At 44.8% G+C, this 71,144-nt stretch overlaps 2 protein-coding genes across 4 annotated transcripts; both read left to right on the forward strand.

Annotated features, from left to right (window-relative positions):
• Positions 1-6,861: 6,861 nt before the first annotated feature.
• On the forward strand, positions 6,862-18,194 carry HMOX1 (heme oxygenase 1). Its single transcript, XM_084809705.1, has 5 exons — positions 6,862-6,975; positions 7,421-7,541; positions 14,438-14,929; positions 15,811-15,919; positions 17,295-18,194. Exons 1-5 carry the CDS (start codon positions 6,956-6,958, stop codon positions 17,420-17,422), a joined length of 870 nt encoding a protein of 289 aa, XP_084665831.1. The 5' UTR covers positions 6,862-6,955; the 3' UTR covers positions 17,423-18,194.
• A 3,701-nt stretch (positions 18,195-21,895) lies between these two features.
• MCM5 (minichromosome maintenance complex component 5) lies at positions 21,896-59,760 on the forward strand. 3 transcript variants are annotated; one of them, XR_014784281.1, is made up of 19 exons: positions 21,896-21,953; positions 22,741-22,916; positions 23,121-23,247; positions 23,652-23,780; positions 26,272-26,444; positions 28,613-28,768; positions 29,485-29,651; positions 30,481-30,652; positions 31,875-31,986; positions 33,555-33,698; positions 35,915-35,980; positions 36,323-36,499; positions 37,504-37,616; positions 39,490-39,618; positions 42,041-42,183; positions 42,568-42,695; positions 44,745-44,855; positions 53,982-54,074; positions 59,323-59,760. XR_014784281.1 is itself a non-coding variant. In XM_084809708.1 (18 exons), exons 2-17 carry the CDS (start codon positions 22,750-22,752, stop codon positions 44,844-44,846), a joined length of 2,205 nt encoding a protein of 734 aa, XP_084665834.1. In that variant the 5' UTR covers positions 21,896-21,953; positions 22,741-22,749; the 3' UTR covers positions 44,847-44,855; positions 59,323-59,760. The 3 variants fall into 3 exon arrangements, 2 of the variants coding, with proteins under 2 accessions (XP_084665834.1, XP_084665833.1); XM_084809708.1 differs by lacking the exon at positions 53,982-54,074; XM_084809707.1 differs by lacking the exons at positions 53,982-54,074; positions 59,323-59,760 and having other exon boundaries at positions 44,745-47,101.
• Positions 59,761-71,144: the final 11,384 nt, after the last annotated feature.

Consider the following 71,144-nt stretch of genomic DNA (forward strand, 5'->3'; position numbering starts at 1 on the left):
TTCGGCTGAAACAAACCTTGTCCAAGGGTTTGGATTGTTAGGAATGGTGAGAAGGATGCCTTGCTGAGAGCCCAGAAATTACAGTTCTATCAGGATATGAAGCACAATGATAGAAAACTATGTGCATGGGTCAATGTCATCATCTCACAGGGCTATGGTGGATAGATACATGGAGGCAAGCACATCAGAGAGCTCATCTGCTGTGGTGTGGAAGCTCATCAGTGTGCAAACTGGGAATCCAATCACTGATGCAAGCATTTTCCAAAGGTTTGATGACTTGGGGTTAGAAGGTGCTAAGCCATAACTTCTCTGATGTGCACAAAAGAATGTATCCCATAACCCATCTCTCCTCTCTGTGATATCAGAAGAAGAAGATGCAGACATAACCTTTTGCCTCACATGTGCTCATAAGGAAATCCCATTATTTCACCAGAACTTACTCACAGGTAAATGAGCTTGGGACTGTAGTCTTAATACATAAAATCACAGCCAGAAACAAACATACTCCATCAAATGGACTATAAGTGCTTCTAGAGGAGGCTTTTATCATGCCATCGCATTGCCTCATTCACGGAATTTTACTGGGGGTGGAGGGGCAGACAATATTGTCTTCCACTCATTACCTTCCCAAGTTTTCCTACTGCTTCTTCTGAATTTTTTCTTATTGCAGACAATCTATTAAGGAAAGAAAGATGTGATAGCTGTACAATGGTAGCACTAGGAGAAACCCATCTGGAAGCATTCCATGGAATGTAGTGTTTCATGTTTGATTGAATGCATTGTATTGCATATCATATGTATTTTTCTAATAAATTAGAGGGGACAAGTACTGAGTATTTAGATTGCCATGTAATGTTTTGTATGTTGCAAGTTGTGTTCTACTCTGCAATTCTGGCAGATAAGATTTGACAGTTACCATGAGGGCTAGCAAGCCAATTGTTTTACATGACAACTTGGATTTCCAGCACAATCTGCTGTGCAAACGTTTCTTCAGGATCACCCATCCATCCTGGACCCAACTCTGTTTCCTTCTCTACAATGGCCTTGGCATTCCTCACTGTTTAATTGGCATATGGACCATAATATCAAGCTCTGTGTACAATCTGACTGTAGATCAGCTTTCCCCAACTAGTGTACAAGTGGTCAGGAATTCTGGGAGCTGTAGCCCAAAACAGCTGGAGGGCACCCGGTGGGGGAAAGCTCCTGTAGATAGTTAAATGACTTCCACATCTCCCAACAGGAATATTCACTGGGTCCTGCCTGTGGACAAACACAACTGTATACCAAAGCATTTGTGAAATGGATTTTGCTTTCTTCTTAAGTGCTGAATTTGCTCAGGAATTGTTAGCCCTTATCCATTCCATGTTAAGTTTCTCTCACACCAGTTGGTGCATTTCACCCTTCACAAAGCTGTTTCTGCTTCCCCAACAGTTGTTGCTCAGCTGTACACTCTGCTTCCTGAGTCAGCATTTCCTTTCCAGAGTTCAGCAGAACATTTTGCTGTGTCACTATACCATGTTTCCTTGTAAGGAAGGCCTTACTTTTGCTGAGTAATGCATGCATCTTCCTCTGAGGTTAGGCTCTGGCATTGTTCTCTGCAGCTGGAACAAAAGACTGTCAGTCTTGCAAAGAACTTAAGGCTGACTTTCATTTACTCTCATGTGCACTAATCTTGTAACAACGGCAAAACTAAGGAAATAGGGACCTGACTGGTGTCTAGACGGTAGCCCCATGTTAGCTGCTTTAAGCTTAAAAAAGGAAAAATTGGGTATAATGATAATGAAGAAAATATTATTGAGTTGTGATTAATTGGTGTTGCTGCTCAACCAGCCAAGGAGGGCATTTTCTCCTCGCTTTGCCAGATTTGTTTTTCTGGCAGGGTTCCTTCAGTCACTACACAAAGGCCAAAAATTCTGCAAAGCCATTACTCCCATTTTCCAGTGTTCAGAGTTGATTGCCCTCATTTATGTAACCAAATGGCATCGTCCATGTACAAGAGGGAGACATCACCAGGCTCAGGGAAACCCTAAGCTTTGCAGAAGTACAAAAAATATATATTTAAAGAAAAATCTAAGTGGATTTTGAGGGGGCACAAAAAACAGGCTAGTGAGGAGGACTGAGCCCGCTTAGTGGGTATGGAATGCTGATTGACTGGGCGGGAGGGGATGGAAGTACTAGGTGGGAGTGGGAATGGAATGGAGTATCCTGGAGGAGGAACACTGACTGGAACTCTGAACACCAGCACTCCACATTGCAACACTGTGTTGCAGTCCCAGTCCGACTTATAAATGCTATTGAACATCAGGTTTATTTTGTGGTGTTGGGAGCCACCCATGCCATATATTAGGGGTGCAGAACCTCTTTCATCCCAAAGGAGGAATTTCATTTTGGAGAAGCTCTTGGCGGCCGTGTTCCACTGGTGGGTGGGGCGGAAGGCAGAAGGGGCAAGGACAACTCCTCTCCCCAAATGTCAGCATATTTTAGCTTAAAGGTCTTCCTGCCAGTACCTAAACCTTAGGAGAGGCATCTCAACCTTTTAGAATGGGGAAAAACACACATACAAAACCCGGGAAACCGCCAAATGATCAGTGAGTGTGGGAAAGCGAGTGGGACCAGCAGAAGGGGGGGTGTCTTTCAGGGGACAACTGGAAGGCCGGGGTTGGCCCCCAGGCCTGAGGTTTCGCACCCCTGGCATACATGATGTTCATTCAGCATTCCTACTTCACCACCAGTTTACTTTGCGGTGTATCTGAGGGCAGCACCTTTCTCTTGCCCTGCTTTTTTTATCACCTTAAAGCCACTTGGTTGGTGCAGGTGAGAATGGGCATATTTTTTCAAGTTCTGGTAGTCCTAAAGCTAACCAAATCCAATCTGCTTGGGGTCCCAATTTGGCCTCCCAAACTTCTCCAGATGGCCACATCCCTTCCCTAGGCCTACTACCCCTTCCCCCGACTGCTGGTGTTTTCCAGACTTTTCGGCAGTTTTTTCCCCATTCTAAAAGGGGAAATGCCTCTCCTAAGTCTTAGTTACTGGCAGTAAGCACTTTACAGTACAATCCTATGCATGTTTAGACAGAAAAATGTCCTACAATTCCCAGCATTCCTCAGCCAGCCAGGCTGGGTGGGGAATGCTGGGAATTATAGGATATTTTTTTTCTGTCTAAACATGCATAGGATCCCACCCTTAAGCTACAATATACTGGCATTTTTGGTCCTACCCCATTTTGCCTTCAGCCCCACTCTTCACTGCAATGTGCCCCCCAAAACCTTCTCCAAAATTTTATTTGGTCCTTGGGCTGAAAGAGGTTTGACATCCCTGTCCTAAAGGCTGCTCTGGCCATAAGGCCAGCACTCTTTAGAAATAAAAAGAGGTTAAACTAAAATCATTCTAAGAATGAATAATGGGATATCCCACCCTTTATGTATGGTGGTTAAGGCACTACAGGCTCCCACCCACATTTTATCCTCACAGCATTATCCTCACACATATCCTTACATTTTATCCTCACAGCAACCTAGTGAGGTAGGTTAGGTTGGGATATAATGATCAGCCCAAGGTCATCCAAACAGCTTTATGGCTGAGCAGGGATTCAAACTCAGACCAATGGTAACTGTGAGAGGTATTATTCTTAAACCTGATAAATGTGGGCTCTTTGTGACATCACAGGTTTGTGCCACATTTTCCCACACTGCTCCCTTTCTGTCCCTATCCATTAAACTGGACAGACTGCTGTAACCCTGAAAGGTTTGACTGGAAAACAATGACGAATAATGGGTGATGTCAATGAAACTATTGGGATGACATGGTCACTGCTTTCTATGAGGTAAATCAGGTATCTGAATCCTGTGTGTACTTCAAGTGGTCTATGTGAAAGGTAGTCACTTGAAGGTTTTCATCTCTGCTCCTTTCCTAAACTGAAATCTCTCAAGAATCCTTTGGTAATAAGCCCGCACAGTAGTCATCACATGGTACAATTAATCAGCCATCAACATGTTTGCTACCTTGCTATATCAGCCCATGAGAAGAAGAGTCATCGGCCTGACAGAGGGTACACAAATTGTGACCTCTGGCATTATTATAGAATGGCATTATGTTATACTCGGAATAAACATGGCAGTGATGTAATGGCTGGCCAGGTAATAAAGCAGCAGAGCTGAGGGCATTTATAGTGGTGTTCTGGAATATTCCGGTTGCTTCAAGAGAAGAAAAGTGAAGTTGTAAAAAAACTCAGCTGAGTCAGCTACAACAGGAGGGTGCTATTGCAAGTCACATACTCCTTGCAGGCTTGCCCTTGAGACATCTGGTTAGCCACTGTGGAACAGAATGCTGGACTATGGAGGCCTTTAGTCTGATCCAGTAGGGATCTTCTTATGTTTAAAAGCTGACATGTTGTCTTTCCTGGACTTTCAGCCACTTAGGGAGCAATCCTGTGCATGTTTAGACAGAAGAAAACTCCTATAACTCCCAGCATGCCCCAGCCAGCCATTGGCTGGGGCATGCTGGGAGTTGTAGGAGTTTTTTCTGTCTAAACATGCACAGGATTGCGCCCTTAACTCTACATGTCTGCCTCTTAAGATAAAACAAATGAAAATGGATGCTAGCTGCCAGCCATTATCTTGCTCGCTTGCTCGCTTGCTCTCTCTCTCTCTCTCTCTCTCTCTGGCACTCCCTTCTCCCCCCCCCCCCACATCTTAGACAACTGCTTAGAAATATTTTTCAATATGTTTCAGAGGTATATAAATCTATTAAACAAATAAATATAAAGTTCTTCTTCCCTGCCCAGTGGGCTACCAGAGGAGGGTCAAATTGCTCTTGCCAGTGACCTGAGCTGATTGCTTATAGAAAGCTTTTGAAATTAGGCTGAAGGCCACAAGTTGTCCACACCTGCAATAAATAAACTGGTTTATTTTATTTATTTATTTATTATATTTGTATCTGCCTTTTTTCCTCCAAGGAACCCAAGGCAACTTAGATGATCCACCTCCTCTGCATTTTATCTTTACAATAGCCCTGTGAGGTAGGTTAGGCTGAGAGTCAGTGACTGGCCCAAAGTCACCCAGTGAGCTTCATAGCCAAGGGGGGATGAGAACCCAGATCTCCCGAATCCCAGTCCAACACTCTGACCAATACACCACACTGGCTCTTACTACACCACATTATGGCTCCTCTTATCACACCATTATTTCAATTATTGATTTCTGCCTTGCATTGCCAGCTTTATTACTGCCTTGCTCCTTAGCCTTTCACAGTAGCTTGATCAGCTGATAGTAGTATGTGATACTACTTATCTCCATGCCAGGAAAAGCTTCTCTTGCTGATTTTTTAAGAACACAAGAACTGCCTTAGTGGAACAGATTTGGGGTCTATCTAGCTCAGCGTTCCATGTTCAAAAGTGTCCGGCCAGGTACCCCTCAGAAGCCTACAAGAAGGTCATGAAGGCCTCCCCCCACTTTTTTTGTCTCCAACATTTGGTATGCAAAGGTATATTGCTGCTGAACATGGAGGTTCTATGTAGCTATCATAGGTGCTGTTTTCTATAGAAAAGAAAAAGCGGTGCTTCCAGGTGGAGGGCTCCTTGTGCTACGTATCAGAAGACATTGTGCAGCTATTGTCTTTTCTTCCACCCTAAGAAAAAAGACAGAGGAAGCAGTGGGAAAACAGGAGGGTTGCCAGTAGAAGACAACTATGTCTCGACCCCCCGTAAAATTCTGTGAATGAAGCAGGGCGAGGTCACCCTAAAAGCCTCGTCTAGAGGCACTCCAAATTGGGATCAAAAGAACAAGATCAAGTCAAGCTCATTTTACTCTTGGTCAGTTGACAATACTATTTATGTCCTCTCCAGGTGAACAAGAGACTTTATTTTCTGGAGGTGGCTCAGTCGGTACCATGTTCATGTGGCGTCACCACTGGGTAAAAGGTGAAGGTGTCCCCAACCAGTCTTGTCCGACTCTAGGGTGCGGTGCTCATCCCCGTTTCTAAGCCGAAGAGCCAGCGCTGTCCGAAGACGCTTCTGTGGTCATGTGGCCGGCATGACTGAACACCGAGGTGCACGGAACGCTGTCACCTTTCCCACCGAAGCGGTACCTATTTATCTACTTGCAATTTCTTGCTTTCGAACTGCTAGGTTGGCAGAAGCTGGGACACAGCACTTGGGTCTCGAACTGCTGACCTGCCGACCTTCCAGTCTGCAGTTCAGCGTCTTAACTACTAAGCCACCGTGGCCCTCTCACCACTGGGGGGGGGGGGGGGCAGAAAGAAGTCTGCAATAGGTGCTTTCCCTGACGTACCTTGAGGAGGCATACTGAGGAACCTCCATGGGGTGGCGGGTACCCCCAGTGACACGGTGTTGCCCCACTGGCAGAGCAGCACATATGCCACATCATAGGGCCCTTCAGCTAGCCTTCAACCAGTGTCAGGATTGTACCCTAAGTCTAGTAACAGTAGTGCGGTAAACTTTCTCCTTCATCTGCCCCTATTGTAAAGCAACAGCATATTCTGACCAAAGTTCCAATTCCTACTGGTATTCCATTCTCAAGAATATAGGTTGTTGCGGCTACAAGGAAGGAAACGGGTTAACGTCAGCCTGGTTAATGTGTCAGCCCAGCATTCTTTAAAGTGACTTGACATCCTGTTGTGCTTAGCTGCCGGATTGCATCAGGTGACTTTCCCTGCTCCCTCCCCAGAGGAGGGAGAAAAGGGAAGGATTGAGTTTCCCCAGTGAGAGAAGGAGGGGAGGGGAGAGAAAAAAGCAATGCATGCATGTTGCAAGAAAACTGTACACTGAGGTCACATGGTTTTCTGGCCTGAGCACGTGATCGCCGGATAAAAATATAAAGAAAGATGCAGGACAAGAGCTCCCTTACTCAGAAGCTTCTCAGACTCTGGATAGAAGGGAGCAAAAGGCCCCGAGGGAGACGAGAGAACGGATAACAGTTGCAAAACCGAAAGGAGGAAAATGGCACAGCCCTCCGAAGGGTGAGTGTGGATTTCGAGAAACTCAAACTGTACTTTGTGCATTTTGTGGTCACTGGGCATCACTGCCTACAATCTGTGTGTGTGTGTGCGCGCGCGCGCACGCACACAGACACACCTGCCAACTGAGTATAACATTTTAAGCATCCGATATAGACTCTATTCTATGAAAGCTTGTTCCACTCTCAATCCGTTAGCCTTCAAGGTGTCACAACTCTTCGCTGTCCAAAGGAATGCCACTTCGGACGAGCCTTTTGAGTCCGAACTGTATCTTTCTCTTGAAGATTAGAGAGCTCCAGAAAGGATGCTAATATTCCCTCCTCCCTGGGAATGATCTTTCCTCCCACTGCTTCCGCCCAAGCTGCCAATTTACTTCTATGCAAGGTGGTTGTAATGTAAGGTGCTTCTTAAACTCTGATGTTTTCCCCGCCATCCCTGTTCCCAACAGAATGTCTCGGGACCTGTCGGAAGCCCTGAAGGAAAGCACCAAAGAGGTGCATGCAGAGGCAGAGAGCACAGAGTTCATGATGAGTTTCCAGAAGGGGAAGGTGTCGCTTCAGGAATTTAAGGTACCACAGACCTGGGTTGGAGGGGGTGGGGAGGACCTGAGGATAGGATGCTGATGCAGGTCACTGCTGTAAGAGGTGGAAATCTGTTCCAATGTAATAGCATGGAAACATTTGTCTCAATCACCCTTCCCCAACTTGGCCCCCTCCAGTTGTGCTAGACTACAACTCCTATCATCCCAGGTTGGGAAAGGCTGATATAGCACCCAGAACAGAGCCTTGAAAATCTGAAAGTTTTCACTTTCAGCTTGAAGAACTGTGCTGATGCAATTAACCATTTCTACTAGGACTGAAATATTTAGGATGCAGTCCTATCCTATTGCGCCCTTAGTTGATTAATCAGTTAGGGAAACCTTCCCCACCCTGGTGCCTTCCGGATGTTTGGGACCCCAATTAGTCCCAACCAGCACGGCCAATGGTCAGGAGTGCTGGGAAGTGTAGTGCAAATGATCAGGAGTTCAAGTTGGGGAAGGCAGAGTCAGATGTATCAATTTTAATAACTTTCAAATCGACTAAAAAGGTGCCAGGGAATTGGGCAGCACCTTGCATTTTTGTTTGTTTTTTAGCTGATACAACAATTTATAAAAACTAGATAGTGAGTACCATCTTATAAGAAGCTTTCCCCACCAAATAGGAGATAATTATTCTTTGCATTTATATCCCACCCTTCCTCCATGGAGTTCAAGGTGCTATACATGGTTCTTCACTCTCCCCTGCTTATCCTCCTAACAACCTGTGAGGTTGGTTACACTGAGAGAGTATGGCTGGCCCAAGGTCACCTAGTGAGCTCGGTAGCTGAGTGGGGATTTGAACCTGGATTTCTCTAGTTCTACTCTAACACTCTAACCACTGCACCATGTTGACACTTACTCATGTAAATTCAAACTGTACTTCTTTTCATTTCATGGGCATGGAAATACCTTAATGATAGCTGCCCTTACACAATGCATGCATCAACTCAAAATGAGTCAAGTATACATCACTATTGTTTTTACCCATATACAGGTTGAATTGTTAAATTAGTCAACTAAAACTGATATAATTAATGAGCTAAAATGTCTTTAATCGGGTGATCATTCTAATTCTTATGCTCGTTGATTTAAGTATTTATGGTGGGGCGATCGCTTACACATTGCCAAAAAAAGGGGAAATGAATCACCAAAAAAGAGGATAATTTTTTAAAAATTTGAATAAATATTTGAATGAATGGAAGAGATTTATTTGAATAAATTTATTTGAATAAATGTTGTGCATGCTAATGTATATGTATAGATGGAAATTTAGACATAATTACTCTCATTTAGGGTGCAATCCTATGCATGTTTGGACAGAGAAAAGGCCTACAACTCCCAGCATTCTTCAGCCAGCCTTGCTGGCTAGAGAATGCTGGGAGTTGTAGGCCTTTTCTCTGTCCAAACATGCATAGGATTGCACCCTTAAATAGAAATGCCATACATCTCACCATAGTGGGGAAGACTGTGACCAGGTGACCTGTGTGCCTGCTCAGTCTGCTGCCCAGGCACTAACTGTTAGGCAATTTCAAGGCCCTGCTGGCTCTCCCTTCTGATGGTTCTTGATCTTTACCTTGGACTTGGACTGGACAGCCTTTCAAGTAGAGGACTGACAGCCCTTTAAATATTGGACCGTCCTCTATAAAGTAGGAAGCACGACCACCCTAATTTTATATTTATTTATTACATTTTTATACCGCCCAATAGCTTAAACTCTCTGGGCGGTTCACAACAATTTATAAAATGCAAGACAATAAAATACAGATGATAAAATACAATACAAAAATTTAAAAGCTTAAAACGACAATATAAAAATTAAAATGACCAAACAGAAGCTCACAGCAGTGCAAAGTTTAAAATACAATACCAGATATAAAACAAACTGAAAAACTAAAATGCCTGGGAGAATAAAAAGGTCTTCACCTGCCATTGAAATGAGCACAATGTAGGCCCCAGGTGAAACTCTCTGGGGAGCTCATTCCACAACTGGGGTGCCACAGCAGAAAAGGCCCTCTTTTTAGTAGCTGCCCACCTCACTTCCTTTGGCAGAGGCTTCCAGAGAAAAGACCACTGAAGGTGATCTTAGGGTCTGGGCAGGTGTATATAGGAGGAGACAATTTATGGCTTCCTTGTACATAAGGTAAAGAGAAGAAGTTCAAATAGTCTAGCCTGTGTCCTCTATAAGTTTTGTCACTTAGAGCCTTTCTGCGTAAGACTTTTATTGTGCATTCATGATTGCTGTCGCACCGTAGTTTGTGCGCCTTTAACACGATGTCATCATCCTCCAGGTCCTCTCCCATGCTCTGCAGCCATTATCAGGGGCGGGGGGTGTGTACTAAGGAGGAAAGTGTGGTCTTTTTTCTGAATGGCGCACAATTCCACTATACCGCAGCACCACCTAGTGGTTGTATAATGGAACGTATAGAAAGGCAGAGAAAGAAAAACCCTGGGAAAAAACACTTATAAAGGAGCTGATCTTAATCCTAAAAAGAATACGGAAGCAGAAGCTTCATGTACAGGTTAAAAGCCTCATGTAGAAAAGCCAAGTGGTCAGAAGGATAGATCAGGATAGATTTCTAGGTGATTCACAGTTGGTCAGCAAGGGTTTCTATCTCCCAATTGTTTAACAATAGCAACAACAAAAAGGTTCTCCCCACCTACACCCACCCCAATTTAGGCTGCTGAAACAAAACAAAAACTTGGAAGGAAAACCAGGTGTAGATTTTTGTGTGAAAGGACTATTCAGTTCTGGTAATAAAAACACGTTCTTGGGCTGAGTATATGCTCACAGTCAACCTGTTCCTCAATTCTAGCTATATGTCCACCCCTCTGAGCCACTCTTTTGCATCTGGTGCCAGTTGGTGGGCCTTGGGACTCTAGTAAAACATCAACAATAGATGCACAAGCCTGAAGTTTGTCTGTTTAGCTCCTGTTCTGTATTATGATGGCAATGGACCTGATCCAACCAGTCTTAAACACATTTAAATTCCATTGATTCCAATTCAAGAGATTGAAGTGCATGCTTTCCACAACGCTATGTCAGGTATCAATGGAAATGGCATGCTAACCTAAGCATGTTTATCCAGAACTAAGTGGGACGTTCCTAAGTGTGCTTAGGATTGCAGCCTTACGAAGCTTAATGTTGGCTAGATTATACCCAATATTTGTGACCTAGCACAAACATTTGGCCCAAAGGCAACCCTGTGATCTGCACACCCTTAAGGGCAGTTTGCTTGAGTTAAGTGGTTTGCCAGGGTTGGTAACTGATTAGAATATACATACTTAGGAAAAGTGGAAATGCCAAGAATGAGTAAAAATAATTCAGAATAAGTTATGAGTACTTAATAATAATAATAATAAAAACCAAAAAAAAGAAAAAGGTTATCAGTACATAACCCATGTGAAAAATGAAAACAAACAGAGAAAATTCAGGTAGAGATCAGAAAAGATTTCCTGACAATCAGGTTTGCTACTGGTCATGTTTTGAGAGGTCAATTGGTTAATGATTTGTGTTATCTGAATGTGAAAGCTGCTTAATTTCAAAGGCTCCAGGAGATTAGCAATACATGAAAATATGTATAAAATAGTCAAATCAGTGCCACAGTCCTAGATGATATAGAGCCATTTCACATTATTTAGTAGCAAACCTGGGTTTGCCACCAAGTATACACTTAACAAGGAGCCACAGTAAATCCTGGCTTTCTCACAGGTGTACCTGTATGACTTGTGTTTTCAAACATGTCTTTGTTGCATTCACATATTAAATTTCAAGTGTACACTTAAAACAACTTAGGCATGCTCCCAAGAGGAGAAAAAAAAACAAGGTAAAGGGTGAATTATCGTGTTCCGTAATGTCGGAATTATGTTCCACTTCATGTCAGAGTTGAGGGCACAATCCTAGGTTCATTTTTGAATTTCAGCTAACTCTGCCTTTCAGAAGCATGGTAGTTCTGACAGTAATATCTAATTAAACAAATGCGAGCTAGCTTATCATTCTTTGCTGAAGCCCAGTAGAACCAGTTAGAAATAATAATGAGGTGTAGGAGTTGACTAGATAATGGAGTGCCCAGTAAGCAGGAACTCAGATTTAACAAAGTCAACAGGAAAAGAAACAGAGGAAATGGTGACATTCTTGAGAGACTAGTTCAGGAGGCCAATATTTTACCAAGGAAACAAATGTTTAATATTGCCTGGAGATTTCTGTCCTTTGTTGGAGAGCATAAGGATAACAAGTCATAATATCATAAATGGTTTAATAATCCATTGCTACTGTGAGTGGGGGGGATGCAGGTACTGAAGTAGAAGAATCATTCTCTGGTAAGAGAATGAAAATCAGCTTCAAAACAGACCATAAAATGTCAGAGCCAAATTACACATGCCTGGATCTCCTGAAATAGTTTTTAAAGCTTAAAAAGCAGCTATTGGGCGGAAGGGCAAACTGGATCAGGGCAGTAGTGCTGTCAGGTGGGGGAATGTTTAACCCTTCCCACCCTGTGTCATTTCCCCCAATTAAAATAGTATCCCAAAGCTGCTAATAGCATGAAGGAGTGGGTGGAAGGGGCAATACTGATACTTCCCTTGCCCCCAGTGGGGCTAATTGCAACTTTGTTCAGGGAGGGGGGACAGTTTTGATCTGGAAAATGATGTGGGAGGAGGGTTAAGCACCCCTTTCCCCAGTACCACTGCTTCAGGAAGGCCAGTCCCCATCCCTAAGTCTGCTTTTAAAGCTTTAAAGAAGATGTCAGGAGATCCACTTCTGGATCTCCTATGTGACATGTACATAGTTTGGGCCTTAGCAAAAACTTGAAAAGGCATAGTTAGACCTCAGGGATCAAAAGTTGCTCGCGCTATGTTATATAGGTCAAAATGCACACCCAATCGTTACCCGAGAGTGCTGTGTGCAGCTGTCGCCTGTTGACTGAAGACTTGTGCATAAAGGAATTGAGGGTGTGTCCAGGAAGCAATTTTGGACAGGCTCAGAGGTGCATTGCATATTTGACTCTCACAATCTACACATACCGGTGTTTCCATATCACTCATGCTACTCCCTTCCCTGACTGCCAGCCCACAACGTGGGGTGCAGTGATCTGGCTGAGATGAGCTTCCAGTTTTAGCTTCCAAACAGCTAAAACAGCGCTAAAATTTAGCAAAAGAAAAAAAAAGTGCCTGCCTGATGCAGGTACTCTCCTTGCTCGCACAAGTGCCAGACTAAGGTCAAACAAAACTTCTGTGTGGACACGCGATTAGTCGCAGTTTACATGGGATGGAAGGGAATTGTGTAGCCAGCTTCCTTCCTTGCCAGCTTGCGTGTTGCAACTATAACCCAGTTCTATTGACATTAGGTAGAAGCTCTCTTTATTTCATGAAACTCTTTCCTGTAAGAGCAGTTTGGATTGTGGCCCAAGAATATTTCCCTCAAATTGTTGTGCAGTACCCTGGGCCGTGTTTCCATGACAATGGAAGGAGAAGCTAATGGAGGAGTACCGGATTTTTAAAAAAAGGAATCAGCTTTGCGGCACTTTGGTCCATGCAGTGTTCCACGAGCAGGTTCTCCGCACCAGTAAAAATAGCTTCACAGAACATACTTCCCAGTGGGGCTGGGGGTTGGAGTGAACATCTTCTGACAGCGGGGCTGCTCAGCCGATGAGAGGCTTCTTCCCCCTCTCCCCACCCTTTCTAGTTTCCCCTGAAAGTCCAGATGCACCTGGATTTCAGGAACAATTATCATTAAGCACAATGGGAGTTACTTCTGAGGAGACACTAATGGGTTTGTTATGGGAAAGAGAGCAGTAAACACAAAGATGGAAACCAGCCTCCATTTTTACCTGCAGAATCTCTATAACAAAGGGTCAAAGCAGTTTCCTCCTAAGGCAATAAACCAAACAAAGGAGAATCAGAGCCTCGAGATCGCACTTTACCGTACTTAGGGAACTGGGCTTTAAACTGTGCCATGTCAATTGTGGGGGATCTCTGTAAGTTCTGATGTGGGCATTCAGAGGGCAACCCTCATTCAGCACAATGAAAGCTACTTCTGAGGAGACACTAACTGGTTTGTGCAGGGATGGGAAACACACAAGAAACACCCCTTGACCGGTGTCATGGTGAAAGGCACGCCCCTGGGCAGGGCTAGCATACCCGAGGTCAATGTGGGGTTGGGACACACAGCAACTAGGGGAACCCAGCTTAAGGAAAAGAATCAGACTATAAGCCGTCTCAGGCAATCCAGTTTTTCCCTGATAAGCTCTGAGGTGGCTGCTGGATGGCCACCACATCATGTATCCCTAACGACCACACGCAGCCAGTTCGGAGTAAATCACTCGTGGAAACAGGCCCCTGGACTGTCTTATGGCATGTAAACAGATCTCTCCTTGAACTCGGTTAATATTTAAAATGTATCTAGTACTGTTTTCCTTGTGCAACACAGTTTGGGATGGAAAGTACTTTATCAAAGTTTGTAAAGTGGCCAGATGTGGATAGCAATGAACTGGTTGAGGGGGAAGGGCCATGGGTCAGTGGCAGAGTATATGCTGTACATTAGAAGGTCTCACACTCAACCGCTGGCATCTCCAGTTAAAAGGATCTCAGGTAGGAAGGCTAAAGATGCCTCCGCCAGGTAGCTGCTGCCAGTCAAAGTAGACAAGGGATCCCCAAACATTTTGGGTCACTAGGCACATTTGGAATTTTGAGAGAGCGCTGTGGGCGCTTTCCTAAAATGGCTGCCATAGGGTACCATGCCTCTTTTACTAGAAGGGTGGGATATAAATCTCAGTAATAAAATAAAATACACAGTAATAATTCTGTGCTATATATACGGGATTATCTTGTATGGTTAAACAGAGACCTTGGAACTAAGCTTTTCTTCCCCCCCTTTACCATTCTTTGTTTCAGCTGTATTTAGCTTCTCTGTACTATATCTATTTGGCTCTGGAGGAGGAGTCTGAGCGGAATAAGGACAACCCCGTCTATGCCCCCGTTTATTTCCCAGCTGAGCTGAATCGCAAGGCTGCTTTGGAGGAAGACTTGGAGTATTTCTATGGCCCCACATGGAAGAAGGAGATCCAGTGTCACGAGGCAACTCAGAAGTATGTGGACAGGCTACATCATGTGGGCCAGTATGAACCTGAGCTTTTGGTGGCCCATGCTTACACCCGATACCTGGGAGATTTGTCTGGGGGCCAGATTCTGAAGAAGATTGCCCAGAAGTCTCTCCATCTGCCCAGTACCGGAAAAGGACTGTCTTTTTTCAATTTCCCCGGAGTCACTAACATTAGCAAGTTCAAACAGCTTTATCGAGCTCGGATGAACAGTCTCCCCACGGACTCTGCGACTGAGGAGAGAATCCTCCAAGAGGCCAAGAACTCTTTTCTGCTGAATATAGAGGTGAGCAATTAGTTAACTATTATCTTCTCACCAGGCAGTTTGCAACCATCTTGAAAGTCAAGATGGCATTTCTGTTGACAGTCCTTTGAGATGAAGATGTATAAGAACTGCACTGAACTTCTCCCACTTGGACATTTATTCTTACAAATTGAATCAGGGACATTGAAAGAATCACCTATTTATTAGGACCAGCCAACAACCATAACACAGTGAGCTAGCTTTTCAGTCTTACAGAAGTCTTCCTCAGATAACACAAGCCAAAAAAGACAGAGGGGAGAAAAGTGGGATACGATATTCTTGGAAAGACAGTATGGCAGAAGCCAGTTTGCAGTTGTGTTTTTTAAAAAAAGGCTTAAGATGACAAATGCAGGCAACCATGTTGGTCTATTAGGAAAAAAGTCCAAACATAAACAGTATCGCATCTAATAACAGCATTGTGATACTGTTCCAGTCTTACTATGGTAATTCAGAAAGTTCTTTGCAGATTAATTAGATTACTTCATGTTAATGACCACAGGTTACACCAGGGGTGGCATAGCCCAGATGTTGTTGGGGCCCTTTTTCTGTTACTGTTGTAGTACCTGCATTTTCTTCATCTACAGCTTCCCCACATATGGACACACACAAAAACCAAGTCTTCACACTTGTTGTCTACACACTAGCAGATGTGCAGTGTTTCCCTGCTGGGTGTTGCATATTAATAACACAAGCCAGATGCTCATGTCCCAGGATGAAGAAGATAGGAAGCCTGGAATTTCAAAGAACTGTCTAACGTTGTTGTTTTTAAATAGTTCTTGCAAAATCTTGATAGATTTGAGGGAAGAAGGGAACAGAGAGTGTTTCTCATTAACAAGGAACTACTTTGTGATCCATCTTCTCAGGTGTTCGAGGAGCTGCAGAGGTTGGCAAGTCAAGGACGACTCTCAGAGAATGGCGACCTTGTCCGACCCAATCTAGAGCTTCGTGCAAGATCAATCAACAAAACACACAGTAAGTGCTTCTTTATCAGAGCCACTCCTAGTCCTGTTCCCTCCTTGCATCTTTAAATAATGGAAAGAGGAGTGAACTTTTAATTTCCCCCAGCTTTTGTGATCTATGCTTTTGTTGACCAGAACTCTGGATATACTGAGTGGCTTGGTATACATCTACATGGCAAATATAAGCTGTCTTGAAACCGGTTTAAATGCTGTAGCATTTCCTCCACTCCACCCAATCATATCCCATTTACAAAGTACCCAAGGAACTGTAGTTTGGTAATGGTGCAGACGATTCCTTGACTGACATCCTATATCCCTCTTCCTCACAGGACTACAATTCTGAGGGCTCTTTGGGTGAGAGGCATGATACATAAACAGATATGAAACTGGTTTACATCTGTAGTGTAATTAAGGGTGCTTAAAGCAGACCATTTTACCACACATCTGCAACTGATGTGTGGTAAAATTCTCCTCATCACTCGATAGATGATACAGATGACCAAGATGCCCCAAATGGAGAGCTCAACCTGGGGTAATTTGGCCTGTTGGGTTGTGCCCAATGTTAGTCTAATGTAAGCCCCATTCATTTCAAAGGGTCTACCCTCAGTAGGATTAACATTGGATATATCCCTTTGCATGAGCTCAGGAACCAAAATACTGGAAAACCTTAGCGCAGGGGAGGACAGCTCGTGGCCTTCTGCATATTTTGGCCTACAACTCCTATCATTCCTCTCCATTCCTTATGCTGGCTAGGGTTGATGGGAAATCAAGTCTAAAACAACTGGAGTGCACCAGGATATGGAAGGCAAGTTGTTCACCCCTGCCTTAGAGTGACAAACAAAATGCAGAAACTGTTCCATCCATCTGACCACACTCACAACTTGATGCCTCGGCATACAGATAGAAGCAGGGGGAAAGTGTATGGAAAGGAGTGGAAAAGGGCACTACTTTAAGCAAGGGCTTTGCAGAGCCTTCTGTCCGGCTTCCTAGCAGAATCCTATGCACAAGTTTAGATGGATATAAGTTTCACTGTGTTCAATGGGATTTATGCCCCTATATATGTGTGCATAACATCACAGGTGTGAATGAAGCCAAGTTAGAAAAGTCATTTCAGTGCTGAACCTTTTATGAAAGCTGCTCATTTCCAGTAACCTCCCATATTTTAAGGCATATGTTCACTCAGTTTCCCATGGCACAGCATCAACCATGCAACTGGGCTGTAATATTATCTTCCTGTATCATTTATCTTGGCTAGCTGCTGTCTGCTCAAAGTGTACTCCTGGCATCCAGGGATGTTATCGGTGTGACTGGAGCATCACTTAATGTTCTAGAAACAAAATCTCTCCACCTGGTTTCCAGCCTGATGAGTTTCCTTTCTCCGAATATAGGTCCAAAGGAAAGTGACCGGACACAGATGAGGCATAAGGACATGCTGCCCAGTACACCACTCCTGCGTTGGACTCTCGCCCTTTTATTCTTAGCAACAACAGTCACTGTGGGCTTGTATGTCCTGTGAACAGAAAGGACCTTAAACATCTTTCACAAGCACCTACCTGTTCCTAAACTAGCAGGTCTTTCCCTAATGGAGGAAGACCTACTTAGATGCCCCAGCTTGGGTGATCTGAGCTTAGCTGTTCTGACATTACTAACAACATAAACAAGACAGATCAGAAGATGGCATAGAGAACATTGCTCTAAAGATCCTGAAATGTGACAATATGACATGCTTTTAAAAAAGGAGAAAGCCACAAAGACAAAAGATTGATAACTTGCCTGAAGAATAAATGTTGCTGCTGATACCTTATAGTGTTTATTTTGTACAACTGTCTAATATTGATGTTGCTTACTTCTCTGCATCCTGAAACACAATGCATTGCTCAAACAATGGTTTTATGTGGACATTTCTATTTTTGAAACATGTTTGTGCCTCTGCAACGAATTTTGGAAAAACACACACAAAGATATCCTCTTGCATTTGCAACTTGCCTTTATAAATTATATGCACAACTATTAAAGCTGCCTGTGTACTGAGTGATCTGTGTGCCTTCTGATTTTAGTTCTTTATCAGTTCGTGGGTAGAGGATGTTTTTCTTTTCCTGTTGATTATATTAATTGATGCAAGGCAGAAGTTGGCTGATCAGTGCTCAGTTTTAGAACTAACCTTTGTGTCTGGGGGTGAGACTGTTTAATCTTTCAGTGTCACAATTTCTATATTTGAAAAAAATGTAGGGAATATTTGTTCATCTTTGTAAAATTCTTGAAAAGCTAGGATTGAAAAGGCCTATATCGGAATAATGTGTTGTGTATGTTGCTTTACAACACTTGTGATCTTAAAAGAAATTTGTTTGGTGGCCACAAACATAATGTTCACACCTGCCAAGTCCACCAGTTCATGCCTGTTGAGGATTTATCCCTGTTATGCTATTTGCTATCTTGGCAAGAGTTTATTTACCATAGTTTAGGCAGGGCCAGGGAAAACATGTTTTGTTCTAAACTCAAAAAGTCAAGGTTACTAAAGTTCTGGAGTATGTGTGATTACATAGAGAAAAACAGCAAAACACACAGTACATCAAACAGGAGCTACCTCTATAGAACACACTCATGTAGAAGTAGAATACAAGTATTTTTTAGAGTCAATCAATAACCAGAAACTTTTCTTCGTTTGTTAAGAGCAGAGTTATGCCTTAAATTGAAGTTGTAATCCTAACAATACTAAAAGTCCATTCACAAGATCATGCCAGTGTACTGTAGTTTAATTAATGCATCCAAATGAGTTAGTTTGTAATTAATAGTAATTAGAATGCCCTTTCCATACACAAACATGCATTGAACAGATGGGAGAAAACTCATTCTTGAATTCTTTACCGACTTGGCTGTGGTTACTGAAGGGTGTTGATCTAACTGGTCTTTACTATGCATCTTGGGTGAATTTACTGGGATTTCAGCTTCAAATGGCAATTGTATTTCCCCTCCCAAAAATCTAATTCAAGACTGTATTTTTAATACATGCCTCATATAAGCTACCACTGAGACACAGAACAGCTTAGGCAGTCCATGTCCTTGAGAATTCTGTTTTTATTGTTTTAATTTATGTAAGAAAAATGTGATGGCTTGCAAGATTAGAAATTGGCAACACGTGCTAACTTTTCCTATGAAGAAGATGAGGACAACTACTCTGATTGTCTTTCCACTAATGCTTTATTATAAAATAATAGGATAGACTTGAGAACTAAGTAGAACTAAGTGACTGCATCACAGTGAAAGAGCCTGGGGCAGGGGAGAACAGCATTTTCCCAGTGACACTGCATTTTGAATGCTGGTCAAAAGTAATTTCACTGCAAAAGAAAACAGGTTATTGTGGGTGCCCTGAAACTTCAGCAACCACTGTAAATTCATCACACACCATAACTGTTGGGGTGACCAAATGTATCACCAAAAGACTAGAGGATGCAAATTTGCACATGCAAATATATATGCATGCATGCATCATTTAGAATTATAATTTAAATAGAAAAACAGTACATCTCAGCATACTGAGGAAGGCTGTGCACCAATCTGCTATTAATGGGCAACTTCATGACCCATGTTCTCTCTCCTCACATGGTTCTTTGTTTTTACACCAGACTTGGACCACGCAGCTCTTGAATTAGAGGACACCTTCAAATAGAGGACTGCCTGCTGCCAGAGTTTCAAATAGAGAACTGTCCTCTGTAAATGTAAGACACATGGCTACCCTACAAAAGATAATTACAAATGGCTCTGCATCTCCTACCATTCTGTCCTCACAGTTCCTTCACACACAAGGTTTTCAGTGCATTCATGCTAGTGAAAAGCTGAAATAGCTCCATCTACGGACAAGGTCATAACATTACATGGATGGTACAATGTGGTTATAAAAATGCCGACCCTGATAACCCTGCCAGCTCTCCCTTGATCGTTAAACCAGACCTGGACTAGACAGTCCTTCAAATAGAGGACTATCCTCTGAAGTAGAACGCATGGCCACCACGGAGGACAATGGGTTTCAGGGGGGGGCTAGTCAGCTTATGCAGCAACCCTCTGGGAGAGGGTCTCCTCACCTTTCCTAATATAGATGCTATGAAGCAATATGAAAAGATACACCTGCTGAATTTCTGCCTTTCACATCTGTTAAACACTGAGGGGAAAATTCAACTGGCACACATAGTGAGTGATGTGGAAGAATATACTTGTTGAATTTCTGCCTTTTACATCTGTATGTCATAACAAATTGTGGCAAGTTCTGTATGCAGAACATATCATGCGACGTGCTGGGCTTGATGAAGCCAAGGCTGGAGTTAAAATCGCTGGAAGAAACATTAACAATCTCCGATATGCAGATGATACCACTTTGATGGCTGAAAGCAAGGAGGAGCTGAGGAACCTCATGACAAAGGTGAAAGAAGAAAGTGCAAAGGCTGGGTTACAGTTAAACCTCAAAAAAACAAGATTATGGCAACCAGCTTGATTGATAACTGACAAATAGAGGGGGGAAACGTGGAGGCAGTGACAGACTTTGTCTTTCTAGGCACAAAGATTACTGCAGACGCTGACTGCAGCCAGGAAATCAGAATATGTTTACTTCTTGGGAGGACAGCAATGACAAATCTTGATAAAATAGTGAAGAGCAGAGACATCACACTGACAACAAAGGTCCGCATAGTGAAAGCAATGGTATTCCCCGTAGTAACCTATGGCTGTGAGAGCTGGACCATAAGGAAGGCTGAGCGAAGGAAGATAGATGCTTTTGAACTGTGGTGCTGGAGGAAAACTCTGAGAGTGCCTTGGACTGCAAGATCAAACCAGTCCATACTCCAGGAAATAAAGCCAGACTGCTCATTTAAGGGAAGGATATTAAAGGCAAAACTGAAGTACTTTGGCCACATAATGAGAAGACAGGATACCCTGGAGAAGATGCTGATGCTAGGGAAAGTGGAAGGCAAAAGGAAGAGGGGCTGACCAAGGGCAAGGTGGATGGATGATATTCTGGAGGTGACGGGCTCGACCTTGGGGGTGCTGGGGGTGGTGACGGCCAACAGGAAGCTCTGGCGTGGGCTGGTCCATGAAGTCACGAAGAGTCGGAAGCGACTGAACGAATAAACACCATTTGTTGTTGGTGTAGTGGCTAGATTGTTGGACTGGGAGCCAGGAGATCTGGGTTCTAGTACCCGCTCAGCCATGGAAGCTCACTGGGTGACTTTGGGCCAGTCACACACTCTCAGCCCAACCTACCTCACAGGGTTGTTGTTGTGAGGCTAAAATGGAGAGGAGGATTATGTACACCACCTTGGGTTCCTCAAAGAGGAAAAAAGGTGGGATATAAATGTAATACATAAACATCTGTATGACAGAGAAAATTCAACGTGCACATGAAGTGATGTGAAAGGCTACACCAGTTGAATTTCTGACTTTTGTATCTGTATGACACCGAGGGGAAAACTCAGCCGGTGCACATTCCTGCAATATTGCAAAGTTCCTGTGCTGGGAAAAGCGCCGCCTTTTTGCACTGCTGCCTTCCCAAATTGCTCTGAAACGTACGGGAAGGTGTGGGGAAAACGCTGCTAGCCCTCTATACGTACGAGAAGAAAACAAAGCAAGAGAGAGATCAGCTCAAGTCCCACCCCGCCCCCTGTCCACCGCCGCCATCTTAAGTCTTTCTCTCGTTTTCATCTTTCCCGTTCCGCTCAAGACTTTTTGGCGCCAAAACCCTCCGCAGCGGCCCTCATTTAAAAAAAAAAAAAACGGCCGAGGAAGGGGCGGGCTCTGATTTCTGCCTCCCCCAATCGGCTTCGACGTCTGCTGTCCTCGCTCTCTGGCGCCCTGAGGAGGCGGGGTCAGGCGCGCTAAACGTGAGCCAATCCCTTAATGCCTTAGTCTCTTCGAACCAATGGGAGCGAGCGGTGCGTGACGGTAGGCGGGCGGATAATTTTTTTTCGTCCCTTTTGCCGCGAAAAGCCTCTTGCGTCCTCCTGAGGTCGAGGGGCGGAAGGTTGGGCTACGAGGGTCTGAGCCTTCGGTCGGGAAAGCCGGTGAGCGGGGCTGGGGTCGCTAGCCGGGGGTCGGGAGCTGTTCCGTCTTTCTGGCTTCGCGGGCGTCAGTGGGGCGTTGGCAGCTGCTTTCCCCCTTGGCCACGCGGAGGCGTTGCAAGGCCAGGAGAGGGCTCTTCGCCCTTAACGAGAGGCTCTTTTATTAGCGGAACGTAATTCCTCAAGCAGCGTATACTCGGCCTGGTCACCTCAGTTTGTGGCCTGGGAGATGCTTCTCGTCACTCTAGAACAGTCTCCTCAAACCTGGCGCCCTCCAGATGTTTTGGACTTCAACTCCCATCAGCCCCAGCCAGCGTGCTGGGAGTTGTAGTCCAAATCATCTGGAGGGTGCCAGGTTGAGGGAGGCTATCCTACAACCTTCCCCAACTGGTGCTTTCCAGATAAATTGAACTATATCCCTTGCTGGTTGAGGATCATGGGAGTTGTAATCCAACACATGGAGGCTGCCAGGTGGGAAAAGCTGATCATAACAACTTATAAAATGCCTGGTGCACAATGGTTATAGTAAAAAAAAAAGATAAATATTGCTTACAGTCTGAAAAAGGCAGAACCATCAGGAAAGGGGAAAGGACCCATAAGAGAGGGGAAGGAACTAGTGTCTGAAGAAATGGTAATGTGATGAGAGAGGTTCACTTTGGACATGCTCAGATGCACTTTTCATCTTCTTTAAGCCATTCCAGGCCTCAGCTCAGTTTAGATCCTGGACTCCAGCCATTCTGGGATATGTACCTTTTTGCCCCCTTTCAGCTCCTTTTGTTTTTCTGCACAGTGAGTTACCATGTCTGGCTTTGATGACCCTGGCATCTTCTACAGTGACAGCTTTGGTGGAGATCCATTGGTAGATGAGGGGCAAATTCGAAAGTCCCAGCTGCAGAAACGTTTCAAAGAGTTCTTAAGACAATATAGGGTTGGAACAGACCGAACCGGCTTCACCTTCAAATACAGGTGCACTTTCCCCCCATATAAAGTTGAATTTCTTAGTATACTTTATAACTGTTTGACTTTAAACATCTTACTGGGTTAGATTGGTATGGTTGTATTGGTATATGTTATCTAGCTTGGTATATCTAGCAAGAGTCTTCCTGGGTTTGTGAGGTTCTTGTGCTTAGTCATGCGCATCCTCACTTGCCCCCTTTTCCCCCCCATCAGAGATGAGCTCAAACGCCATTACAATCTGGGGGAGTACTGGATTGAGGTGGAGATGGAAGACCTGGCAAGCTTTGATGAAGACCTGGCAGACTACCTCTACAAGCACCCTGCTGAGTACCTCCAACTGGTATGTGCAGGATGGGAAGAGAAGTACTAAGAAAAAGGTGTAGTGGGTTGCAATTGGATCAACTTGGGTATTTCTGTTTCATGAGGAGGACCTGCAACAAAATGTTACTAGCCAGCCATGCCTTCTTCAAGAATGCTCCATTCCGTACCTCCCCGCCCCCCGGTTTTCTAGTATTCTGTTCCAGCAGACACTTTCTATGACTATTAGGGCTGAGTCCTCCTGGAGCTGTTTTTGCCCCATTAGGGTTTAAACATATTTTGTTATGCTTACACATACCTCAGAGTTCATGTGAGCATGCTGATACCTTCTTCTTGTATCACAGTGGTCCCATCCCCACCTGAGTTTGCTATTAGAGTGATAATCACTGGCTTCTGATACTTTCAGCAGTGTCATTCCTTTCCCAGCTAGAGGAAGCAGCAAAGGAGGTGGCTGATGAAGTAACACGTCCTCGTCCAATGGGAGAGGAGGATCTTCAAGATATTCAGGTTATGTTGCGATCAGATGCCAATCCATCCAACATCCGCAGCCTCAAGGTGAGCTGGGTCTACTTGGGGGAAGGAAGAGAAGAAGCTATTCCATAGCATTTTAAAGTAGGAAAAAAAGTAGTTAAAAAGTAGTTAGCAAGGGATGTTAAAAACAACAAAAAGGCTTTCTTCAGTTATGTGCATAGTAAAAGGCAGAGGAAAGAAATGGTGGTTCAGCTATTAAATAAGAATGGCAAAACGATAACAGATGACAAAGAAAAGGCAGAGGTGCTCAATTCCTACTTTGGCTCAGTCTTCTCCCAAAAGAGGGTCTATGACCCCCCTGGCAAAGGCGAAGTACAGGCTGAAGGGGCAGGATTGCAGCTTGAGATCGACAGGCATATGGTCAAGGAACACCTCATTACTTTGAATGAGTTCAAATCTCCAGGGCCAGATGAACTGCATCCTAGAGTCATAAAGGAACTGGCAGAAGAACTCTCAGAACCGCTGTCTATTCTCTTTGAGAAATCATGGAGGACGGGGGAAGTGCCAGATGACTGGAGGAGGGCTAATGTTGTCCCTATCTTCAAAAAGGGTAAAAAGGAGGAACCTGGGAACTACAGACCAGTCAGTCTGACATCAATCCCTGGGAAAATTCTGGAGCAGATCATAAAGCAATCCATCTGGAAGCACCTTGACAACAATGCCGTGATTACTCGAAGCCAACATGGATTTGTCAAAAACAAGTCCTGCCAGACAAATCTGATCTCATTTTTTGATCAAGTAACCTCCCTTGTAGACCGTGGGAATGCTGTAGACATCATATACCTCGACTTCAGCAAAGCTTTCGACAAAGTGCCCCATGATATCCTGATGAGCAAACTAGCTCAAAGTGGGCTAGATGAAACAACGATCTGGTGGATCCACAGTTGGCTACAGAAACAGACTCAAAGAGTGCTTCTCAATGGGACCTTCTCAAACTGGGGAGAGGTAACGAGTGGGGTACCGCAGAGCTCAGTCCTGGGCCCAGTGCTCTTCAACATTTTTATGAATGACTTGGAGGAGGAGGTGCAGGGAATGCTGATCCAATTTGCAGATGACACAAAATTGGGAGGGATAGCTAATACTTTGGAAGACAGAAACAAAATTCAAAGTGATCTGGGTAGACTGGAGCGCTGGGCAGAAAACAACAGAATGACATTTAATAGGGACAAATGCCAAGTTGTGCACCTAGGAAAAAGAAACCAAATGCACAGTTACAAGATGGGGGATACGTAGCTCAACCACACTACAAGCGAGAAGGATCTTGGAATCGTTGTCGATCACAAGCTGAATATGAGCCAACAATGTGATGTGGCTGCAAAAAAGGCAAATGCTCTTTTGGGCTGCATTCATAGAAGCATCGCTTCCAAATCCCGGGAAGTACTAGTTCCCCTCTACTCAGCACTGGTTAGGCCTCATCTGGAGTACTGTGTCCAGTTCTGGGCACCACACTTGAAGAAGGATGCAGACAAACTGGAGAGGGTTCAGAGGAGGGCAACAAAGATGATCAGGGGACTGGAAACAAAGCCCTATGAGGAGAGACTGAAAGAACTGGTCATGTTTAGCCTTGAGAAGAGAAGACTGAGGGGAGATATGATAGCACTCTTCAAGTACTTGAAAGGTTGTCACAGAGAAGAAGGCCAGGATCTCTTCTTGATCATCCCAGAGTGCAGGACACGGAATAATGGGCCCAAGTTACAGGAAGCCAGATTCCGGCTGAACATCAGGAAAAACTTCCTGAGTGTCAGAGCAATACGACAATGGAACCAATTACCTGGGGAGGTGGTGGGCTCTCCCACACTGGAGGCCTTCAAGACGAGGCTGGACAGCCATTTGTCAGGGATGCTCTGACTTGGATTCCTGCATTGAGCAGGGGGTTGGACTCGATGGCCTTGTAGGCCCCTTCCAACCCTACTATTCTATGATTCTATGAAAAGCATAAAGGTTGCTTTATGCCTAGGCATGAGTCAACAGACGTGGGAGACACACTGTAGTTTTACAAAACCTATGTGGGTTCCCTCTGCATCTGTCAGTCTTATTATCACTGTGAAATGTTACATGACATTTGTTGTTTGCTTGTATGGCCCAAAAAGTTCGATTCACCTTTCCTGTTCGGGCAAAACAAAAACATGAATTGGTTACTAACTCTATACATAGGAAGCTGCCCTAAGGAATCATCATGTCTATGGCCAAATATTTTAGAGGACTGAGCTTAAAAAACAAAAAAGGACAGCTATGTAAAAGCTGAATTCTGTAGTTGGAGCAAATTATGCAAATCAGGCACATGTATGAAATATTTTGCTTAGCATTCTTTTACGTTCTGTTCCACCCTGTTCTCCCCCGCCCCCAGAAATTGGCACATTATGCTTTTAAAACTTACTTTGTTAGGTAATAAGGAATAGAAGTTGGGATCTGTGGCTCTTTTGTATGTCTCCTTGAATGCTCCGTGTGTGTGTACATGTCAGAGTTTTCTTTGTAGTTCCATCACAGCTGTGATTTCTCCCTGTTCATTTTGCAGTCTGAGCAGATGTCTCATCTTGTGAAGATCCCAGGAATCATTATTGCTGCAACTGCGGTGAGAGCCAAAGCAACCAAAATCACCATCCAGTGCCGCACCTGCCGGAACGTCATCCCCAACATTGCCTTGCGTCCTGGCCTGGAAGGATATGCTCTCCCTCGGAAGTGCAGCACGTAAGAGAAGAGGCTCAAAGTTCCTTTTCCAATTTCACCAGCTCTGTTGCTTGTTCATTTCATGCCACATATAAAGACTTTTTCAGCTGCAGTCCTATACTAACTTGAGAGTAAGCACCATTGATTTCAATGGGACTTAGATCTAGGCATTTATGCATGGGATTGTGCCATTAATTGCTTGTTTTACAGCACAGTCCTATGCATCTTTACTAAAATGGAAGACCCGCTAAGTGTAAAGGGAGCTTAGTCTCAAGTAAGCGGGCATAAGATTGCAGCTTTCATATTGTCTTTTTAAATATTTTTATATCCTGCCTTTTACTTAAGGTTCTGTACATATATAACCCCTCCCCACACAAAGAAAAACATGCAGTTTAGGCCCTCATTGAAGTCAGCACAGATCAGTTAAAATCATTGTGCCCTCATAAATTCCTAAAAACATCCACAGACTAAGCTTAGTGGGAAGTTCCACAAAAGTGGCACCACAGGAAAGGCACCATTACCCTGAAACCCCCAGTACTGGGGCATGTAAAGCAAAGCTTTTTCTTCATAACATTTCTTTCATAGAAATACATTCCTGTATTTACATACTGTATATCTCTACATTCTGAATCATAAAGCCTGGCATTAAACACTATGACCAGGATCTTCTAGTTAAAAGAGTGGGTTGGGTAAACCAAATCTTCTTGAGGAGTACCCTCTCAATTTTCCATCATCGTACCCCCAGAGCCTCCATAAGTCACCCTGCCTTTTGAACAACCTTATTCTGTATTACTGTGTATTCGTTCTTGCCTTATTGTTATTTGCATTGGGGCCTCCTGCCAGGCAGAAATGTGGGATATAAATATTTTAAATCTGTTGATAAATAAATCTAGATTCTCCTGAATCTTGTCCTGTTTTGGAGTCCACACATTCTTGGGTGAAAGATGAGCAGTTGGTAGTATTCAGTTCAGTGCTAGTGCTAACGTTAATTACACTGCAGTAGCATAAGCGACTCCAGTGCAACTCCAATAGCATTTGTTAGTACCATCGGTTTTCCAGGGAAACCCATCGCGTAGCAAATTCTATTGGCATTGTGTTAGAGGTCACTTACGCTAGCACAACAGAATTTACGTTAGCGCTAGTGTCAAATTGGATACTGCCAATTGGAATTAGGGGAGACCTGTGTGGGAACTTGGTCTCTTCTAGCTTGCCTTCTCCGTGTGCAAGGAGCTTGATGGCTGAAGCTTCCATATGCCTTTGGCTTATCCTATATCCATCAGAGCATGTTTCAGCAGCAGTCAATAACATATCAGCTATTCAGAGCGACCCAATAACATACTGGTTATCCAGAATGACCCTTTTCACTTGAGCTGACTAATAGGGGCTTTGGATTACCTTTTTCCTGGAATAAGCAGGAGAGAACTGTTCTCAAAGTGATTTATTATGCCCAATAAGTTTCAGAACAAAATTCCTTCTTCAGGGGCAATTCTTTTCATCAGCAGCCTGCAAAGGTGAATTCTTATGGCGTTCTCCTTTATTGAGAGAACCGTAAGTCATTAAAGGAGGAAGCCATAAGAGTTTGCAGGCTGCTGATGAGAAAAATTGCCTTTGAAGAAGGAATTTTAATCTGAAACACTTTGGGCATAAATACATTAAATAAATAAATTCAGCACCTCTTGTTTCTGACTATTCTTTTCCAACGCAGCACAGGTCAAACCCAGCCGTGTTATATTTTAGTCTGCCTGCCTGAGATCAGCAGTCCTCTGAAGGCCTTCCCCTTCACACTGTTGTGAAAGTGAGTGGGACCTAGTTGGCATATAGACTCCACATGAGCCTGAGATGGGAGGGTTCAGATCTTGCTTAGACATAGCAGGTAACCTTGTGCACTTTTGCTGCCTTTGGATTGCATTTCCCCAATCTGCAAAACAGAAATTTTCATGACACTAGGACCTCAGTCTGCTTTCTCCAACCTGATGCTCTTCAGATGTGTTGGGCTACAATTTTCAGCATGCTCTAGCCAGCCATGCTTTGTCCAGCACATCTGGAGGGCACCAGGTTGGGGAAAGCTGACTTAGTGGCTAAGTTGTTATAAGGGTGAACTAGACAAAGATGACCAAGCACTCTGTGTAACCCCCTTTTAACTTTTAATTGGCCCCTTGCCTTACCTGCTGCCAATCTATTCCTTTCAGGGAGCAGAACGTCCTAGCAAAGTGCCCTTTGGACCCATACTTCATTGTTCCAGACAAGTGCAAATGTGTAGATTTCCAGACCTTGAAGCTCCAGGAGTCACCGGATGCTGTCCCGCACGGGGAGATGCCCCGGCACATGCAGCTCTACTGTGATAGGTGATGCCTCTCTGACTGTCCTTTTCATCAGCTGATTTTGACAAGGGAATTTGATTAAGGGGGACAAGGCCATAGCTCAGCAGAAGAGCATGTGCCTTATGTACCAAATTCCCCAGTTTCAATCCCTAGGGCATCTTCAACCAAAAGGATCAGGTAGCAAGCGCTGGGAAAGACCTCTGTGCCTGAGATCTTGGAGAGATACCGCCTTCCCTTACCCAGTGTCCTCCATGGCCAATGGCTATTGTGGTTAGGAATTATGGGAGTTGCAGTCCAACACATCTGGAGGTTGTCAGGTTAGAGAAGCCTGGCCTAGCTGGACCACAGAAAAAATTCTGTTCTTGAGTTATTTATGCTGCAGCTATTTAACAGATTTGGAAGGAACCAAAAGACTAACTTCTAGTCCAGTTCCCAGCTAGAATAGTGGGTTCTGTACCCCCCAGCAGCATGGTGCAGATCAGTGCGATTATGTCTTGACTTTTATTTGCTGCTTTCAGTGTTTTAGATATATCAAAAGGGAAAGCAGGATAAAAATACCTGGGAATAAATAAAATTTATAGTGTGTCCCTCCTGTCCCAGTTCTACAAGGCTTGAGAGCTGCACATTGTGTAACCCTTTGTCGTTTGGGAGGAAACAAAAGTGATAATCAAGTTTAATTAGCTTTTTCTTCTTCCTGTGTCCCCCCCTCCCCCCGCTTATGCTCACAATTCACTTTCCAGGTATTTATGTGACAAGGTTGTCCCTGGGAACAGAGTTACTATCATGGGCATCTACTCCATCAAGAAGGCTGGCCTTACTAAGAACAAAGGCCGGGACAATGTTGGAGTGGGCATCCGAAGCTCTTACATCCGTGTAGTTGGAATCCAAATAGACACTGAAGGCTCAGGTAAACCTATTCTTGGGAAGCTCTGTCACTCATTGGAGGTTTTTAATAATGTGGTGCCTTTTTGCATTCTTGTTTGATCATCTGCTAGTGCAACGGTGGGCAACACATGGGCCACATGCAGTCCCCCTAGGCCTTTTCTGTAGCCCCCACTGCCACCAAAAATCGACAGCACAACAGAGGCCAAAAAAGCCTGTTATATCACCTTTTTTGCCACACTGCCAAATTTGGGCAGCAAACTACCCCTTTTTTTGCTGCACCACTGACCTTTAGCAGCAAAATCACAGTGGGGAGGGATGTGGTCCCTGTTGAGTTCGGTGGGGAGGGGAATTGGCCCCAGAACAGCTGAAGTTGCCCCCAGCACAGCATCGCTGTGCTGGGGAATGCCTTGGTTTGAAGAGCAGATCTTTGGTGTTTCAGCTGAGAGGCAACTTGTCTCAAGTTGACCTGGCTCACCACTCAAATGCTTTTCCACTATGTTAACTTTTTAATGCAGCATATAATAATAAAAAACAATAGATTCTGGACCACTGGCTATTTGATGTGATTAACTTGATAGTGTAAATAGAAGCAATCATGTTATCCACCATCAGAGTCAGTTTTGTCATATTAAAACATAGCTGGGTACTCCATTTGAGGATGTGGCTTCTCTTGAGTGAAAAATGGATGAAGGGCTTCGAAGTGTGCAGAAAGACCCACTAATGCTGGAATATGTGTATAATACAGGCTAGCTCAACATCACAGCCAATGCTAGAAATACTTAAACTCAAGTATCCTGCTGAAGCGTCCTGATGGTTTAGCATTTCTGAATCTTTTTTCTTCCCCTCTTTAGGGCGCAGTGTCAGTGGCTCAGTGACTCCACAGGAAGAAGAGGAGTTTCGGCGTCTTGCTTCCATGCCCAGTATTTACGAGATGATTGCCAAAAGTATTGCTCCCTCCATCTATGGCAGTAATGATATCAAGAAGGCTATTGCATGCATGCTATTTGGAGGCTCTCGAAAGAGGTATCAGGCAATTGGGGTGAACAAAGTGATACAGTTAGGAGGAAGGAAACTCTCTTTGCGCCTCTCATCCTACAGGAGAGCTTACATGTTTTAAATTTCCTTTGCCTTCAAGGTGTGTTGTGACTGCTCCTGTTAGGTAGAGTAGGGCCATTTATCCAAGAAATAAAGGCCATCTTAGACATGTTCCTTTTTCACTGAGGTAGACTAGAAAGCAAAAGGATGTTGACACAACACTGTTGTTTCCCCACGTCCTAATGATCTTGATGCTTTTGGTAGCTGCTGTTGGGTAGACTCTGAATTTCAGTAGCAATTTCAGTAGCAAACTCAGATGGTTAGGGCTGAGGAATGGAGACAAAGGGGGACACTGAGAAACAAGAGAGGTATTGGGCATGCGTGGGGGAGCCTGAAGGTTTGCAGAAATGCAAAGGGTTTTATCCAGTGGATTTTATTCATTGTTAGTCTAACTTAAGTCCCATTTATTTCATGATCTACTCCAAATAGGACTAACATTGGATACAACCCAAAAAAGTGTTAGGGGAAAAAAACACTGAATGAGATTAAAAAACGTTTCCTCCCCCAAAAAACATCCCAATGAAGACTAATTATTCGCGCTAGCGACAGAATAGTGAGTGTCAGTTGGAAAATGTATTATTTATTTAAAGTATTTTTATCCTGCTCCACAACCAAGGAGGCTCCCAGAGTGGCTTACATGCAATCAGCAAAACAAGCTGGTCCCTGCCTGCAGGCTTACAATCTAGAAAGACATGACATGCAAGGAAAAAGCGATCTGGAGGGAGGAGGGAAAAAATTTAAGTGGCTTTCAGTGGGGAAGCAATAGCCCTGCTTCCCCTTTTATTTCCCCCATTATTCTGTTGAAATGAAATTGGCAAACCAGTGGGGTAGTGAGGGATAAGTTACTACAAGATTGTAGTATCCTGGAGAAGGACATGGCTAGTTGGAACTCTGTGCTGGAGCACTCCTGTTAGGAGATGAAGAGTATATACTGCAACACTTTGTTGCAGGTCCCACTTGTGTGAAGTGACTTGCCCAATGTGGTCTGAGTATATGAGATGTTACTGATGAGGAGTGCAAGACTCCTGTCTCTAAAGCTCCAGGATACTACCCCAGCTGTTTCGTAGACATCCTAATGGTCACCGGGGGGGGGGGGGGGGGCGGCGCTTTCTGAACAAATTGTCCATCTTCTTGCTTGCTTGCTCTACAGGCTTCCTGATGGGTTGGCCCGCAGAGGAGATATTAATCTGCTTATGATGGGAGACCCTGGTACAGCCAAGTCCCAGCTCCTAAAGTTTGTAGAAAGATGTTCGCCCATTGGGGTAAGTGTCCCAGGTGACAGTTGTATTCTGCCACTCTGGGGCTTTTCAAAACAATATTTCTTTATTGCTCTGCAAGAAAATTACCTTGCAATATATAATAAATACCTAGATGAATCTACAAGAATATAATCCAAGGATACATCAAAAGCTCATTAAAACTATAGATCACCAGTTTAAAAATCTTGGTATTCATGATTTCTGATTTGAATGTTAGCTGCATCTCCTATGAGATTTCTCATATCTGATTCTCTAATAATGCTTGTCAGTTTGCTGTACAGGCCAAAACAGCCATGAGCATGTGTCACTTTACTCTAAGCAGGGGAGAAACTAGCATCAGGGGCGAATGACTAGGTGTTGACAGGGATATTGCAGGCCTTTTTAGGAAGGTTTACCTCAGCCTTGCAATTAAAAGTGCTATCCCACCTGCTCAGATAAATAGATAGGTATTTGCAGCCTGAAAGAAAAGAAACATCAGCATTAAGTTTCTTTGCCTGTTTTCCTGAAAGCAATTCTTATTTGGCCATTTCCCTAATTGTCTGTGCTATTTACAAGCCTGCTTTATACGTGCAGAGTCCAACTTCTTTTAAACATAGTGTTGCTAAAGTAATCTTTATGCCACAGTAATAACACTTGCAGTCATGTCCTTCAAGCAGCTTCGCACAATATGCTTGGCATGCATGTCACATTTGTCAATAGAGATGCTGATTTCAGGTTGGAATTGAGCTGAAAACTGAATTTGGGCAAGCAAGCCTTTTCTTCTCTAGCATAATGGCTTTTGTAGTTGTCACAGTGACATAGCAGTTAGACATCAAAAATAATGTCTGTTTTGGCCCTGAATTCCAGGATGCCTTCATTGTTTAATTGGTGAAAACACTACTCACCACTTAGAATATTTGCCACACCATTACATTTTTTTTGCTTTCGGATTCAGTGTCCATGTCAGTATGTGGAGCTGACTCCTAGGGTGGGCACCATGTAAGTGTTACACCCCCACCGCTCCTCCTTGGCTCAGCTTGGGGTGGATTCTCATGACCTCTGAAGTTGTGGGTTTGTAAAAATTAAACTGTTCCTTTGAATGGCTCAACATGCATCTCTGTTGCAACTCATCTTCTCCTGGAAAACCTTCTTAAAAGGCTGAGCAGAACCATGAACTGGACTTTTTGAACCATTCACATGACCTGTTTAACAACTTCACTCTAGCATCTGTAACTTGTTCTCCTGAACCCAATGGCTGGAGTGTTGATTAATGCACTTGTTGACTTGTCATCCTCTCACCTCCTTACTGGCTTCTTTCCATGATGTAAGTTAGTCTGATCATGAGGTGAGCTGGATGTGGCTCTTCACTGTTCTTTTCCTAATTCTTCTCTATTCCAGTGCTTTCTGTCATGCTCTGTGTAAGCTGGATTGCCTGTTCAGGAAGATTTGCTCAAGTGAAGTTTCAGATCTAAGCTCCCATTGTCTTTTATGGTTGCTGATCAGGCCTAGTGTTGACAGCTGTGTCACACAATGTTTTCCTTAATTGGACTTGTCAACAAAATAGATATATTCTCCCTCCTTTTTCCTCTCAGGTATACACCTCTGGGAAAGGCAGCAGTGCAGCTGGTCTGACCGCTTCAGTGATCAGAGATCCATCTTCACGAAGCTTCTTCATGGAAGGTGGAGCCATGGTGTTGGCTGATGGGGGCGTGGTTTGCATCGATGAATTTGACAAGGTACAAAAAGGATGGACCAGAAAAAGGCTGTGTTGTAATGCTGCCAAGAAACAATGGTTGAATTGTGGGGATACACCAGTCCCAAATGCCCTGGTGCCTCTGACTAGGCTTTAGGGATCGCACAAAAAAGGGAAGGGCAGGACAGTGTATTAATATAAGTATTCAGTTACATTTGAGGGCATTGTCAGCAGGAAAGAGACAGTAAAATGCTGTGGCACCCTAGAAGCTATTAAACTTTATTAAGACTGAGGAGAAATAGTTAATACTCCTGAGGTAAATATTTTTCAGAATCTTCGTCAACCTCTAAAAGCAAACTACCAACTTTTTGACCTTGGAATATTAACCATTCATGTACCAGCAGGTTCTAAAATAGTCTTAATTACATATTTGATTGGCCTTTTGACAAATGTTTACCTCAGGAATTGAACCATTTCTGCACCTGTCCAATTAAGAAGTCACAAAAGTGAACAACACTCTTCATCAGACTAGATGTTAACTGGGGCTGTGAGGGAGAAGTGTAGTTAGGCATGTTGAGAGAGCCCCAGTTTGCAGTTCATAGTAATCTTACTGCTGTTACTTTGGGATTTTTCTAAAATGCAAGGCAGTTTTGGTCTACTGTGGCATGAACTTTCATGGGCAATGATTGCATTCCATCAGGTGCATGAAATAACCAAGAAAGATATTTGGTATCTGAATATAAATATGCATGAGTTGAAAGCCAAATTATCAAGGTGAGAACTAAAGATAACAGAGCACAAGCTCTGGAATTTCAAACATATCATGATTGCAGCACAGCCAGTTAGAGGGCAATTTACTTCATATGCAGATAAAAATCACCCATCATTCTTGCTCAAGTCCTGAAATGGTAGGCAGCTGGTGACTGTCCAAGGATATGAGAACATCTGATTTGACTATTTGCTTTGCTCCACGTAGCGCAGTCATAATAAACAAGATCCAGAGTCAAACTGACTCTTCTATGCTTCTGCCTGCCAACTGTGTTCACCTGTGTCCTATTGCCCAAGAGTGGCTTGTCTGGCCCTTTGCTGGCTTTTAGGTTGACGGTGAAAACATTTTTGTTTTGCCGGGCCTTCAGTTTGGCTTGGGGGCTTTTTTCATACCTGCTACTCAGATAAAACTAATCAGGTTCTGTTTTTGTGTGTTTTTATGCACCTTTTATATTGATGTTTTACACTAGATTGTATTTAAATGGTTATAAGCCCTCTTGGGGGCCTTTTCAGATGATGGGTGGGATGTGTGTGTGCTCTAAGTAAATGAGCTGGAGGTTCAGGCATGCTGTCTAATGCATATGTTACATGTCCCACTTTCTAGAGAGGTGAGGTTGATGGATACGTGAGACGGGGCCTTTTCTGTGACAGCACCCCTGTTGTGGAACTCCCTCTTCAGGAAGATTAGGCTCCCCTTCTCTTTATTGTCCTTTAGATAGCTGAAAAGAGCAATGTTCTGCCGAGCTTTTAATCGTTGATGCTGCTTTCTGATTGTACTATTAATCCCTGGCTTTGTTGTATAAAGCATTGCTTAGCTTTTTGTAGTTTATGTATTTCATGCCTTGTATTGTTTTATTTGTATATCACCTTTAGCACTCATTGATCGTAGTGATGATATGAAAATATTATAAATAAATGCGCCTGAAGCTTTTAGTGTAGAATGGCAGCCTACTGGGGAGAGGCCATAGCTCAGTGGTACAGCGCCTGCTTTGCATGCAGAAAGTCCCAGTTTCGATCCCCAGCATCTCCAGGTAGGGCAAGAAAAAATCCTGCCTGAAACCCTGGAGAGCCATTGCTGCCAGTAAGTGTTGATAATACTGGGCTAAACAGACCATTGGTCTGACTCATTATAAATCAGCTTCCTATTTTCTTAACTCCTATTTTGACCAATATTTTCTTGACCTGTGTTCTCCTGAGCATGTGTGAATCTTTTTACTGTGGAGTGTCAGCCTCACAAAAACTCAAGACTGGGTAGTATGGTGTGAGTTTCTCTTTTTTTTGTTCTATGCTTTTGGGCATTGAAATGCTGCAGTTTTTGCAGCAGCAGGAGCCTGGGGTGATTAGCGTCTTACACCACTCCCTGTGTCTGATAGAACAGGAGACGGGAAAGGCCGCTTAATGCTCTGCCATTCACATTCCCATATGAAAAACCTGACTTAGTAATTTTTTTGATTCTGTTCTCTCTCCCCCCACACACACACCTTCGGAAAGATGCGTGAGGATGATAGGGTGGCTATCCACGAAGCTATGGAGCAACAGACTATCTCCATCGCCAAGGTGAGTTTGTGAGGCGGCATCAGCCTCTGTGTAGAACTTGCCACATCCTTGCTTTAAGTATCTTCAGTGCATGGGCCTCATGCTTGCAATGTATGCTCTTCTGTGGCTCTGAATTGTAAGTATCTAATGTGGTGGGCTTCATTTCTCCTTACTGGCACGTGGAGAGAGCTGGTGGGTTTCCAAAGTGACGACAAGCATCATATAACCTTAACCTGTGTGTCCTGCCTCTACTCAAGCAAGAGTCCAGAGAAGGACATGCAGATGGGGTCAGTGTTCTGCCTATTTTGCTGTACTTAAGATACTTTAGACTCCTATTGACATCTGTTTCTTTTCACCGTGCAGGCTGGTATCACGACCACCCTAAATTCACGCTGCTCTGTGTTAGCGGCTGCCAACTCCGTCTTTGGGCGCTGGGATGAAACTAAAGGCGAGGAGAACATAGATTTCATGCCCACCATCTTGTCCCGATTTGACATGATCTTCATTGTCAAAGATGAACACAATGAGGAAAGAGACATGGTAGGTGGGCTGGATAGCTCAGTGCAGGAATGGCGGAGTGGGTGGGAAGGGTTGCCTGCTTGGGGAAAGCAGCTTGTAACGGCGGAAGAAGGACCTATTTTTATTTGATATGGACCTATTTTTCATCCATTTTTATTCCGCACACTTCTGGAGGAAGGATAGACATAGAATCCAGTTTTCTGTTGACCAACAGTAGTGCTTCTTGATTGACTTGCCCTCCTAAGTAGCATAGCGTCCTTGCCAAAATGTAGCATCTTCTCAGGGTGATATCCAAAAGCCAGTACGATCCAATGCTTAGAGCAGGGGTGCTCAACCTCTTTCAGCCTAAGGGCCAAATTCCATTTTGAAGAAGCTCTTGGGGGGCCAGGTTCCAGCAGTAGGCAGGGCTGAAGGCAAAAGGGGGTGAGGCTAAAATACAAAAACATTCCAGCATACTTTAGCTTAAAGCTCTTACTGCCAATTACTAAGCTGTAGGAGAGGCATTTCTGTCTTTCAGAATGGGGGAAAAACCAGCACAAAAGCCAAGAAACGACCAAACGATAGGTGTTTAGGGGAAAGAGTGGGACATGGGGAATGGGACATGGCCACTTGGGAAGCCTGCACAGGCTGGGATTTGTCACAGGGCTTGAGGTTCTTTGCTACTGGGTTAGACTGTTTGATCTGGGACCTCTTTTGTTGAAGTCCCAGACTTCTGCCCTGGAATATCCTGCTACTTGTCAGGGCCACAAAGCTTTCCTCCTCTGTGGAACGGGAATATTGTAGATCTGTTGCACATGGTGATTTGTTTTAAAGATTGCAGAACAGTTTATTGATCCTGCTTCCTGAAGGATCAGTAATACTAAGGTGAAGGAGAATGGAGCCATTGTTAAAAAGGTCAAGTCAGCACTTCTTTAAATGAATACCCTGACAGTTGCAGGTCTCTTGCAAGTCAAAAGGCATGGTGGGGAGGGGGTGTTCCTTCTGTTTTTTGTGTCCAAACCTCTTGCTCTGTGCTACATCCCTAGACGCTGGCCAAGCATGTGATGGCTTTGCATGTGAGTGCCCTGACACAGACCCAGGCTGTTGAAGGCGAGATTGAGCTGAACAAACTGAAGAAGTTGATTGCTTACTGCCGCACGTGAGTCACTTGGAAGAATAATCACCTGGGAAGGATGGCAGGAACCTCTTTAGCAGGCTTCAGGATGGGCTGAGCTCAGCTAGGTGTGAGATGTATGTATCCTGCTCATCCTCCCCACCCACCCCAGATACAGTCTTTAAGCAAAAGCCTGAAGGGTCTGTGAATTTCAGCAGAGGACCAGGAAAGTGGAAAGCAGCTGCTTAACCTTTTCCCCTCTGGTTGTTTTAATCTCTTCTCTCCCCCTCCTCTCCTGCTTTTCTGTCCGCAAGTGAAAATGTATGAATCTTCCAGTCTTTCCCTGCAGGCAGAAAAACAGCTGAGGGGAGGAGTGATTTTCAGCTGGAAATTTATTCTATTTATCTGTCCACACACCCCTTGATCCTTTACTGAAATTTGGTGCAGAGGGGGCTTAAGTCAAAGGGGGGAGAGATCCATGCAAGTGCTGGGGAACCTGAGCTGGAGGATGCGGTTGCACTCATGTTCTGATTGTGAGCTTTCCATAGGCACCTGGATGACCTCTGTGGGAAACAGGATGCTGGACTAGATCTGCCTTTGGTCTGATCCAGCAGTGCTGCTCTTACTTAGTTATATCATTTCTATACCGCCCAGTAGCCTAAGATCTCTGGTTGGTTCCAGATTCACAAAAATTACAATTCACAAAAATTACAAACCACAAGATAATAGAACATAATATTAAAATTTTAACATACAAAATTTAAAACAATTTAAGCAGCTTAAAACAATTTCAGTAAGATACTAGAGCTATTAAAGACTGCTGACATAAATGCCCCATCATACACCATCATACACCATTAAATGCCTGGGAGTAGAGGACAATCTTAACCTGGCACCAAAAAGATGACACTGCTGGTGCCAGGTGGGCCTCAGTGAGCAGATCATTCTAAAATTGGGAGGCCACCACTGAGAAGGCCCTTTCAATTGTTGCCACCTCCAAGCCTCCCTTGGAGGTGGTACTCAAAGGAAAACCTCAGAAGTTGATCATAGTGTCTGGGTAGGTTCACGTCAGGACATGTTTGAATTGCATATGGTGTCTGGTTTGGGACTGAGCATTGTAGAAATGTCCTATCAGTTGCCTTGTTTGGGGTTACTTAACTTGTTCTTGAGATGCATGAGACTTGTACAATTCTTTCCAAAAACAAATTCCAGAGGGGTAGTAGCCATGTTAGTATGTTGGAAAAAGGAGAGAAGGTGTTGAAATGAAACACTGGTACTTCCATCAGCTGTGAAATGTGATCTGCCTTTTCTGATGCTAATAATACTAGACTTCTAGGAGAGAAGTCACTCTTCACTGGAGATGCTGTTGTTTCACAAGGTTAGGTACATCCATAATAATTTCCTCAAATAAGCATTCATGCTAAACACATTGCCCACCGTGGCTTTAACATTTTCGAGTGGGCTTTTTATTGTTGTAAAGCAAACTGAGGACTGCCATTGAACAAATCTTTGCACTGCTCTCTTCCATTCCTAGCCCTATCCCAAAATCCACAATGCAAAGCCTTCCAGAATGATGTGAAGGTGCATCATTTTGGTACCATTTTTGTAACATGATTATCAGATTTGGTTTGTGGAATTTGGACTTCCTGTCTACATGAACTGGGTAGTGCTACTGGGTTTTGGGACAACATTGAGCACCAGGAGATGGTTTGGAAAAAGCCGAATTGCATCTCTAAAAATCTGCTCAAAAGTATAAGGCTATTTCCAGCTTATGGCTTGAAAGGCACTCATGGTCTTCCAGGTGGATGACATTTAAGAAGAGCTGTGGAAGAGCTAGTTGGGCATAGGGATCTCTGTATTTGTGCAAGACTTGGATAATACCTGTTGATTTTACTGAGTCCTGCAATGCCTCCTCTAGGAAGTGTGGTCCTCGTCTTTCTGCAGAGGCTGCAGAGAAGCTGAAGAACCGCTACATCCTCATGCGCAGTGGTGCCCGCCAGCATGAAAGGGAAAGTGACCATCGATCCAACATTCCCATTACAGTCAGGTGAGGACACAGCACATGTCTTTGGGTGGTGAAAAGCAATGAAATTATGCTTCTGAAGGATATGTCTGTGCTGTGGCCCACTCCCTTGAGCCATTCCAAGACTCAACCCATTGTTTGGACAAGACAGTTGACTTTTTTTTTCTCAGTATAGATGTGTAGATGACAGATGCATTTGCTTCCACTGGCCCCTTGGATATAGTGGGGAAGTGGATGTTGCATGAAGAGTCTATTAAGGGAGCTTGTCTAGATGACTGTGCTTGGCCTGAACTCAGGAAATGGGCAAAAGTTCCATAGGTCTGTAGGCTGATGAGGAGAAGGAAGAGAGGCTTGGCGATGTGAAGTGTAAGTTGTGAGTGTGTGTTTACTTATTTATTTTCGTATTTTTATCCTACTCAGCCAAAAAGCCTCCTGGAGCAGCTTACATGCAATCAGCAAAACAAGATAGTCACTGCCAGCAGGCTTACAATCTAAAAGGTCATGATGCACAAGGAAAAAGGGATGGGGAGGGAAGAGGAAAAATATGAAGTAGTCTTTGAGCAGGGCTGGTGGAATGGTCCTGTTTTCCCTCTCACCTCCCTCTGTGCAGCCTGCTTGAAGGGCTGCTGCTGGTGACTGCTGAGGGAGGGAGGGGAAGGTTCACGCAGGTCTGGTGAAAGCTGTTGCCTCATTTTGATGCCACAGGCAGGGTTTCTTTTGGAGACAGCACTCTTTTGTCTTCACTCAGCCACAGCAGCAACAGCAATTTTATCTTCCCACTCTTTCGCAACAAGTGGAGCTTGTGCCTGCATGATGGCTGCTATGCTAGGGTCTGGCTCCATTTTTCTGGAACTGCTGTTGAGGTGGGGTCTCTACCTGGGTCTCCCCCCAGGGTCGCCCCCCCCGGGTCTCCCCCTGCCCCACCTGGGTCTCCCTCTGCCCCCCCGGCCCCCAGGTCACTCTCTCTCCCCCGTGGGTCTCTCTCCCTCCCCCCCCCCCCCCAGGGTCTCTCTCTCATGCACACACATACATACATATATGAGAGGGGGGGAGAGAGAGGTATTCCTGGGGTAGGATAGCGGGGTTGTGTGCTCTTTATCCTATGGAGTGCTGCCAACTTTTCAGACTTGTTTTTGGAGCATAGCCTTGCACAATTCTGTGGTGTCAAGGAACTTAGTGTTCTTCTTCGTGGTCTCCGTGTATCACACATATGGGCTCTGTGCCTGCACAGAGCCTTGATTCAGGAAACTTCTTTAGCTGAGGAATTTTTGGTGGGAGCCCTTCCCCACTGTCCCAGTGCACATTTCCCTAGTGGGTTCCCGCTTATTCCCTCAGTTCTCTTTCAACCACCATTGTGGTAACCTCGTGAGGGAACTTTTCTGTGATAAGTTCATCTAGTAGCGCTTAAAAGCAGAGGTTTTTAATCCGTCCATTCTTTTCTTTTCTTTCTTTCTTTCTTTCTTTCTTTCTTTCTTTCTTTCTTTCTTTCTTATTTTCTACCTATTTCTTCATTCGTTTTTATTTTGTGATCTAGTGATCACCCAAAGGACATATCAGGTCTCCATTTTGTAAGTGTGTCCGCTACGGGAGCAAGTTGCTATTGACAGACCGACACTCCCTCTGCCTTTTCAGTCTGGGAGAAGGTCACGTAGAGTCTCGCCTGCTAGGATGCCAAGGAAGTTGCTGCAACCCTCCCCCACTGCAGCCATTTCTGCACACTTGGGATCTATGCAAGTGCTTAGATAGTTCAGTTTCGCTGCCAGAGTTCTTTGCATTTGCCCAGTTCTTTGCTGGGTGTGGGCGTTCTGCCTGCATGAGTATGAGGGAATGAGTGCAGTCCTATACCACTAACACCTTCTTTGGCAGTAGGTAGGGTTTGGCTGTGTTTGGTCTTAGCCAGCCTTTCCCAACCTGGGGGTCTCCAGATGTTTTGGACTACAATTCCCAGCATTCCTGTCCATTGGCCAAGATGGCTGGGGCTGATAGGAGTTGTAGTCCAAAAACATCTGGAGAGCACCAAGCAGCATTGCCCTGTGACTGGCCTGCTCTTCCAAATAAAAGGAATAATTTTAATTAATAATAATTTCCAATAAGCACTTCTGTTCCCAACATTTATTTATTACGATTTATTTGTTACATTTATATGCCACCCCTCTTCATGTGGAACTCAAGGTGCCTACATGTGGTTCCTAGATGGTCTCCCCTCCAAGCACTGACCAGACCCAGACCTGCTTAGCTTCAGCACAGTGGCTGCCTCATGTGCCTTCAGACTATGCCCTGGAAGACATCTTTTTCTCAAAAACTAACATCTTTTTGAGTCCTTACTTCTCTATCTTCGAATTCCCTTGGCGCTACTTCCTTTTTACCCCCTCCTTTTCATTCCTGGTCACTTCCTTCACCGACTGCATTTAAAAAAAAAAAAAACCTTTTCATTTGTGTCATGCAGGCAGCTGGAGGCCATCATACGAATTGCGGAATCCCTTAGCAAGATGAAGCTCCAACCTTTTGCGACTGAGGCAGATATCGAGGAAGCCTTGCGGCTCTTCCAGGTGTCAACACTCGACGCTGCCATGTCGGGCAACCTGTCAGGTGAGCTGGGCCGAAGGAAATGCAACTCACTCTCACCGCATCGGTGTTCTCCTTTGGGGGAGTTTCTTGGTATTCATAGGGATGCTGGGTGGATGCAAACCTCCTGCTTTCAAAGAAAGAGGCAATAGATTGCCAGTGCTTTCTCAGGTTTCACCTGTTCTCATCACTGTGGGGACGGTGTTCTCTTCTGACCATAGAATGGTCTACTTGTGGCTCAGAGTATAACATGAATGCACGCAGTCATGAAGAAAGTCAGACTGAAACTGCAAATCTTGAACACAAAATGTACTGTGTGATTTGGGAAGCACATTGGAGCCCAAAGATCTTCATAGTCCACTTCTGTTGAGAAATGTGTGTGTCTTAAATGCAGCATCTTTTCTCTAGGAGTGGAGGGTTTCACTACCCAGGAGGACCAGGAGGTGCTGTCTCGCATCGAAAAACAGCTCAAACGCCGCTTTGCCATTGGCTCCCAAGTATCTGAACACAGCATCATCCAGGATTTTGTGAAGCAAGTGAGTTAAATGGGTTGGGAAACCCCCACTTTGGGGTTGGGAAAGCTCATAGTAAGCTTAGAGCGGGCTCACAAAACTTGTGACCTACGAAGCCCAACACAATCTACCAGCCATTGACAACCTGCTGGGATCTGCAGTCCCAGGAAGGCAGCAAAAATGAAGAGCTTTACACAAGCCAGGGGTTGAGTTATCAGGAGAGAGATAACTCCAGTGGTGTATGCTCCACAGGTTCATCTTGTTGAGTTGCAATTTTGTTGATCTATTATTTAAAGTATTTTCATCCCATTCCTCAGCCATGTAGGGGCTCAGAGGGGCTTATATACAATCAGTAAAACAAGACAGTACCTGCCTGCAGGCTTACAGTCTGAAAAGCTTACATACAGTCTGAAAAGCTTACATACAGTCTGAAAAGGGATGGGAAGGGAAGAGGGGGGAAAAAAGTAGCTTTCAGTGGGGCTGGTGGAACGGTCCTGCTCCTTCCCCTCTCATCTCCCTCTGTACAGACTGCTGGAATGGCTACTGGTGACAGTTTAGGGAAGAGCCTGAGCTGGTTGTGCTGTCCTGAGCTAGAGCTTGTATGGACTCTGCCTTCCACTGAAGAGAACCTACCTCATCTCCTTTGGGGGCTTATCCCTCTTTGAACAACAGATAATGTAGAAATGATGGGGGCTGCTTTGTTTGGAAATATGCAAGGGGTGTGAATAATATATTCCTCAATCAACAATACTTCACACTCTGGGTTTTCCAGCTGCATAAGTCTCACATCCACTTTTTCACAGTCTCAGGCCAATGTAACCCAAGCCTACAGATGACTTTTCTTTTAATGTGGTCACTAAACCCAGAATCCCCCTTATTGTTTAGGAGGTCTTTACTCTCTCCCACCTTGCTTCTGACTGTGACAAGCTCCTGATTGTGCAAGTCAAATCTGAAGCAGGTTAAGGAGATTGTTAGGTTTTTTTTCTAACACTTTTTTTCTCCTGGCCTTAGGAGGCAAAAGCTGGCCTCATATCCTCCCTCTGCCCTGTCCCACCAGTGAATTTGTATCTCACGTGTGATGAGCAGGCTGGGCTGTGTCTGGCTCTACTGCGGACTCAGGCCATAGTAGGGTGTGCCATTGCTCAGTCAGGAAAGGTTTTGGAAATCCTGCTGTGGCACCCGTAGGGCCTTGGAGGAGCCCCTCTCATGACTCAATCCATTCATTGCCACGACCAAGCACTGCAGTGAGAGAAAGCAGTTGGTTGCCATTTTTAATAGGCCCTGAACATGTGATCCTCTGCAAGTCAACAGGAATAATGGTCTGAAGGGGCGTGGCGCAGTTCTGGTGAAGCAAAGCATGTGGAACCCTCTAAGTTGCCTGGATGGGATACCTACGAACTGGGACCTATTCATAAGTAGCTCTGAGTTATTTTGAAGAAAGAGAGGGGAATAGGTCATGATCCTGCCGCATATGAGGATGCAGCACCTGTGTGCAGAGGCATCCTCCACAGGGCTTGATAGAGGGCCTGTTTCTTCTCCCACACCTCTGTCTGCAAAGGTGCATTGGCAATTCAGGAAGTGGGATATCTGTGCATGCCTTTATCCACGTGTAGCTCTCTTCTTTCTCTGCCCAGTCAAATTACTTGACTGACTAGAGGGCAAGGAGAGCTGGAGGTGTGCACAGAGCTCCCATTTCCCCTGAACAGCCCCTTGGATGCAGCAGAGGGAGAAATGGGGTGGGTTGGTGGGTGCTCTGAATGAGTGCTGCGCTCTCCCACTGGGAAGGATTATTTCTCATAAATACAAATCTACTATGTGTAACACAGAATGAGGATGAAAAAGGAAGCTGCCTTTTCCTTCTCTCCCCTTTTTAAAAAACAAACAGTACTTTGTTCCTCTTGTATTTTGGAGGCAAAGCGGCTGCAGAGCAAAGGCTAATCCAAACACCCTGCATGGCAAATTGTCCAGGGGCTAGAATCTCAGCTTGCCCAACATTGCCTTCCAAATTTAGTTGTTGCTTTTTGGTGTAATGGGCTTCACAGGATGTCTTCTGCCCTCTTGCCTCCCTCCCAGAAATATCCTGAGCATGCCATCTACAGGGTGCTGCAGCTTATGATGCGTCGTGGTGAGATCCAACATCGCATGCAGCGCAAGGTCCTTTACCGCATCAAGTAAAATACCCAGGTACTCCTGAGACCTTAAAGTTGGTTGGTATTCCATGCAGTCAGCACTTCTAAAAAATTTAGGAGTCCTCTCATACCACTCACCTCCCATCCCTAACTTCTACAACACAGTCCTTCAGAGCGAAGAAGGAGAGGAACTTGGGACAGTTACATCCTAAGTACAGAAGTTCTTCCAGGCATGGAGGTCAACAGAGGCCAGAAGAAAAGAAGAGCTTTTGTTTTTTTTAATTCGTTTCAGCTTGTCCATTGGAGTGTCACCTTGATGTTTTGCTATAATATTAAAAGGCTTTTAACTGCATTCAATCATAACAAATAAGTTATGATGTGTTTGTGACGGATGGTGTTGTGTGGAAGGTGGGGTGAAGAAGGCTGGGCTGTTGCAGAGGTCATCTCTTCCAACTAGTTTCTGCTAGATCCTTCCATTCACTCACTCTGGACGGTAAGTCGCTCGGTGTTGTCAGCAATGTTGGGATCTCAAGTGACCTACGTTGAAGTCACTGATAGTGCTCCGAGAGCAAAAGGTTTGCAGAAAACAAAGGTTCTTCCCTTGAGAGCTGTGAGTTCTAAGGCATGTGTATGCAATCAATAAGTAATTAGCCGGTAGACGTTAAAGTAATTTCTGTGCGTCAAGCTGCTGATGTTTGTAGCTAGGGTGCTAGGATCAATCCTTCCTTTGTTGAATGAGCTACTTCTACATAGCTACCAGTGCCATAGCAGAGGTAAGAGAGTGACTTCAGCCATGATTGTTTCCATGAATGCAAGTAGGGAAAGGCTTAATCAGAGAGGGACCAAAGCATATCGGTTCACTTGCATGCTGCCGTCTGCTCACAGGTGAGTCAGGCACACATGTGTGCACAGCTTTCTAACATGCAGGTATATTTCATTTTAGAGAAAAGTGATGTCTGCCCATAGTACTGCCCTTGAAGAAGGAATGCCTACCTTTTGGGAGGAAAAACCTTCCTTATTCTGTTTTATTCTAAACCTGTTTTTTCCATAAGCGGGCACAAAGTAACATTACAATGAGCAATTCACTAAAAACATCACAAAAAATAGTAGTGTGTATGACAAGATAACGTTTAACAATGTATGATCTAAAATAGCAGCATACAAAAACCCTCCAACACAGCAACTTAGGAACTAAATAGCCAGGCTCGTGTAACATAGATAGTTGTACACACTTCATCTCCGTAATCCCCCAAAAGGCCTGATGAAACAATCCTAGACTTTACTAGTTAACTCAAGGTATAAAGCAGACCTCCATAGACAGTGAATGCCACAAAAACAGCACCACTGCCAAGAAGGACCCAGTTTGACCTAAACTACTATGGCTGTGGAACTGAAGGGCTACAGTTTGGAATTAAAATGTGTGCTTTGCATACAAGGGGTCCTTGGCATCTCTAGGTAGTGCTTGGAAAAGTTCCTGTTGGAGTCCCTAGAGAACCACTCCTAGGCTGTAATTGCACATAACGCTAAGCCATGGTTTATTTAAACCATGGTTTGTTGCTTTACCCATGAATTATCTTGCAGACAAGCAAGGTAACTGCTGCTTATCTACCAACTGTCAGAGTTGTTTCATTCTTAGGCTGTGCTTGCTGGACGCCTCTGTTTCAGGGCAGACAGCACCACAAACAAGCTACAATTCTGGATTCAGACATCATAACAGGCCATGGTTTAAATGACCCAGATTTCATAAGCCAGCAACAAATGATGGATTCTATTGCTGATTTATAGCTGGTTAATGAACCATTGTTTATGGGAATGGGTTCAAACAAACCACACCTTGGCTTGGTGTTTGTCAGGGTGGACACTGAGCCCATAGAATCCCAGAGTAGTTCTGATTCTGAGGAAGAGCAGTCGCTCCTGGGAGAGGAGCGCGCTCCTCTTTCCCAGGGCCAACAGCTGACGGAGATTCCTCCCACCAGCATTCCTAGCTTAGATAGCAGTCCTGGGAGTGACAGAGCGCGGATAGCAAACTTGGTGGACACGCGACGCAGAGAGTGGCGCCGAATGGAGGGCGCAGAAAGGAGGCGTAGTGCCCGGTTGGCATGCAAACAACGGCTGCGCCCAGAGGATCCAAGGGAAAAGGGGAAGGACTCTCCCTAGCCCTTAAGTTCAGGGGTCTGCCAGTAATTCCCTTTCAAACGGGGACCAACTGTTCCAACTTAGGGCATAGGTACTCTGCTGCTCAGATCTAGTTGCTAACGGTAGAGTTGTTAAGTTGTAAAAGAAGAATAAAGCTTGGAAAGGAATCCCTTTGTCTGTGTCTGGACTTGGCTACTGGATTAGACTGAGAGAGGCCTCCAAGGAGCCCTTGACTGTTCTGTACAAGACTGTAGACAATGAGTGAGGTGGACCACCTCGAAATAAGGTAGCTTCATGTTTTCGAAGTAGGACCATCTCAGAGGAGGTACAGATGGGAGAAAGTGTTCCATAAGATGCATTAGGCCCAGTCAATTCAGGACTTCTTTAGCCCTTGAAATATCAGTGTATTGGGGGCTGGGAGGATTTTCTCCCATTCTCAAAATTGGCAGGGTACTTGTACTCTAGCACAGGGGTGGGCAGACTTCAGGCTTGCAGGATCTACTTTACGGGTTTATTAGAACCCCAAGTTCCACCCACTAGAGCCTGGTGCAAAAGGTATACACTTAAAATTAAAGAATTCTGAGCCCAGGAATTGGTGAATAGCAGAAATGAATGGAGCTCAGTCATTCCACATAAAACCCACACCAAGTTACCCCAAGCTTTTCTCATTTAAGCAGCATAACTCAAGAGTGGGAATGGGGGAGTCATTTTGCTGCTGCCTACTTTAAACAATTGGAAGCCAGAAATCCTTGCCAACCTATTGCAAACCACCCAAGGATGTACCAATAGATGCAGATCTACCTTCTGCCTGGTGGCTTTTGTTTTACAGGTGAATTGCTTCATGGTGTGTTAGATGCAAAATGGTCATGCTACAAAAGAGAGGGTGATCATGTATGTGGGGCCTTGGACACTGCTTGTCCTGCACTACTGTAATGGCTCTCAGAAGAGCAACCCTTTGTGGCTTATGAAGTGAGCTTTCTGAAGTGGAAAGTTGGCTCTACAGGCATGTTCTGTATATACTAATACCCAAGTCAATCTCCGAGTGTGGGTACTTAGGTAACCAAAACGGAACTACCTGCACGCACAAGGGAAGTAGCAGTAGACTTGGGAGAGCCCCAGGGTTTGCAGAAATTAAAAAAAATACCTTCAGGAAAAAAAATCCTAAGGCAAAGGGAAATAAAAGAGCCCAAAGCATGGCCTGTGGCCATGGAATGAGAAAAGGGAGTTTGGGGTGGGAGAGTGGAATGATGTATCCTGGAAAAAGGCATAGCTGGCTGGAACCCTGGACCGGAGCACTTCACATGGCAACATTCTGTTGCAGGTTGCTCTTGTTAGATCAGAAAGTATCACCAGTGTCTAGGGCTGCAATCTCAAACTCATTACAGAGCATGTTCCAACATGCATAGGGCTGTGTTACATAGGTGCTTAAAGTAGGGGTAGGCAACTTGTGGCCCTCCAGATATTTTGGCTTGCAGCTCCCATCAGGCTAGCCAGCATATGGGAGCAGGAATGGTTTGGAAAAGTGACCAGGATCTGGTGTGAAGTTGTGGAATCCAGCAGTGAACAGGGCATGACTTCTAGGCTTCAACGGATGGCTTTTAATGCCCAGAAGAGCTGACAGTCTGTGGCTGTCACTTGTCCCTTCCCACTACTAGCCACCTAAACACAGCGGGCCACTTTGCACATCACGGCAGCAAATCGTGAATTAATCCACGGTTTGTGGGGATGCGCACAGTGCATGAGCCACTTCCAGGTTGCATAAGCAACCACCAAATGCCCCATTCATAGGTTGGTAACATGATGTCTGAAACAGGATATGCTGGGTTGTTTATGGTTAAGAAATTGTATTTATTTTGTTTATTCCATTTCTATGTGGCCCAACAGCTGAAGTTCTCTGGGCGGTTCACAGCAATTAACACCATAAAATATAAGACAATAAAAAACAATATCAACATTTAGAAGTTTAAAATTATAGTACAATATTTTCAAAAATATTTAAAAATTTGTGCAAATGAATTTTTTTCTTTCACTTTCAGTGAAACTTTAGTAGCTTAGTAACTAATTTAGCGGAGTAGATACTGCACATTAGCAGATTTGTACAAATCTCCATAAAAGTTTAAATAAGTTAAATTTGCGCAGGTCTCTCCAAAGGTATGTGTGGGGGTTACATTTGCACAAATCTTCCCAAAGGTGTGTGTGTGTGTGTGTGGGGGGGAATGGTGTTGCTGTCTAGGGAGTCAACGAAATGGAAGAGTAAATTGATTAGTGTCATTTCAAGATGTAATAGGGGATATTGTTAGCAAGATCGCAAAGAGCTGGTGGCAGGGATTTTTGCCACTCTTGCCAGGTGGCTCTCGCTGTTTTACACAACCCATGCTGAAGCCAGTGTAGTGTAGTGGCTAGAATGCTGGACTGGGAGCTGGGAGATCCAGGTTCTAGTCCCCACTCGGCCATGGAAGCTCACTGGGTGACTTTGGGCCAGTCACAGACTCTCAGCCCAACCCACCTCACAGGGTTGTTGTTGTGAGGATACAGAGAGGAGGAGGATCATGTAAGCCGCCTTGGGTTCCTTGCAAGAGGAAAAAAGGCGGGGAATAAATGCAATGATAAAAAATAAATAAAGCAACTGCCAGGTTTGGGTGTCATGACAAACCAGCTTAATAACAACCACCCTAAACAACCCTGCTACAAGCCATGGGTCCTCAGGGTGGCTTGTTTGCGAAAAACAACCTGTGGGAGAAAAGCCATGCTGGGTTTTAACATTACACTAAGCCACCCTGCAGCCACTCGTGGTGACAACCCACCCTGGCTTAGCATGATGTGCGAACCAGGCCTGTGAGTCAAAGGTCAAGGCCTCTTTTGTCTTTAGTTTTTGTGCAACAGCTAGTGGTTTTAAACATTTTATTAGGGAGGTGGTGGGCTCTCCCATGCTGGAGGCATTCGAGGAGGCTGGACAGCCATCTGTCCGGGATGCTCTGACTTGGATTCCTGCATTGAGCAGGGGGTTGGACTCTATGGTCTTGTAGGCCCTTCCAACCCTACTATTCTATGATTAATAATTATTAATGTTCTAAGGGTAACACTACTGGTCTTGTGAAACGGGAATCTCGATCTCTGTTTTTTGGAAATTTGAAAGCAACCTTGACCTCTGTGTTAGTTTGTTTTTGTGCCCATGCTTGCATTTTCTCTGAAATAGGTTGCCCACATTATAAATCTGCCATTTTCTCAAGTTGCCCTCAGGTCTTCTAAAAGAATAATATGGGAACAACTGTTGTTGAAAAACAAGAATATTATCTACCAGTTTGGCCACCAATTTGGATGGCTTTAAAAGGGGGGTTGACAAATTCCTGGAGGAGAAGGCTGTCAGTGGCTACATGTTCTAATGGCTTTTTGCTACCTCCCGTGCCAGAGGCAGTATGCCTATGTACATCAGTTGCTGGGGAACATGGACAGGAGGGTGCTGTTGCACTAATGTCTTGTGGATCTCCCATTGACAGCTGGTTGGTCACTGTGTGAACGGTATGCTGAACTAGATGGACCCTTGGTCTGATCCAGCATGGCTCTTAAGTTCTTATCCATAAGTGGGCATTGTGAACGTATTTGAACATTACATACTTAATGGCCAGCAGAGGGTGCTAGGAATTTGGGAACAAGTACTGGAACTCCCCAAGCTGCTGGCTGCAATGAGTTAAGTTGCTGTTGCTTTATCAAAATAAAAGGGAAGAGATGACCTGGCTTGTGATCAGAAAGTGCTTCTGCTGTCCTCATCTGGAGGGATACTGACTGAGCACTACATGAGATCTGCAAGCAATCCATTCCTCTTCTAAGAACATAAGAGCCATGCTGGATCAGAGCAAGGGTCCATCTAGTCCAGCATTCTGTTCACACAGTGGCCAACCAGATGCCCGTGGGAAGCCCACAAGTAGGATAAGAGTGCAAGAGCACCCTCCTGCTCATGTTCTCCAGCAACTGGTAAACACAGGCATACTGCTTTTGATATTGGAGGTAGCAAACAGCCAGCAGGACCAGTCTTGATCATATAGAGGCTTCAGGTGCTTTCGGACAAGGCTTTTATCCTGCAGTTTCCCTGCTTCCAAACCGGAGTTTTACATGGGGTCCAGACGTCATCCATTTGTAACCCGTCCTCCCCTGTGTTTTCCCACTAATGCTTCCACTGGTGCAGCTAGGTAATTTTAGGCCCTGGACTTAAGAGCCCCCCCCCCGGGGGGGGGGGTTCAGAACACCTTCTGCATTGCTTCAGTTGTGAAACAACTAGCATTTCTCTTCCCCCCTCCAACTGCCATTACATGCTTTAAAACCGCTTCTACATTGCTGATGTTGCTGCTGTTGTTGTAGCACAACAGTATTTTATTATTATCAAGGTTGGCAAACAGGATTTATCAGGGTTGGAACCCTGAGGGAGGGAAAAAACCCGCTCTGAGTATGTTCAGTTTTTCATTTTAACCTCACTTAAATCCAGTGGAGGCTGGTGGCTCTGATTTTGGTGGGGCTGTGTAGCCATCCTGGGTTTCAGTCAGGACCAGCATTAGCAGTGTCATGACTACAGGAATAAAATGGAGTTTGCTTCTGCTGCTCTGACACTGCCATCATGTGCCACTCTCTGGATGGTCATTTGGGCCTTCCTGAGCTGCAGGGCCCTGGGCTGCAGCCCTAATGTCCAGTTTGAGCTGCACCCCTGGCTGCTTCCATCTTTTTTCTTACCAGGAAAAAAAAACACGTTAAGGAGGAAAAGATGGAATAGGTGCACAATACCTTCTGGTTGTTAGCGCTAGGAGCCCTCTGCCTGGAAGCACCCATACTCTCTGACTAATAGGCAGATACATCTAAAAATGTGATGGGCAACACAGCTTCTTAATGAAGATAACCCTGTCGCTGTTGCCTGGTTACTTTTGGGGTGAAGCTGTTGCAACAGATCAGCTGTTGCCAACACTTTTTCTGCAAAACCGTGATGAATTATGGATCAAATGTCTGTCTCCCTAAGTCATGTGATAGCTGCAGTTCACTGCGAGGTACACCCCACTGAGTTAAGTGGCTCCAAATCTGCCCTTCTGTTCCTTTTCAGGTTTGTGTACTTTCACATCCTTCCCCCTCCCTGGCCCTGATTTAGACAGTATTTATCTCTTATCTGCAAAATCAGCCCAAACAGCAAACCTCTTCAGCACAGTAGTACTTGAATTTGAGGAGGGAGGGGGCCCTTAATGAAATCCACAAGCCCCCTCCCATTTTAGCCAATGGTAGCTCTTCCTATAACCTTCAAAAATGCTGTACATTCACAAGGGGTTGTTCAAAAGATAAGGAGGCCAGGCCCGCTCTGGGGCCCCTTGTAATTTTGTGCACTGCTGCAGCAGCCAGTTCTATGTTTAGGATTGTGCCCTGTTTATTAATTAGATCGAGTTTCTAGCGATACCTTGTTGGGATTCTAGCCTTTTGCTGGGCAGAAATGCTTTGGCAATTTCATTTCGCCCAGACTGCCAGGACGACGGCTTGGTGTAGTGATGGGTGCACAGTGGCACTCGTACTAGTGGCTTTGGTATTTATAGTTTAAGAGGCCGCTGCGCTTCTGCCAGTCTGTAGGAAAAAAATTAAACCACTATTGTAAGAATCATAGAATAGTAGGGCTGGAAGGGGCCTGCAAGACCATCGAGTCCAACCCCCTGCTCAATGCAGGAATCCAAGTCAGAGCATCCCTGACAGATGGCTGTCCAGCCTCGTCTTGAATGCCTCCAGTGTGGGAGAGCCCACCACCTCCCTAGGTAACGGGTTCCATTGTCGTATTACTCTAACAGTCAGGAAGCTTTTCCTGATGTTCAGCCAGAATCAATGCCAGCTATTCAAAAATGTGTTTGCTACAGGGCCGAGTACTACTGTGGGGGGGGTCTTGCCTTCCCCATCACAGGGCGTGGCATTGTTTCTCCACAGGTACATTGCCCGGCAGCCCCCCAATATTCTTGGAGTCAGCACGCATGCTGTTTCACCCAATTACATATGCCTGAGCCTTGCTGACATTTCCCAAATGGCAGGCTGCGTGCATGCTTTTTGGTTCTGTGGAGGGGAAAGAGACGCTGTTAATTGGGCTGACATTCACAGAGTGTGTGTATAACCGATACAATTAAAGAGCCTTGAATGCTTCCCCTCTCCTATTCTACATGGGGACAAGAGGTCAAGTGTAGTCAAAGCCCGGGGTGGGGTTTCGTTGCTTGCTTTCCAAGAATAATTAGGAACATGGTAGCAGATATTAAGGGCAGCAGAGACACTGAGGGTTGAGAATGTGACAGTGAGGGATGTGCTATAGAAGGGGGTTCTCTACTACAACGTGGAAACCACTGAATTTTGTTCTCTTAGCCCCCACCTTCCAAATTCTAGGGCCTAAATGTTTTCTTACAGCATGTGGTATGATGCTGTTTAGACGGTATGGCTTTGGGAAAGTTACATGTTTGATTTTGTCAAATTAATGAACCCAAAGAAAGCTAGCATGTCAAGAGGAGGGGTTCTACCCAGGCCTCTCCCTGGTGAGTTAGTTTTCTATGTGCAAGGAGTTTTTTAATTTATTTTTTAACACAAGGGAGCAGATTTTCCACATGGAATTTGAAGTGGCACATTCCCAGGAGCATCCATTTAATTTGTCAGAGATTGAACACTGGGGTCAGGAAGGATATTTTTGCCATCTCTCCCCCCACCCCACCCCAATGTATGCTTCTGGGCTCCCAAGGATGTCACAGCTTAAGATATGGGCCAGACACCCCAAAAAAACATGCAACTAGTTCTGCACACTCGAAGGACTTCTTGTGCTTCTTGAACAGCTCTGTTCCCAGTGACGCATGACAAAAAACTTCTGAAACTAAAGGGAGTTCCAAAGACAGTTTGTGATGGGATGTGAACATGTGTTGTTTAGATGTGCCTCCTAAAGGCCTTTTCCAGGTCCTGCCCAGGACATTGAGTCATACAATGGAGAGTTTTTCCACTGGTTTCTGAATATTGCTGTTTCTGGTGTGAGATTCGTGTCCATCAATTCTTTTCTCCACAGCCTGGGCTCTTGGTCCTATGTAGAACAGCATTGCTGACAGAAGATGGCACATACCGCATTGGAGGATGAGGAAGTGAATGAGCTCCAAATATTGTGGGTGACATTCCTAGGTCCTGTAATAGTGTTTCCAGAGTAGATGCTCCTTGTGGGGAGGGGTCAGCTTCAACAGGTGCCTGACAATGCCAACCCCTGATGTCAGCTCTACCTAGAGCATAGCTGCACCCCACTCCCCTCCTCTGGTGACTGTGTACTGCGAGGGAAGTTTTCTTGCCATTACCAGCTTAGGCTGGTATACCAACTACGCCCTTATCTGGACAGAGATTGACTAGCTACAGTTACCCATGCTCTGATAACTTCTCGTCTGGATTACTGCAATGCGTTATACGTGGGGCTGCCTTTGAAAATGGTCCGGAAACTTCAGCTGGTCCAAAACAGGGCAGCAAGATTGTTAACAGGGACTGGCTTGCGAGCTCATATTACGCCAGTACTTTTTCAGCTGCACTGGCTGCCAGTCCATTTCCAGGCCCGATTCAAAGTGCTGGTATTAACATTTAAAGCCCTTAACGGCTTGGGGCCAGGTTACCTGAAGGATCGCCTCCTCCCATACGTGCCTGCCCAGACCTTAAGATCATCATCAGCGGCCCTTCTCCATGAGCCCCTGCCAAAGGAAGTGAGGCGGGTGGCTACTAGGAGGAGGGCTTTTTCTGCTGTGGCACCCTGGCTCTGGAACAAGCTCCCTAGTGCGGTTTGCCTGGCACCTACATTGTATTCCTTTTGGCACCAGGTGAAGACCTTTTTATTTTCCCAGGCATTTTAGCTTTCTAGACTTTTAGCTTTGCTGTTTTAAATCTGTATTTTAAACTCCTGCACTGCTGCTAGGTTTTATTGTGGTTGTATTGTTATATTGTGGTTTTAATGTTCTATATATTTTTAATTGTTTTATTGTGTGCTGTTTGGTTTTAATTTTTGTGAACCGCCCAGAGAGCTTCAGCTATTGGGCAGTATAGAAATAAATAAATAAATAAATAAATAATTTACCGATACTCTTACTGAGATTCCTCAGAACACAACTTGAAAACCAATGATGAAAGCTAATTTGCAGAGGGCTGGAGTGTGGACTGGCCAAACATGCAAGAGGCAATTAAGCTAGAGATTGAGGTGGGGAGACTTCAAGCTTGCTAGACAGTAACCGCAGCAGTAACTGCTCCGAATGAGAGCCGCAAAAAGGGGGTGGACTCAAGATCTCTCTTAATAGGACTTGCTGGAGACTCAGGAAAATGTGGAATGGAAGCAGAGCACCTCGAAGTGTCCGTTCACCACTTAAAACCCTGGGGATCACCTAGATAAGTGGTTGATCTTGATCCCTTTTCCCCACCTGTCAACAGCTGTCAAACTTGCCTATACGCAGCCCCATCTTGTTAATTACCTTGTATGTTTCATCCTGCACTTTGTTCCCTTTGACAACTGAAACATACCGGGCAATAGGCAAGGCAAACCTCTATATAATTTTGACAGCCACAACTGCATATTTCTGCAATTATGAAAAGCTTGCCCCGCCACCAATTTTTTAAAAAATACAAAGACATTTGTGCAAATTCTTGGGACCAAAAAAAATAATTTAAAAAAATATTCTGGTCCCCACTTGCATAAGTATCAGGGCACAAAAGGTAATAATAATTTTAAAAGTCAGGAAACGACAATGGGTTTGCGATCACTGTGGTGAGAGGGACAGGATGGGCAGACAAGATAGGTTCTGCCACAAAGTCCCTTGGCATACCTGCCGGAGCCAAGTAAAGGACCAAAGGGGAAGGAGGGAAAGAGCAACCCCCAGTAAGCCTGATTGTCTGTTAGGCTCAACACTGCATGGCTTGTTCGCCAGGGTGGGTTGTTGTGTCATATGAATGCGACCAAGAGGGATTGAAAAACCTCTTGACAATCTTGTTGTTGTTCAGTCGTTCAGTCGTGTCCGACTCTTCGTGACCCCATGGACCATAGCACGCCAGGCCTTCCTGTCCTGCGCTCTCTCCCGGAGTGTGCTCAAGTTCATATTCATTGCATCGGTGATGCTATCTAGCCATCTCATCCTCTGCCGTCCCCTTCTCCTTTTGCCTTCAGTCTTTCCCAGCATCAGGGTCTTTTCCAGAGAGTTTTCTCTTCGCATTAGGTGGCCAAAATATTGGAGCTTCAGTTTCAGTATCTGTCCTTCCAATGAGCACTCAGGGTTGATTTCCTTTAGGATTGACTGATCTGACCTCCTTGCAGTCCAGGGGACTCGTAAGAGTCTTCTCCAGCACCACAGTTCGAAAGCATCAATTCTTCGGCGCTCAGCCTTCCTTATAGTCCAGCTCTCACAGCCATACATTACTACTGGGAAAACCATAGCTTTGATTAGACGGACCTTTGTCGGCAAGGTGATGTCTCTGCTTCTTACTATGCTGTCTACATTTGCCATAGCTTTCCTCCCAAGGAGCAAGCGTCTTTTAATTTCATGGCTACAGTCACTGTCTGCGGTGATCTTGGAGCCCAAGAAAGTAAAATCTGTCACTGCTTCCATTTCTTCCCCTTCTATATGCCAGGAAGTGATGGGGCCGGATGCCATGATCTTAGTTTTTTTAATGTACAGTTTCAAACCAGCTTTTGCACTCTCCTCTTTCACCCTCAACAAGAGGCTCTTTAGATCCTCTCGCTTTCTGCCATTAGGGTGGTATCGTCTGCATATCGGAGGTTGTTGATAATTCTCCCAGCAATCTTAATTCCGACCTGTGATTCATCCAACCCGGCATTTCTCATGATGTACTCTGCATATAAGTTAAATAAGCAGGGTGACAATATGCAGCCTTGTCGTACCCCTTTGCCAATTTTGAACCACTCGGTTGTTCCATGTCTGGTTCTTACTGTTGCTTCTTGACCCTCGTACAGGTTTCTCAGGAGACAGGTAAGGTAGTCTAGTACTCCCATCAATTTAAGAATTTGCCACAGTTTGTTGTGATCCACACAATCAAAGGCTTTAGCGTAGTCAGTGAAGCAGAAATAGACGTTTTTCTGGAATTCTCTTGCTTTCTCCATGATGCAGCAAATGTTGGCGATTTGATCTCTAGTTCCTCTGCCTCTTCGAAACCCAGCTTGTACTTCCGGTAGTTCTCGGTTCACATACTGCTGAAGCCTAGCTTGTAGGATTTTGAGCATCACCTTGCTGGCATGTGAAATGAGCGCAATTGTGCGGTAGTTTGAACACTCTTTGGCGTTGCCCTTCTTTGGAATTGGAATATAAACTGACCTTTTCCAGTCTTGCGGCCATTGTTGAGTGTTCCAAATTTGTTGGCATATTGAATGCAGCACTTTAACAGCATCATCTTTTAGGATTTTAAATAGCTCAGCTGGAATACTGTCATCTCCACTAGCTTGACGATCTACTGCTAGAAATCTACCAGTAGATCCTGATCTACTTTCTGCTCACCCCTGGGCTAGATTGCATTTGGGGTATCTTTTGGCTTATGCTTCTCTGGCATCATCTGGTGACAGCAATATTGCCAGGCAGCAATCGGCAGGAATTACAAGCATCGTTCCCTCTCTGGGTGAGTCGAGTGAGTCGTGAATATGGATGCAAACAGCCCATTCCAGGCTAGTTGCACGTGCCAGAGCATGGCAGGACTCCATGCAGCGCTGGGAGTTCAAGTGTACAATAGAGTTCTCTGTGCCAATTTGATGGTTGTTATGGGGACCAAGAGGCGCGTTCGCTCTTGAATTCTCTCCGTTCTCTTCCTTTATTGTCAAACTTCAGATGCTGCCGAGTCTTCTGAGCATCCTGCTTTTAATCCTTTAGTTGCTTTATACTGTTCTTTTGCTTTTAGAAGCCTGCTGGTTCAGTCTTTTTAACTGCAGGGTGTGATCAGGGCAGCAAGTGGTTGGTGCAAAAAAAATTTAAAAAAATGTTTTTTAATTTAAATCTTATGAATAGCAATTATTGTGACTATTGTAAATAGGAGAGGAATGATTATTCTAACCAATTTGACTGTTCATTCACAGTCTTAACTTCTTTTTTAATGCACTGGAATGAAAGAGGGGGAAAGTGGGTGGAAATGTATTGGGGGGGCAAATCACTCATGATGTAGAAGCAGAAAGAAGCATTCCGGAACCAGAATGATGGTCTGGGAGCTATATAGGGCCCTGAAATCTTGATGCACAAATGGCTGTAGGAAACTAGTAGGGTATCCAGTCCACTTATGCATCTCCAAAAAAGAGAACAAAAGAGGGCACAGCAAGCACTTTGCATATGCACACAGACCTAAACCAACCTTCCCCAAACTGGTGCCCTCCAGATATTTTGGACTTCAACTCCCATCAGCCCTAGCCAGCATGGCCACTGGTCAGGAATGCTAGCTGTTGTCATCTAAAACATCTGGAGGGACCAGGTGGGGAAGGCTGACGCACACACACACACACACGAACGAGTGAGAGAGAGAGAGATGCAGATTTGGAAATAATTACTACAATTTAAATAGAAATGCAATATATATCACCATCCTGCAGAAGACTGTGACTAGGTGACCTGTGTGCCTGCTCAGTCTGCTGTGCAGGTGCTCGCTGGTGTTGGGCAACTTCAAGGCCTCTGCTTTATGGTTCTTTAAATCAGATTTGCACTGGAGAGCCCTTCAAATCAAGGACACCTTGAAATAGAGCATTCTGCTCTGTAGAGCAAGCCACATGGCCACTCTAGAAACCAGGACAACTGGCAGTTGGAGCAGAGTGTTATTTGTGGCAAGAAGGGGGGCACGGTAAAAGGACAACATAGTATCCTGCAGTTCTACCAGAATTTACTCATCTAACAAAGCAGCGCTTTCCAGTTGAGTTTGGAAGAAAGCTGAAGGCTTTCTGGCTTTTAATACCTCAAAGGCATGTTCTTGTCAGGATCCTGCTTCGGTGAGAAAGATTATGGTCATAGGAAGCTAGCCCAGGCCTCCAGCCACTCCACGCAAGCACCCCACCCTCCCGTTGCTGGAGGTTGTCCCAGTCTGTTAATCCAGTTGTGTTCATTAAATTTGTGCTCTTGTTTGTATCTTTGTGTACTGCCTCTGGCAGCCACGTCTTAAACAAAGGGAAGCACAAGCTGAAGCAGGCGAGCTTGCCACATGCCGACTGACTGCTGACGTGGGCTTGATGGAACGTGCCCTCACGTTTCCTCTTTGCAAGGTCTCTAGGGAGGCGGGGGAACAGAGTGGGGTGTGTGTGGAAGCTTAATGCGCTAGATTGCTTTGCTCTCCTGCCACTTTAGCAGCGAGTTAAAATGATGAGCAGCAATCTATCCTTTGCCAAGTATGCCTTCTCTTTATTTCCCCCAAAGGCCGCTGCTTTTACAGGATGGCTGGTGACGTCAGCACTGTCCAAAGAGAGAAAGGAGAAAGAAGAATGAATGTTCTGCTGAGAAACAAATACTTGGAGGAAAGGAAGCAGCAACAGCGTTTGCTTCCACACTAGAATCCTTTGGTACTGCTGAGGCATTGTTTTCCCATAATTATCTGGAAGCAGGATTAAAATTGTGATTTTGCATTTTCCAGCAATGTCCTTCCCTATGGCAAACTTTTTCTATAATGTTCGTTCAGAAGTACGTCCCATTTAGCAAAGCTCCCCTGAAATGTTAATTAAAACTTTCCTCCTTTCAGGGATCAGCCCACTGTATTGCTTCCTGTGGAGACCAGCTGGTGATTATTGATGAATTGCCCTGTAATTAGTCAACTTCTATTTCCTATGGAAGGAGTGATTAAATTATAGGTTCCCTTTCATTATTGTTTTCTCCCCACACACACCTCCTGGCTACATTTATCCTTTTAAAGAAAAACATGGGTGCTGTATAAAATTATCTGTGGTGTGGTGGAGAAAGTGGATAGAAAGAGTTTTTTCCGCCTCTCTCATAATACTAACACCCAGGGTCATCCAACGAAGCTGAGTGGTTGGAGATTCAAGACAGAGGAAAAGAGTACTTCACACACAGGTTCCATCTAGTTTTTGAGGCTAAATAGTCTCCTCCAGAATGGATAGCGCTGAAGAGATATCCAGTAACAGCTTCCCTCCCAGGTCTAACTGCAGGTATGAGAGGTTAAAGATGTACAGATTTTTCAAAATCCATTTCATCTGTGTTTTGCAGATGTCTTTTGTTTCATTAACGCTCATGTACACTTGTGCTAATGCGAATTAGCACAGGTAGAATAAAATTCTGGTTTAACAAAATCCGATTCTGTCAATGAGCAATGAACAAAAAATCAGTTTTTTGTTTTACCAGAATTTTGTTCTACTTGTGCTAATTTGCATTAATGCTGCTTCACATTAGCGCAAGTATGAATTAGCATAAATGTGCACTTGCGTAAATGCATGAATGCACATTAGTTAATGCAAATTAGCACTAATGTACAGTAGCAGACACCCCCCCCCCGAAAAACCGGTCTACAAGTCTGCAGAATCCTTGTGACTTGGAAAAAGACATTCTGTGGTGGAATCCACAGATTGGATTCATAGAAATCTGAACTCATTTGAATCTATTGCAGATTTCTCCAACATCCCTCTGAGGTGTGTGTGTGTGTGTGTAGTTTTCAGTGGAACAGTGGCACTAGGGGCATGCAAATCAGTCAAGTTGAACATGTTGCTATTCTCTGAATTCCATCTCAAAGTTTGTTCCAACTAAAGTTTGGATCAAATTTTGAACTTTGTTTTTCTTTTTGCACAAAGATTTGTGTGCATTTTATGCACATTTACCCAATTGTATGCATCAACTGTGTGCATTCTTTAAATGTACGCATTTTTCTCCTATTGATTCAGGGATGTTTCTGAGCATTTTCCAAAACTGCAGTTTTTCATGCACATTTTTCAAATACACTCATTTGTGAAAGCTTTGGTTGCTGCTGATGTTCCAAGAATCACATCATGAGCTTGAAACTGTATCAGTTTTGATGGCAGATTGTATTCGGGTCTGTATTAGGTTTCAGGAGGTGCAATCTGGGTAAATTTTGGCACAGGAGGCAGGATTAATATGCCCTTCATGTACTACTGTCCTGATCCTACTCTTTTCTCCTCCCTCCCACACAGCTACTATTCAGAAGTGGGGCAGGGGGAAACCAGACACGCGAAATAGATTTCCACACTGAATGTCATATCTGTTTTGTTCCTAAGAAGAAATTTCAATGAGAAACAATGTACTATCTGACCCAACTCTCAAGCTTCCAGAACTGACTGCTGTCAGATGCAAGATTCTGGGATAGATTAACACTTTGCCTTACCAAATAAGGTTGTCTTTATGGGGATGTTTTGTTTAATGACTTCAGCCTTTTCATTACAATCGTCCAACCTCCTCCCAACCCCATTCACCCACATCGGTTTTGTACTCTGTCCTGAAAGAGGTAACTTCACTTGTTAAGTGCATAGTTGTTTTTTTAACACAGGAACTCAGTGGTAGAAGGGAGCAGGGAGAATGACTGTAAGTGTCTTCAGAATTTCTATAACTTCTAGTGCCATGATGTGTTGGCAAAGGATACTGACAATTACGGGCAGGATGATTGACATCTTTTGGCATTACAAAATACCTTGATTATGTGCTGCGGGATATTATATAAGCATGTGTAACGCTTGCAAATGAATGTTATTGTTTAGCAGCTGATGTATGCAGCTGAGCTGAATCCAAAGAGATTCTGGTATTATATTTGAGAAATAAATGTTTCTCAATGGAAATGGGATTGAATAATGCACCAATTTGCGAACTGTACCCCTCCATTTGCCAGTCATAGGGAATTTGGTTTGGGGTTGGGGGATTGGCAGCACTTAGGAGAGACGGCATTTAGTTTAGTTAAATTAATTTTTAAACTACAAAACACAATAAAACAATGATAAAAGATTTATAAGCCACCTGTTAGAGTAAGCCTTCCCAAAGCAGTGTACAACAAAATTTAAAGCCACAATAAAGCAATGATAAAACAATGATAAGTACAGTGATAAAATAAAAAATAGCAATTAAAAGCAGATAGCACCATAAACACAAGGACACTCAATAAAGTCCAAACTCAATTATAGGCCAATGTAAACTAAGCAAGTAAGTCTTTGGGCCCCACTTGAAGGGCTGTAATGATGGGGCCTGGCAGACATCAATTGGAATAGAGTTCCACAAGTGAGGGGTCACTACAGAGAAAGCCCTCTCCCTTAGGCTCACTAGCCTAATTACTTTGACAGGTGGGCACACAAGCCGGGCCTCCAACGTTGATGTCAGAGTGCAGGCAGAGCGCATTAGCACAGTATGGATCTATGAAGGGACTGAAGCCCAACCCAAGTGCTCAAAACTCTACTGGCCAGATTTCCAAATGTTGAGTTTTGTGGATGTCTCCATCTCTCTATGCCCACCTGGACACCATTAAAGGATCTTGTTTTCATGCATTGGCTGCTTGTTCTGTCTCTAATATTTTCAAGAAATCTTTATAGATATAAAACCTATATATAAGACTGATTCTGGCCCACTTGCACGGGCTGCCTATATACTTCTGAGCCCAATTCAAAGTGCTGATTTTGACCTATAAAGCCATACATGGCTCTGGACCACATTACCCGACAGAACACCTCTCCTGGCATGAACCGACCCATACGCTACTCTCTGCATCTAAGGCCCTCCTCCGGAAGTCTCCTCCGAGGGAGGCTTGGAGGGTGGCAACAAGGGAAAGGGCCTTTTCGGTGATGGCTCCCCATTTATGGAATCTCCCTGACAAGACCCACCTGGCATCAACATTGTCATCCTTTTGGTGCCAGGTTCAAATTGCCCTCTTTGCTCAGGCATTTGGCATTGTATAATGAGTCTCTTGATTGTCTCTGGCTGATTGTTTTAAATTGTTTTCGATAGATGTTGTTGTTGTGTGTGTTGCTTGTTTTATGTCATTATGTGAATGGTTTTTATATTTTATATAATGCATTTTGATGGTTTTAAATGTTGTGAACTGCCCAGAAAGCTTTGGCTATGGGGCAGTATAGAAATATACTAAATGAAATTAAATGAAAATACTCTGGGGCATAATCGTGAATCCTGTGCAGGTGGAGAGCTGGACACAGAGCAGCTTTTCATAGGTTTTCAGGGTAGCTCAGTATTCCCCCATTATCCTGTCTCCATGCTCACCATCTCACTGCTCTGCTGGGCATACTGTGACACAGCAGGTGGTTCCTGTCAAGCCTTGGTCCTCTTGCATTAACCCTAGAGCAGGGGTGGAGAACCTCCTCCCTCCAGGCCTGATCTGGTCCATGGAGGTTCCCCATCTGGCCTGTGGAGGCTTGGACTTGCCTACTCCCCACCCTGGGCCTCTCCCCCTCCCCAGTCCATGCCTCCTGGCCTGAGGATACTTGGGGCATGGGGAGGAGGCAGGGGGAGGAATCCCCTTGTTTTCTCAGCACGCTTCTTTGTCCACAAATAGGGTGGAGAATTTCAAGAGGCCATTTGCGCATAGCTCTGTTGCTTGTGTGTTGTGGGGCCCCTCAATGCTCCCCCTTCTTAGAGGGGGAGGCTGACCAAGTGGGAAAGCCTCCACACCTGCAAAGGAGGGAGTTTTGAGTGCAGATTGGGGTGCCTGTCGGCCCAGCACTAAGATGTCTCCCACCTGAGAAAGCAGAGCTTTCAAGGTCCGGATCGTGAAGGCTGGTGGCTCTGATGTCAGTGGGGTGGTGAATCCGTTCCGGGCTCCAGTCAGAACTCTAAAGAAGCTATCCAACTTGGATAGTTCCTTTAGAGTTCTGACTGAACCCCGGAGCAGATTCACAGCCACACTAACACTGGAGCCACTAGCCTCCATTGTGCATAGATCATGCTGGCTGACAGCTGACCCTATCCATGCCTGCACAGGTGTGTGTGTGTGTCTGTCCCACATTTCCCATGAGCTTTCAATGCTCCCGCCCCCTCCATCTCATGTGACGCTTATAGGTTACGTAGGAAGCTGGCTTATACTGAGTCAGACCATGGGGCCATCTGGCCCAGTATTGTCAACACTGAGTGGCAGTGTTGGAGCTTTCCAACCCTATCTGGAGATGCCAGGGATTGAACCTCGGACCTTCTGCATGCCAAGCAGGTGCTCTGCCATTGAGCCACGGCCCCTCACTCAGCTTTTGGAAACTTGCCATGCAAGCCCCGGTGCCAATCTTTTTGTTTAATGACAATGGCCTTGGGTGAGCCAGGCAGGAGCTGTGCAGATGCTTTTACCTTTTGTTTTTGTTTCCTAAATGCCTTTTCACCACATTTTTTGTACTTCTACTAACCTTGCGGTTCCCACAACTCTCCTTGTCCTTTCCTCTTGGGCATGGCTGGCGCCATTTTGACTACATAAAGAACTGCACTCTCCCCAAGAAGATGAGAAACAAAGGGAAGAAGTGGGGGCCCATAAACAGACTGTTGCATTTGTGTGTGTCTGTGCCCTTCAAAGCTCTCCTTTCTCAAGCAGGGGGCTGCATTGGGTGGCAAGAGAGCAAGCGATTGAAGTAGGGGATGCTGTCTGGATGAGAAGGGGCAAATTGGCAGTTACTCAGGAGCGATATATATATATATATATATATATATATATATATATGTGTGTGTGTGTGTGTGTGTGTGTGTGTGTGTGTGTGTATACATGTGTGTGTGTGTGTACACACACACACACACACACACACACACATATAACTACATATACAGTCAGGGCCAGAAATATTGGAACAAGGATAACTGTTTTGGCAGTTGGCCTCTGCACACCACCACATTGAAGTTGAAAGGAAACACACCCAGATGGGAGCGAAGTCAGGACTTTCAGCTGCAATTCAAGGGGTTTGACAAAAGTGGGGCACTAACCATTCAGGAAGGACAGCCAGTGGCATACACACACACCCATTGTTGGGGTCTCATAAGTAATGGAACAAACCAACATCATTTCAAACTTAAGGATTGCCTTTAATATCTGGATGAAAATCCTTTGCAGTCAATGACTGCCTGAAGTCTGCAACCCATGGACATGACCCAATGCTGAGTTTCCTCCCTCGAGATGCTTTGCCAAGCCTTTACTGCAGCTTCCTTCAGCTGCTGCTTGTTTGTGGGTCTTTCTGCCTTCAGTCTTGTCTTCAGTAAGTGAAAAGCATACTCTGTTGGGTTGAGATCAGGTGACTGACTTGGCCATTGAAGAACATCCCACTTCTTTGCCTTCAGAAACTCTTGGGTGGCTTTTGCTGTATGTTTTGGGTCATTATCCATCTGCTATATGAAGCGGCGTCCTGTCAGTTTGGCAGCATTCGGCTGAATCTATACACTTCAGAATTCATCGTGCTGCTTTTATCAGCAGTCAGGTCATCAATAAACACCAGTGGCCCGGTTCCATTGGCAGCCATACATGCCCATGCCATAACAATGCCTGCACCATGTTTGACAGATGATGTGGTATGCTTTGGATCATGAGCTGTTCCTTTCCTTCTCCATACTTTGCTCTTCCCATCATTCTGGTACAAGTTAATCTTCGTTTCATCAGTCCAAAGAATCTTATTCCAGAACTGGGCAAGCTGTTTTAGGTGTTTGCTGGCAAAGGCTAATCTGGCCTTTCTGTTCTTGAGCGTTACCAGTGGTTTGCACCTTGTTGTGAAGCCTCTGTATTTACATTCATAAAGCCGTCTCTTGACTGTAGATGCTGACAATGACATGCCTACCTCCTCAAGAGCGTTCTTGACCTGGCTAGATGTTGTGAAAGGGTTCCTCTTCACCATGAGCAGAATTCTGCGGTCATCCACTTTAGTTGTCTTCCGTGGTCTTCCAGGCCTTTTGCTGTTGCTGAGCTTGCCAGTTAATTCCTTCTTTTTCAGGATGTTCCAAGCTGTTGTGTTGGCCACTCCCAATGTTTTTCCTATCTCTCTGATGGGTTTATTTTGTTTCCTCAGCCTAATGATGGCCTCCTTCACTCGCATGGACACCTCTTTGGACCTCATGTTGGGAGTTCCAGTGAACAGCTACCAAATGCAAATGTAACACTCAGAACCACCTCCAGGCCTTTTATCTGCTTGATTGGTCATGGGGTACCCAGGAAACAGGCCACACCTGGCCATGCAGCTGCTTGTCAGCCATTCATTCCATTACTTATGAGCCCCCAACGATAGGTGTGTGTGTATGCCACTGGCGGTATTTCCTGAATGGTTAGTGCCCCGCTTTTGTCAAACCCCTTGAATTGCAGCTGAAAGTCCTGACTTCGCTCCCATCTGGGTGTGTTTCCTTTCAACTTCAATGTGGTGGTGTACGGAGGCCAACTGCCAAAGCAGTTATTCTTGTTCCAATATTTCTGGCCCTGACTGTATATGTATATGTGTGTGTGTATGTGTATTCTTAGCTTAAAGGTTTTAAGTAAGTAAAAACATTAACTAAAAGGCAAATATAACTATACAGACCAAATACAAAACCCCCTTTTCCTGGGGTACAGTTAACTACAAATACTGTGTTCCAGGTATTACGACACTGACAGTCACTTCCACAGTTCCTTGTGCTGCCATTGCTGGCCTCTTCTGCTGAGTTTCAGGCCTTTCCTCAAGGGCTGAGAACTTCTTTTTCTGTCTCTGTCTCTTTGTCTTCACCACTCTGTTGCTTTCTGTAATTAGGGATGTGCAAACCCACCCTCGTCTGGGTTCTCCGGGTGCCCGCCCAGCCCCTGCCCCCACTTGCAGGTCTCTGGATTGCACTCAAGCCCCTCCTGTGCTCAGCGAGCAGCCCGCACTCACCCCGGTGGCCTCGTCAAGTTCTGCAGTCACCATTTTTTGAGAAATAAAATGGCGATCACAAAATGCGCATATTTGTGTATGCGTGAAAATGCGCATTCTTACAAAATGTGCATTTCCCCACATACATGAATATGCACATTCGCAAAAATGGGCATTTTTGTGCAAATGCAAATATAGCATTTTAGCAGTCACCATTTTATTTCTCAAAAAATGTGAGCTCGACGAGGCCACTGGGGTGAGCACAGGCTGTTGGCGGGCAGGGGGCCAGCAGGGACAGGGACATGGCGAGCAGGGCTTGGGGGTGTGGGCAGGGGCAGTTCCGCTGGATTCCCAGATGGAATGGGGTGCCTGTGCCGTCCCTATCCATAATCTCAGTGGTTCTGCTTCCTTCTACTTCCTTCTCTTGTCTCCCCCCACCCCACCCCTCAGCTGCACTTCCCTCCTTGCCCTTCTCTGCTTCTTCTTCCATCACTTCTCTCCTCCTTGCTCACCATCCCAAGACATTTTGCTGCCTGAGGCAAAGGACAAGATGGCCCCTCCCAGATTTGCAGTTGAATTTTACTTCAACTTTGTAGATGGGACAGCACTCTCCTCTGCACCTGAGAACAACAGGCTAGTTTAGGAGAGGGCAGGGCAGGGCACATGGCACATGGCTTTGTCTTCCAACAGCTCCCTGCTGCTCTCTGCCCCTCAGCATCTGCTGCCTGAGGTGGCTGCCTCCCTCTGCCTAATGGTAGGGCTGGCCCTGTCACTCACCAACCTGCCAAGCTCCAACTGTTTTTTTTTAAACTCCCACCCCACTCTCTTTTCGCTCCGTTGCATGTCCCTTCCACTTTTCACAGGCCCCCTTCCAAGGCTCTTAGGAGCAGATCTTACATGGCTGTCGGGCATCCAGACTCTCAGTGTTTTGCAATGCAGGAGATCTTTCTGCCCGTCTTGCCAGGCACCAGTGAGGGGGCTTTGGGATCTGCCTCCCCTCCAGCTACAATGGGAGGGGGTGTCCCATTACCTCGTGGTGTTGTCTTTTGGGGTGAGGAGGGACAACACAAGGAAGGCAAGGAGGAAATGACCAGCTGGGCAGCCATCAAAGCTTAACTAAACCATGGCTGAGGAGGAGGAAGAGGAGGATCTCTGGTGAAGGTAAACCCTCTCCCCTCCCTCTCTGAGTCCTGAAAAAGGGAAGAAGCTGTTTCCTTTGGGGAAAGTGGTGGTGCAGCTAGGTTTAGACCTTGGGGTGACCACACAGAGAGCAGCAGTTGCAGAAGGAAACTCCAGTTGATTCCTGTCCTTGTGACGGTGCTATGATGTAAGTGAGTTCTAAATGCAACACTGCATGTGCTCAGAGTTGGTTTTGTTTTGTTTTGTTTTTTAAATCAGAGCTGGCAAACAGTTGTTGTTGTTGTTGCCGTTGTTGTTGTAATTGTAATGTATCAGGAATGTAGAAGCAGTTTTAAAGCATGGAATGACAGTGGGAGGAGGGGAAGAGAAATGTTAGTTGTGTATCTCACAACTGAAGTAATACACATGGCTCCCCCATAAAACCGTTAAATCCAGGGTAAAAAAATTACATAAGTGCAGCACTGGGGGAAAGATGCAGCAGGGCTCTGCTTGAATGAAAAACCCAGTCCCTGACACTTAACAGTAATGGAGCACATTGCAACTGTAAGCCCAGAACAACCGTTTCAGAGCAGAGTGAGGCAGGCATTTCTGAATGAGGCATAGGGATGCTGGAGAAATCTGTTGCGGACCCAAATGAGGCCAAATTCCCAGGAATCCAACCTCTGGATTCTGCAGTGGACTGGCATCCCCTTACCTGGCATATCCACCATAGTTCGTTGGGTGGCTCTCCAGCTGTCTAAAAGCCAGGTGCAACAGGCTAATGGTGGATGCCATTAGCCTATCGCAGAAAAATTATGGCCATAAATTACATAGTTTACAGCATTTGCAGCAATAATGCACTTTCTTCTACAAGAATTGCAGCATAAAAGGCCGCAATTTACATAGAGGCAAGTCTTCCTTCTAAGTCCTAAGTGGCCCAGATTTCCCCACGGCAGATCCCCGCTCCCCAGACTGGACTTCGGGGGGTTTGCCCATCTCTAATGAGGCATGACCAACCTCTTTCTACTTGTGTGTGTGGGGGGGGGGGGGCTTGTTAACTTCTTTTGGATTTTCTCTCTCCAGATTTTTTCTTCTTCTGTATAACCTGGGATTATCCCCAGACATGCAGAGTTGTCCCTCTAGTTTGTGAGTGGTCTGGTTTTGGCTACATAAGCATCAGCATTCTAGGCTGAAGATTGGAAATAGAATATGAGATGATTAGCAATAGAAAAAAGAGTCTCAACTTTCAGGTACTTTAAAGGGCAGCATGTTGATTTATATGCAAGTGCCCTTCATGACTGACACATTCCTACAAGTGTACTATTCTGTATTGAGTATCCATATGTGAGCACAAAAATGTAATGTGAAAAGCTGTTCTAAGTGAGAAATGTGTTCTATTACTTGCCTTCGTGCTGTTAAAAATAAGGTTGAATACACGATGTCAAGAATGCAAATGAAAAGAAACACTTAAAAAAAAAATCCTCAACAGGTTAGGTCCTATGATTCCTAAGTCCATTTCTCTAAGTTTGTCAATAGGGTAGGAATGCGGGGAGAAATTCACTTGGTTTGCATATGAATATGAGTCAACCTACTTTGCACTTCCTAAACTAGTACACAAACTGGAACACTACTATCCTTTGGTTTTTGTACTTCTCCCATTGTTGCGATGCACTCCTTCAATGAAAAAAACACGTACAAAAATTCATACACTGGGGAAAATTGTGTTCAAAATGGCATATACCAGGGGAAAGTGCTTGCAAAGAAAAAGTATATTGTGGAAATTGCATGCAAAAATGCATATGGCTTTTCACATACAGAAAAATCCGCACAAATATTTGTGCAGAATTTAAAAGAAGAAAAATGCTAAAGTGATGTAGAAATGGGATAGAACAAACTTGTGCTTGAAAAAATGCAGACATTATAGAAAGTAGCAAACAGACAGATTTGTCCATCCCTGCAAGGGGACAGCTTCATTAACAGATTATGTGCACGTTCTCCATGAAGCATGGTGAATGTGCACAACGGCTGGTTGTTATGCACATTAACCAGTCAACTCACATTTGCTCCAACATATATATAAATATAGCTGTGTCTTTACCAGGGTTTGGCCCAGGAGCCAAAATCCAGCCCCCTGGGGTTCCCTAGATGGCCACACACCCTTTCCTCCAACTGTCAATCGCTCAGTGTTTCCAGCTTGTGTGCAGGTTTTTTCCCATTCTAAAAGGTTGAAATACATCTCCTAAGGCTTAGCTCCTATCATCATCACCATCATCACCACCATCATCATTTACATTTCTATACCGCCCAATAGCCAAAGCTCTCTGGGCAGCTTACAAAAATTAAAAACTTTAAAAATACAGTATACAGAGATTAAAAGCCATTTATATAAAAAACACACAAACAGACAATATGCACAAGAGAACATGCATCTAAAACAATTTCAGACAAGCAATCTCAAGCAAAAAACCATAACCATAAGACAATCCGGGTTCGATTAAGCTTATCATATGCTGCCAAATGCCTGGGAGAAAAGAAAGGCCTTAACCTGGTGCCAAAAAGATAGCAATGTTGACCAGGCGGGCCTCATCGGGAAGATCATTCCATAATCGGGGGCCCACTACCGAGAAGGCTTAAGAGCTTTAAGCTAAAACATGCTGGTATTTTTGGCCCCACCGACCACTGGAATGCAGCCCCTGAGAGCTTCTCTGAAATGGAATTCAGCCTTCAAGCTGAAAGAAGTCCAACACCCCTGCTTTATTCTTTTTGGGGGTAGTGCTTATGTAATACAGCTGCTGATGCTGCAATTCAAAACAGAACATACTACATTTATATCCCACCTTTACTCCAGGGAGCTCAAAGTGGCATACGTGGTTCTGCCTCCGTCTCTATTTTATCCTCACAACAACCCTATGAGGTAGGTTAGGCTGAGAGGTAGTTGTTGGTCCAAGATCACCCAACAAGCATTGCAGGTGAGTGGGAATTTGAAACTGAATTTTCCCAGTCCTAGTCCAAAACTCTAATCACTTCACCATACTGACTTTGATTATGGGATGGGCCAGTGTGGGAGAAGATTGGCATGGGGGGGAAGAAGGTCTTCTTACCCCTTTCCCCTTTTGCCATTTTTCTCCTGAAAATCATCCTCTCAACTGCTTTTGCCCCCACTGGAAAAAAGAAGAAGAATGCGTCTATCTTTCATTTGCAGCAGGAAAAGTAGCTGCGGGGGGGGGGGGTCATTTTCAGCTGGAAAATGGTGCAAGGGAAAAGGTTTAAGAAGCCTCTCTGGGGTTCATCTTGTTGTTGTTGTTCAGTCGTTAACTCGTGTCTGACTCTTCGTGA

The sequence above is a fragment of the Heloderma suspectum genome, chromosome 7 (assembly GCF_057233095.1).
Source record: "Heloderma suspectum isolate Gila_16-S chromosome 7, 16-S_ref, whole genome shotgun sequence".
Classification (NCBI taxonomy): domain Eukaryota; kingdom Metazoa; phylum Chordata; class Lepidosauria; order Squamata; family Helodermatidae; genus Heloderma; species Heloderma suspectum.

What these genes read in the sequence shown, in the direction of transcription:
- HMOX1 (XM_084809705.1), top strand. Translation starts at nt 6,956, where the DNA reads ATGGCACAGCCCTCCGAAGG. An exon ending in TGTCGCTTCAGGAATTTAAG is followed by an intron (nt 7,542 to 14,437) that starts GTACCACAGACC and finishes TCTTTGTTTCAG; the next exon opens with CTGTATTTAGCTTCTCTGTA. An exon ending in ATCAATCAACAAAACACACA is followed by an intron (nt 15,920 to 17,294) that starts GTAAGTGCTTCT and finishes CTCCGAATATAG; the next exon opens with GTCCAAAGGAAAGTGACCGG.
- MCM5 (XM_084809708.1), top strand. Translation starts at nt 22,750, where the DNA reads ATGTCTGGCTTTGATGACCCTGGCATCTTCTACAGTGACAGCTTTGGT. An exon ending in CCAACATCCGCAGCCTCAAG is followed by an intron (nt 23,781 to 26,271) that starts GTGAGCTGGGTC and finishes TTCATTTTGCAG; the next exon opens with TCTGAGCAGATGTCTCATCT. An exon ending in GCATCGATGAATTTGACAAG is followed by an intron (nt 33,699 to 35,914) that starts GTACAAAAAGGA and finishes ACCTTCGGAAAG; the next exon opens with ATGCGTGAGGATGATAGGGT.